This window comes from Salmo salar, chromosome ssa28 (genome assembly GCF_905237065.1).
Source record: "Salmo salar chromosome ssa28, Ssal_v3.1, whole genome shotgun sequence".
NCBI lineage: Eukaryota > Metazoa > Chordata > Actinopteri > Salmoniformes > Salmonidae > Salmo > Salmo salar.
Window position 1 is genome coordinate 7,204,946 of NC_059469.1, and position 72,089 is coordinate 7,277,034.

Consider the following 72,089-nt stretch of genomic DNA (forward strand, 5'->3'; position numbering starts at 1 on the left):
TTTATAGCTTATTTAATGAAACCCCAAGGATAGTGGGAGTGAACTTGGGGAGAATCGAGAATGAGGTGGGGGCGGGAACTGCAGCAACGCTATGAGCTGGTGGCTGGGGTACCGCGGGCGTTATAGTAGCCGATCAGGGGCGCCAGCCAATTGTCAAAATGCCGCCCCAAATTCAAGTGCCGCCACAGGCAGCGGCCAAATCTTGCCTAATGGGAGGGCCATCCGACCCTGCTCATGACTGAAGCCTGGAGGTTTTTATTGTAGGCGTAAATATATTTCAAAGTCATATCTAGACGATAATAGGCTACACTGATAACTCGTGCTTGGCTGCCAAATGTATAGGTCTCCCCATAATATTTAAATTGATGAAGTGTGATCCTAATCATTATTTTAGCGATCCATCCATGGTAGACATCCTTCCTAATAACAATGCCCCACATCCTGAGCTGCTTAACCGTATTTGCATTTGACTGTGTTTCTGGATGAGAAAATGAACTTGCCATTTCCAAAAAGTTTAGTGGGGATGGTGCTTTGCAATGTATTGTCTAGGACAGGGCTCTCCCTGATTTAGCGCACCTGATTCAATAATTAGCTGGTTGATAAACTGAGACAGGTTAGCTACAACTGGGGTTGGAGTGAAAACCTACTGGAAGGTAGCTCTCCAGGAACAAGGTTGGAGAGGCCTGACCTAGGACATCAACAGCCAGCCAGGTTGGGTAGGTATGGTGATGCGTGTGTTTATATGGGATTATGCAATTGTGAAACATTAATAAAAATGAATCTGCCAATTAAATGATTGTATTTTTTTAATGTTTGTGTGTGACGAAACCGAATGGTGATTACGGCAGTAGCCTAACCTAGGAAAAGGGCTAAAAGGATATCTATTGTTTGCTTTATTTTTTTTTAAACAAATACATAAAACGTATCCAGATTATATCAAGCGTTTTATAACAATGCTCAACTCGGTGATGCCAAGCGTTAAAATGCCCGCGAAAGACATGATTCCGATGCATATGGGGATATATTGATTCCTCTCTATGTCAGGCTGCAGTTTAGCTTCAGTTTATAATATTCGAGGAGATAAAAAAGGGAAGCACTTCTGTTGTTGGGTTATACAACGGAGTAAGCAGTTGAAGCTTACAATTTTCTGTGTCAGTAGAGCCTCTGTCTGGGTGGAAAGGTAACCTTTGATAGTGCCATGCTTAGATTCATAAGGATATCTAAGATGTAATTATTTTTGTCTCACCTAGGGCGGCAGAACGTCCAAGGCATTGGGGATTTTATCAATGTAATCAGATTTAAAATATTAGGCTATGTTATTGACATTGAACTGATTGTATATAGCCTACTAACCAGATGTAAAAACAATTGTTTAATTTGTAGCATAGGCCTATTAATAGTGCTGCTATTATTAAAAATGTGAATTAGAGGAGGCAGTTTGGAAAAAGTAATCATTTGTGAATCTTCCTCTCGAATAACGCACATGCTTGGATAATAATGACAAAACCATAATCTTTAGTAATGCCCGTCTGAATAAGGCTATAACATAGAAAAGAATAGGCTTATCAGCGTAGAGTGCACCGCATCATCCCATGGGATCCGTCAAGGCTGCAAACAACAGAAATATCACAGAAATATTATAGTTACTACACATCACCTTCTATATTCAAACAAAATAGGCCTTTTATAGGCAAATGTGCAGCATTATGCTCATCTCAGTCCTCTAGAACGCAAATGTAGTCTTCCAATAATGGGTAGGCCGTCATTGTAAAATAAGTATTTGTTCTTAACTGACTTGCCTAGTTAAATAAATCAAATATAATGTTTAATGAGGTGTGTATGTGTGTGCGCTTCCGTTTTGAGAGTCAAGCAAGAGTCGACTCTTACGACACAAACCACAGGAGTCTGAGACGACTCCTTTCGACTCCAACTACAGGAGTCTGAGTCAGAGTCGACTCGCCACTAAGTCGTGCACCACCAACCCTAACCACAAGAGAGCTGCTTAAATGTGAAATACCATTGTTTCCTGTGGTAACGCGCTTGAGTCGCATTAGTAGAAACGAAGACTGTTCTCAGGGCACGCCTGGTTGGAGCTAGATATGCTCGACTCGCGTCGGGGACAATTTTAGTTTACCCTAAACCTAACCTTAATCTAATTAGGCAAGTCAGTTAAAAACGAATTCTTATATCAATAACGGCCTACCCCGGCCAAACCCTAAACCGGATGACGCTGGGCCAATTGTGCGGCCCCCCTATGGGACTCTCAATCAGGTTCTGTAGTGACGCCTCGTGCACTGAGATTCAGTGCCTTAGACCGCTGCGCCACTCGGAAGCCCCCTCTTAAATTGGGGACGTCCCAAGGATTCCGGGTAGCATTACCTAGAATTAAGTCAGAAGACGCATTTATTTTATCTGAAGAAGTGGCGCCAATGTAAAGCATATGAGGTGATAGAGAGAACCCCCCCCCAAAGGCCGATTTGTAAATACAGTTGCCACACCCTGTAAGCATACCCTCCCGAGTTCTTCGAATGGCTTGCATGGAAGTTACCTCTCCCGCGCTCAACATAAAGTTGTCTCAATTTTCTTACGAGGAATAGTGTAGCGTAACTATTTTCGTATCGGGGCTCATTCGGCAACATAGACACAGTAGCAACAAGGTAAAATGTTATTTGTTTAAAATTATGCCACAGAGCGTGAAACATTTTAAACGTATTTGACTCTCATAACGGAATTTGCTTTCTCTGCTATACTGTATTGATACAAGAACAATATCAGACATGGTTGAAGTAGTTAGTCGTTGACGCTGTGTGTTTATGAAATAACTGTTGTACGTAGCTGTGGGCTACTTCCTCACCTGAATGCCCTATATTAACGGGTATTTTAACGGATAACTGTGGCTTTGACGCGGTGTGTTTATGAAATAACTGTTGTACGTGGCTGTGGGCTACTTCCTCACCTGAATGCCCTTTTAACGGGTATTTTAACGGATAATTGTGGCTTTGTCTTCCCACATAGAAGTCTCATGCCCTCCTGAACGAGAGCACGTGTATAAGTGTCAACTTTCTGTGGTCCTGTGTGTGTGCATACATTTCGAAATATGTTGAATGGGTGACGAATTTTAGTCCGCTCATTATGAATATTTTACTTTTACCATTATAAACGTTTTTTTATGTAAGAATATTATAATACTATACATTTTGTATAGTTACAATTATTTTCTTCTTTGAGTCATCACACTATTTAATAGATTACATACAGTCTAGGATAGACTTGATTGTTTGAGGGGAACATAAAGCCTAATATGTCAAAGTGATGCAAATTTATTTTGAATATTTATTCAAATGTTTTTTATTTTTCTCCCATTTTAGTACAAAAAGCCACTGCATCGAACAGCTGAAAATTCAATCCCACCGTGGGATGGATTAACCTCTAGAAAAACCTGACTGGATACTCCATTTGTCGGCAGCACCCAATGTGCTTACCACATGATGTGTGACTTCAGGAGGGCTCAGGATTTGTTAGTCGTGAACACCTCTGGACTCTCCCTCCATTGTTTCTCCCTCTTTTTGCAACGCATACGGCACAGGGTCTGACATGAAGAAAGTGGTCCATTGGTCAACGAAGGACGTGCTCCTGTGGCTGACTGATGTGGGAATGCAGGAATACTCAGAGGCCTTACGCCACCTGAACGGCAAGGGCCTCCTGCAGCTCTCTAAAGCGGACTTCCAGACTGCTCCTCTGGCCCTTGTCACCTTGGACGGAGGCAGACAGCTCCTGGACAAGATGGAGACTCTCAGGATAGACCACCACATTGAAACACATAAAAACGGGCATGCCAACGGACACACCATCTTGGCCGTCAACAGTGAGGTTAATGGGAACAAGCCCAAGAGGAACGGTGTGGTCAATGAGTTCCACAAGGAGCGGATCCAGATCCCCATGCCTGAGATCACCCGCTCTCCGTTTCCTGAGGAGTGGGGGAAGACGGGCGTGGCTTTTGTCTACGCCATGATCTGCTTCATCTTCACCACCATTATGATCTCCGTGGTCCACGAACGTGTGCCTGCCAAGGAGGCCACTCCACCCCTGCCAGACAAGTTCTTTGACTTTTTCGGGCGAGTAGACTGGGCTTTTTCTATATGCGAAATCAACGGCATGATACTGGTCGTCCTGTGGCTTCTACAGTGGGCACTGTTAAAATATAGGTAAATGACCAAGATATGCTACAGTAATTCATAACGACTTGAATTATAAAATCCATAACTTATTGAATGATCCACTCCATGTTAAAGGATGTTCTGTAATGTTTAAGGCTGTGGCGGTCATTACATTTTGTCAGACGGGTTATTGTCATGCAAATGACTGCCGGTCTCATAGTAATTACCTGTTAATTAACATCAACTCGTTTAGCATCTCCAGGCATCCACGCATAGGTCCTACAAGCCTCATACAAGTGCGCCTTTGGAACATCTACATTTATAAAAAGTTTAATAAATCAATTTGATATACACCATCACAATAAATCCATTATTTATTTTAGGCAGGTCTAAAGAAAGTTGATATGAAGACTTGTTTCTCTCCAGAAAAACAGAATATGAGTTGGCCTACTCTATGTTATCTGGCTATGCGCCAAGCCATAGGCTTTAAGCTAGTTCATTTAGCAGACAAGATATGCTTATAAGTCCCGTGCCATTATTTTACATGATATGATTTTATAGTAAGAAGAATATATTTGAACTTAGCTGAATAAAATGGAAAGGATATTTCTCCCGTTCCAGAGCGAGTGCACATATGAAGTTGCTATGTTGAGCGAATAAGTGATTATTTGAAACAGGTCCTATATGCTAGATTTTGAGTTATTTGGCAACTTGTGAATGAGACCAACCTTAAAATGTCTTAGAAATCATACGTATATGGGCTGCGTAATGTGACTTTAGGCTATTGATGATGCACACGCAGTTCTCTCATCAAGTGATTATATTTTCACCCATCAGACTATTCTCAATTTAATCTTGTCTTTACTAATATGAAAAATTAGTTTTGATTTAGGGTCAGGGGAAAAAAGACATATCATCCGTATGCACTCGAATAGCGAATGGAGGCAGCTTTCCCGCAGTTCCTTTTTCAATCATGCCGGGTAGGCTACTCTGGTTTTATAGGGGAGCATGGAGAATGTGCTTAATATTAGCAGCTGAGAAATAAATATAGTAGCAGCTGGGATCCTCCTCTTTTTAGTGGTAAAAACGAAACATTTAATTCAACTGTTGACAGCCCCTCTCTCTGTGCGCTTGAGAAAGGAGATGGAAATGCATGGTGGTGAGATTCTGTAGCTAAAGGTAATGTCAGCAGCCTATTACTAGGCTATTCAAAATCAAATACAAATTCACTATAATTGTAGGCTAACTCTGTAAGCCGCCCTACATAATCAATTAACCAACAGCATCGCCTAGGCCTATATGTTCTCTCCCAGACTTATGGATAGAACTTTTGGAGTGTACCATAAGGTAACCAGTCCATCCAGTATGCATAATAATACAGTCCACACTCAAAAAAGATTACTCGAATTTGTTTAATTTTGGAGTATAGGCTAGACCAATTATGTACCAAAGACATCTTAAGTATGCAGTAGGATATTAGGCTATGTATTGTATAATGGCACAATCCTAATTTGAATTATTCACGTTTTTTTCGGGCTTGGGCTCATATAGGCCTATGCATATTCACAAGTTCTACCTTCATAAGCATTCACCTTCGAATGCGTCGTCCATTTAGTTGTGTTAGACTTTAAAACAACATACACAACCACCATGTTTTCCACTCAGTTCCAACCTGTTGTTGAACTTCTTCAAATTGATCGATCATAGTGAGGTGAGTTTTAAAATCACGGTACTGTTTTTATTATAAGTGTTTGATGCGATTTTTGATTGCCTTCCCATTGATTTCAGAGTGGTTAGAGGGACAATAGAGCACTGAATTACATTTGGGTACTACCAACGCATGTCCAGAGAGCATAATAGGATATTGCCATGACTCAATGGTCATGTGGAATTTTACTGCGGTCATGACTCTTGACTGCCGGTGTGGCGGTAATACGGTCAACGCAACAGCCCTAGTAGTGTGCTGGTTAAGCACTCCAGCAGGTCTTGATTCTTTATGTACAACTTTCTCATCCTCAGGTCCATCGTTGGTCGGCGGTTCTTCTTCATCATTGGCACACTCTACCTCTACAGGTGTATCACCATGTACATCACCACACTCCCCGTGCCAGGGATGCATTTCAAGTGCTCTCCTAAGGTACTTACCACCTCTCCCTGGGTTCAGAAATATGCCCTATTTGTTGCGTTATTCCATTATGCAAAAACATAGCATACTAAGTTACAGGACTGTGTAGTAGCCTTATGTCTTAGAGAGAGGAACTGCACCCGTTGATTTGGCCTCAATTCTTTGGCTTGCTCCTCAGGAAATGCTTGCAGAGATGACAGAAGCCAAACGCGTGTTGGGTTGAGGATGTGGTTTAATGTGGGTGTGTCTTGGGTGTGTCCTTGCCACCACCAAGACACACCCATATGTCAGAACCTTGCCCGTATCCGTTTTCCCCCACTCAATCACAACAAACCAATCTCCTGCAGTTTGAGTTCAGTAACTACAGGTAGATGTATGGTGAGGTGCTGAATTTATGTAGATGTTCTAAACTAAGTGTTTTGATAACTTTCAAATGTAGTAATACCATAGAAGCAGTGTTTTGCTAATATATATATCAATGTGCACCTTTCATTGTCATTCCCAGCTGATACAGATACTGTGCCTATTGACATTTTGTCTGGTGGTAATGGGGCTACCTTGGCAAACATGTCAGAGTGGTCATACCTTCCTGTGTGGTGTCCTGTATACAACAGGAGTTCTCTGATCCTGGTACAGAATACTCAGGGTTTTTCCTAGGTGATATCTGACAAACAAACAGATATTATGTTGAAGTTTGAACAGGTCAGACTAAACTTACCTAATTCTGGGCATGACAGCGTAGATCAGCTCCTGGCCCATGACAGCGTAGATCAGCTCCTGGCCCATGACAGCGTAGATCAGCTCCTGGCCCATGACAGCGTAGATCAGCTCCTGGCCCATGACAGCGTAGATCAGCTCCTGGCCCATGACAGCGTAGATCAGCTCCTGGCCCATGACAGCGTAGATCAGCTCCTGGCCCATGACAGCGTAGGTCAGCTCCTGGCCCCTCATCAAAGACACTGGTCACACACACACACACACACACACACACAGAGCACTGAGTACGTTATCAATTGTGGTTATGGTTAGCATGGTGCAACCAACCTGATCGCTGAATTCACCTTTCGATTTCACTTCAGATATCATGATATGTGAAGTGGAAATAGAATTGTTAATGCAGCGATCAGGCTGGTTAGACCAGGCTAGGTTATGAAGGTGAATTGGGACAAAACTCAAAACTGTTTTGACCTTTGACTAGGTCAAATGTCACCAACCTGATTCAAGTGTCCTCCCTGTTCCATTTATAGGAATGCTCACAGAGAGGGCATGTCTGTGTAACCGATGTGAAATGGCTAGTTAGTTAGCGGTGGTGCGCGCTAATAGCGTTTCAATCGGTGACGTCACTCGCTCTGAGACTTGAAGTAGGGTTGCCCCTTGCGTTGCAAGGGCCGCGGCTTTTGTGGCGCGATGGGTAACGATGCTTCGTGGGGTGTCAGTTGTTGATGTGTGCAAGGGTCCCTGGTTCGAGCCCAGGTTGGGGCGAAGAGAGGGCTGGAACCTACACTGTTACATCTGCGTGATGCTGAGGGTCCTCTTGCTGGTCTTCTCTATGTTGCATGTTAGGCTGCAAACTGGATCTCTCCGAAACAATTACAGCAGGCAATCCTTACAAACAATGTACTTCCTCATCTTATGAGGTGGTGTGGTAAATTGCATTTTGTTATAAGAAAGGACAAAGCTTTTTGATAATCCAATTCGCATCCAAAATGATTACTACATGTATCTGCTTGGCTGGGAAATGTATTTATCAAACCGGGTATTTTTTTTACTTTTCACGGAACTCTCATTACCTTTGAAGCTGTGTGTGTCATCAAGGAAGTAACTCGGGTCAAGCTACAAAGTCATACAGGCCCCCTATTTCTAAAATGTTTCTTCTTAAAATGTGATAAACCCTAACCCTTAACCACACCGCTAACTTAATGCCTAACCTTAAATTAAGACCAAAAAGCACATTTTTGTTTAAATACATTTTTGACTTTTTAACTTTAACTAATTTAAGGTAACTAATGGAAACCCTAATGTTATGCTTGACAGATGCATTAGACTGACTGTAGCTCCAGATTGGATTAGATTAAGGCTGGCAACGCCATTACAGTTCTTGATTCTAGTTCACTGTATTAGTCAGACTCAGATATTAGTTGGCTACTACCATATCTGCATCCATTATTTTGTTTTGCCCTAGTTGGACTGGGGTGTTCAGGAGAATTTCTGTCTGTAATAAAGCCCTTTTGTAGGGAAAAACCTAATTCTGATTGGCTGGGTCTTGCTCCCCAGTGGGTCGGCCTGTCTCCCAAGTGGATGGGCCAATGCCCTCCCAGCCCAACCATGGCTGAGCCCCTGCCCAGTCATGTGAAATCCATAGATTCGGACCTAATGGATATATTTCAATTGACTGATTTCCGTATATGAATTGTAACTCAGAAAATTCTTTGAAATTGTTGCGTTTATATATTTTTTCAGTATAGTTATCTAGCTATACTGCCTCGCTATACCGCCTAACGTTAGCTAGCCTGACTTGCTTTCACAAAGATACCTAGCTACCTATATAACCAGCAATAACGTTATCTAACGTCATTAGCTAAGTTATACCAGACGTCATTATATTCCAATATCTGGTTATACTCACCTCCACTGGTCGTTACACACCGGATCCCCAATCTAAGGGCGGATTCGATTATGATGGGACCGTTCTATGGCCCGTGACGCAGTGGTATAAAGTACTTACAGTTGAAGTCGGAAGTTTACATACACTTAGGTGGAGTCATTAAAACTCGTTTTTCAACCGCTCCACAAATTTCTTGTTAACAAACTATAGTTTTGGCAAGTCGGTTAGGACATCTACTTTGTGCATGACACAAGTAATTTTTCCAACAATTGTTTACAGACAGATTATTTCACTTATAATTCACTGTATCACAATTCCAGTGGGTCAGACGTTTACATACACTAAGTTGACTGTGCCTTTAAAACCTGTTAGGGACAGACGTTCCGCTAGCCGAACGCCTCACCAATATCCAATGGTAGAGCGTGGCGCGAAATACAAATACCTCAAAAATGCTATAACTTCAATTTCTCAAACATATGACTATTATACACCATTTTAAAGACAAGACTCTCGTTAATCTAAGCACATTGTCCGATTTCAAAAAGGCTTTACAGCGAAAGCAAAACATTAGAATATGTCAGGAGAGTACCCTGCCAAAAATAATCACATAGCCATTTTCAAAGCAAGCATATATGTCACAATCAATCCCAGAACAACAGCAAAGGACCTTGTGAAGATGCTGGAGGAAACGGGTACAAAAGTATCTCTATCCACAGTAAAATGAGTCCTATATCGACATTAGAGGTCGACCGATTATGATTTTTCAATACCAATACCGATTATTGGAGGACCAAAATAAGCCGATATCGATTAATCGTCAGTTTTTTAAATTTCTATTATAATTTTTTTGTTTGTAATAATGACAATTACAACAATACTGAATGAACAGTTATTTTAACTTGATATAATACATCAATAAAATCAATTTAACCTCAATTAAATAATAAAACATGTTCAATTTGGTTTAAATAATGCAAAAACAAAGTGTTGGAGAAGAAAGTAAAAGTGCAATATGTGCCATGTAAAAAAGCTAACGTTTAAGTTCCTTGCTCAGAACATGAGAACATATGAAAGCTGGTGGTTCCTTTTAACATGAGTCTTCAATATTCCCAGGTAAGAAGTTTTAGGTTGTAGTTATTATAGGAATTATAGGACTATTTCCTCGCTATACCATTTGTATTTCATATACCTTTGACTATTGGATGTTCTTATAGGCACTATAGTATTGCCAGTGTAACAGTATAGCTTCCGTCCCTCTCCTCGCCCCTACCTGGGCTCGAACCAGGGACCCTCTGCACACATCGACAACAGCCACCCTCGAATCATCATTACCCATCGCTCCACGGCCTTTGCAGAGCAAGGGGAACAACTACTTCAAGGTCTCAGAGCGAGTGACGTCACCTATTGAAACGCTATTAGTGCGCACCCCGCTAACTAGCTAGCCATTTCACATCGGTTACACCAGCCTAATCTTGGGAGTTGATCGGCTTGAAGTCTTAAACAGCTCAATGCTTGAAGCACAGCGACGAGCTACTGGCAAATGCAGGAAAGTGCTGTTTGAATGAATGCTTACGAGCCTGCTGCTGCCTACCACCGCTCAGTCAGACTGGTTTATCAAATCATAGACTTAATTATAATATAATAACACACAGAAATACGAGCCTTAGGTCATTAATATGGTCAAATCTGGAAACTATCATTTCAAAAACAAAACGTTTATTCTTTCAGTGAAATACGGAACCGTTCCGTATTTTATATAATGGGTGGCATCCCTAAGTCTAAATATTGCTGTTAAGTTGCACAACCTTCAATGTTATGTCAAAATTATGTACAATTCTGGCAAATTAATTGTGGTCTTTGTTAGGAAGAAATGTTCTTCACACAGTTCACAACGAGCCAGGCGGCCCAAACTGCTGCATATACCCTGACTCTGCTTGCACAGAATGCACGAGAAGTGACACAATTTCCCTAGTTAAAAGAAATTCATGTTAGCAGGCAATATTAACTAAATATGCAGGTTAAAAAATATATACTTGTGTATTGATTTTAAAGAAAGGCATTGATGTTCATGGGTACACATTGGTGCAAATCATCACCCGTTTGGCGAAGTAGGCTGTGATTCGATAAGAAATTAACAGGCACCGCATCGATTATATGCAACGCAGGACAAGCTAAATAGTAATATCATCAACCATGTGTAGTTAACTAGTGATTATGTTAAGATTGATTGTTTTTTATAAGATAAGTTTAATGCTAGCTAGCAACATACCTTGGCTCATTGCTGCACTCGCGTAACAGGTAGTCAGCCTGCCACGCAGTCTCCTCGTGGAGTGAAATGTAATCGCCATGATCGGTGTCCAAAAATGCCGATTACCGATTGTTATGAAACCGTGAAATCGGCCCTAATTAATCGGCCATTCCGATTAATCGGTCAACCTCTAATCGACATAACCTGAAAGGCCTCTCAGCAAGGAAGAAGCCACTTCTCCAAAACCGCCATAAAAAAGCCAGACTACGGTTTGCAACTGCACATGGGGACAAAGATCATACTTTTTGGAGAAATGTCCTCTGGTCTGATGAAACAAAATAGAACTGTTTGGCCATAATGACCATCGTTATGCTTGGAGGAAAAAGGGGGACGCTTGCAAGCCAAAGAACACCATCCCAACCGTTAAGCACGGGGGTGGCAGCATCCTGTTGTGGGGGTGCTTTGCTGCAGGAGGGAGCACTTCACAAAATAGAGGGCATCATGAGGAAGTAAAATTATGTGTATATTGAAGCAACATCTCGACATCAGTCAGGAAGTTAAAGCTTGGTCACAAATGAGTCTTCCAAATGGACAATAACCCCAAGCATACTTCCAAAGTTGTGGCAAAATGGCTTAAGGACAACAAAGTCAAGGTATTGGAGTGGCCATCACAAAGCCCTGACCTCAATCCTATAGAAAATGTGTGGGCAGAACTGAAATAGCGTGTGCGAGCAAGGAGGCCTACAAACCTGACTCAGTTACACCAGCTCTGTCAGGAGGAATGGGCCAAAATTCACCCAACTTATTGTGGGAAGCTTGTGGAAGGCTACCTGATACGTTTGACCCAAGTTAAACAATATAAAGGCAATGCTATCAAATACTAACTGAGTGTATGTAAACCTCTGACCCACTGGGAATGTGATGAAATAAATAAAAGCTGAAATAAATAATTCTCTCTACTATTATTCTGACATTTCACATTCTTAAAATAAAGTGGTGATCCTAACTGACCTAAGACAGGCAATTTCTACTCTGATAAATGTCAAGAATTGTGAAAAACGGAGTTTAACCTCTTGACGGTTGCCTAGGATAGGGGGCGCTACAGCGATTTTTGAAAAAAAATCGTGCCCATTTTAAACGGCCTCCTACTCAAACTCAGAAGCTAGGATATGCATATAATTAATACTTGTGGATAGAAAACACCCTCAAGTTTCTAAAACTGTTTGAATGGTGTCTGTGAGTATAACAGAACTCATATGGCAGTCAAAACCCCGAGACCGATCGTAACAGGATGTGGAATTCTGAATTGCGGACTCAACTTCATCACTTTGCCTATAAATCACACCGTGAGCAATGGTTCATTGAGCACTTCCTATTGCTTCCACTAGATGTCCCCAGTCTTTACAAAGTGATTTGAGTCTCCTACTGTGAAAACTGACTGAGTGAGACGCTGTGGAAAGTGATCACATGAGGAGGGCCATCACCATTATGACGCCGGCGCCCCTGGCTACCCTCCCCTTTCGAAACGTTTTGAAAGACAATGCAATCGTCCCCCTTGAATCTTATTGGAGCTCTGGTTGAAAAAGGCCCTAAAGATTTATGTTATACAACGTTTGACATGTTTGAACGAACCTAAATTAAAAAAAAAAAAAAAGCATTTTATTGAAAGAGGAGTCCCGCAGCCGACGGAAGTTTTGGAGCATCCTTCAGAACGCGCTAACAAGAACAAGCTATTGGGACGTAAAGGATTAACTTTTTCGAACGAAAATACATTTGTTGTGGACCTGGGATTCCTGGAAGTGCTTTCTGATGAAGATAATCAAAGGTAAGGGATTATTGACAATAGTATACAAGAGTAGATTTGATATGCGATTGTTCCAAGATGGCGCTGACCTGTAACGGTAGCCTATTTTTCTGAGTATCGCATCCCCTTTTATCGCAAAGTGTGATTACTCAGTAAAGTTATTTTTAAATCTGGCATTACAGGTGCTTTCAAGAGATATTCATCTATAAATCTTAGAATGACAATATTACACTTTAAAAATGTTTTCGAATAGTAATTTAGTAAATTGTAGCGCTGTTTCACCGGATGCATTTGAGGGAAAATGGTTAGTCAACGTCACGCGCCGATGTAAAATGCTGTTTTTATATATAAATATGAACTTTATCGAACAAAAGAATGCATGTATTGTGTAACATGATGTCCTAGGAGTGTCATCTGATGAAGATTGTCAAAGGTTAGTGCTGCATTTAGCTGTTTTTTGGTTATTTGTGATGCATGTGGTTGGTCGGAAAATGGCTATGTGGCTACTTTTACGATATACTCCTCTAACATAATCTAATGTTTTGCTTTTGCTGTAAAGCCTTTTTGAAATCGGACAACGTGGTTCGATTCAGGAGAGGTGTATCTATAAAACGATATAACATAGTCCTATATTTGAAAAAATATATATAATAATTTTGTTATGCTAATGGCGATAGGATCTTTCGCTGGATGTCCGTCCCGCATACAGGACGGAGCACGACCAGGGGTTAAATGTATTTGGCTAAGGTGTATGTAAACTTCCGACTTCAACTGTAAGTAAAAATACTTTAAAGTGCTACTTAAAACCTCTTAGAGACCCCTTAACACGTGAATCCCGTTAGCGGGATCGATTTGACAACAGCCAGTGAAATAGCAGAGCGCCAAATTCAAAACAACAAAAATCTCATAATTCAAATTGCTCACACATACAAGTATTATATACCATTTTAAAGATAAGATTCTCCTTAATCCAACCACAGTGTCCGATTTCAAAAAGGCTTTACGGCGAAAGCATAGCATTAGATTATGTTAGGACAGCACCTAACAAGAAAAACCACATAGCCATTTTCCAAGCAAGGAGAGGCGTCACAAAAACCAGAAATACAGCTAAAATTAATCACTAACCTTTGATCTTCATCAGATGGCACTCATAGGACTTCATGTTACACAATACATGCATGTTTTGTTCGATAAAGTTTATATTTATATCCAAAAATCTCAGTTTACATTGGCGCGTAATGTTCAGTAGTGTTTTGCCTCCAAAACCTCCGGTGATTTTGCAGAGAGCCACATCAATTTACAGAAATACTTATCATACATTTTGACAAAATATACAGGTGTTATACACAGAAATATAGATACACTCCTCCTTAACCTCTTACATCTAGACGTTCCACTAGCGGAATACCTGCTCCAATATCCAATGATAGGCGTGGCGCGAATTACAAATTCCTCAAAAATACAAAAACTTCAATTTTTCAAACATATGACTATTTCACAGCATTTTAAAGACAAGAGTCTCCTTTATCTAACCACACTGTCCGATTTCAAAAAGGCTTTACAGCGAAAGCAAAACATTAGATTATGTCAGCAGAGTACCAAGCCAGAAATAATCAGACACCCATTTTTCAAGCTAGCATATAATGTCACAAAAACCCAGAAGACAGCTAAATGCAGCACTAACCTTTGATCTTCATCAGATGACACACCTAGGACATTATGTTATACAATACATGCATGTTTTGTTCAATCAAGTTCATATTTATATCAAAAAACAGCTTTTTACATTAGCATGTGACGTTCAGAACTAGCATACCCCCCGCAAACTTCCGGGGAATTTACTAACAATTTACTAAATTACTCACGATAAACGTTCACAAAAAGCATAACAATTATTTTAAGAATTATAGATACAGAACTCCTCTATGCACTCGACATGTCCGATTTTAAAATAGCTTTTTGGTGAAAGCACATTTTGCAATATTCTAAGTACATAGCCCAGCCATCACGGGCTAGCTATTTAGACACCCGGCAAGTTTAGCCTTCACCAAAATCAGATTTACTATTATAAAAGTTTGATTACCTTTTGTTGTCTTCGTCAGAATGCACTCCCAGGACTGCTACTTCAATAACAAATGTTGGTTTGGTCCAAAATAATCCATCGTTATATCCGAATAGCGGCGTTTTGTTCGTGCGTCCCAGACACTATCCGAAATGATAAATCAGGGTCGCGCACATGGCGCAATTCGTGACAAAAAATGTCTAAATATTCCATTACTGTACTTCGAAGCATGTCAACCGCTGTTTAAAATCAATTTTTATGCAATTTATCTCGTAAAAAAGCGATAATATTCCGACCGGGAATCTCCTTTTCGGCAAACAGAGGAAAAATCACAAAGACGGGGGCGGCCAGGGCACGCGCCTAAGCCCACATTCCTTTGATCGGCCACTTGAGAAAGGCGATAATGTGTTTCAGCCTGGGGCTGGGATGACGACATTCAGGTTTTTCCCGGGCTCTGAGCGCCCATGGAAGACGTAGGAAGTGTCACGTTAGAGCAGAGATCCTTTGTAAAAGATAGAGATGGCAAAGAAGTTCAAGAAATGGTCAGACAGGCCACTTCATGTAAAGGAATCTCTCAGGTTTTGACCTGCCATTTGAGTTCTGTTATACTCACAGACACCATTCAAACAGTTTTAGAAACTTTGGAGTGTTTTCTATCCAAAGCCAATAATTATATGCATATTCTAGTTACTGGGCAGGAGTAGTAACCAGATTAAATCGGGTACGTTTTTTATCCAGCCGTGAAAATACTGCCCCCTAGCCATAACAGGTTAATGCAACCGCTGTGTCAGATTTCGAAAAAGCTTCACGGCGAAAGCAAACTTTGCAATAATCTGAGTACGGCGCTCAGACAACAACAACAAGCCAAACAGAAACCCGCCATTTTGGAGTCAAGAAAACTCAGAAATAGTATGATAAATATTCACTTACCTTTGATCTTCATCAGAATGCACTCCCAGGAATCCCAGTTCAACAATAAATGTTCGATAAAGTTCATCTTTATGTCCAAATACCTCGCGTGTTAGGTTCACTATTCCAGGCGAGCGCTTGCTAACTCCAGACGAAAAGTCAAAGAAGTTATACTACAGTTTGTAGAATCATGTCAAACGATGTGTAGCATCAATCTTTAGGATGTTTTTTAACATAAATCTTCAATAAAATTCCAACCGGACGATTCCGTTCTCTTTAGGAATGAAGATGAAGTCAGCTCGCTCCCAAGCCTGCGCGCGTGACTGAACTCATGCCTTATCCTGGGACACCTGGTTGGAACAGCTCTTGTTGGCTCCCTACTCACAGTTAAAGCCTGAAACAACGTTCTAAAGACTGTTGACATCTAGTGGAAGCCTTAGGAAGTGCAACATGACCCCGTTAACACTACAAATTGGAAGGAAATTCACTTGAAAAACTACAAGCCTCAGATTTCCCACTTGCCTGCCATATGAGTTCTGTTATACTCACAGACATCATTCAAACAGTTTTAGAAACTTCAGAGTGTTTTCTATCCAAATCTACTAATAATATGCATATCCTACCTTCTGGGCCCGAGTAGCAGGCAGTTTAATTTGGGCATGTTTTTCATCCGGACGTGAAAATACTGCTCCCTATCCCTAAGATTAAGTAGTTTTTTTTTTCTTCAGTATCTGTACTTCACTTTACTATTTATATTTTTGACTAGTTTTACTTCACTCCATTCCTTAAGAAAATATTGTACTTTTTACAAAATTAATTTTCCTCGACACCCAAAAGTACCTGTTTCATTTTGAATGCTGAGCAGGGCAGGAAAATAGTCAAATTCACGCACTTATCAACAGAACATCCCTGGTCATTCCTACTGCCTCTGATATGGCGGACTCACTAACCTCAAATGCTTTGTTTGTAAATGATGTCTGAGGTTTGGAGTGTGTCCCTGGCTTTCCTGTAAATTAAAAAAAAACAAGAAATTGTGCTTAATATAAGGAATTAGAAATGATTTATACTTTTACTTTTGATACCTAAGTATATTTTAAACCAAATACTTTCAGACTTTTTCTCAAGTAGAATTTTACTGGTTGACTTTTACTTGAGTCATTTTCTATTAAGGTATCTTTACTTTTTCTCAAGTATGACAGTTGGGTACTTTTTCCACCACTGCCGTGACGTGAATGGGGGAAAAAGAGCTGAGGGAGGACTGCCCTCCTCAAATTGAACCGTAATCTGCGCCACTTGGTCATGTTGGCTACATGGTGAAATGTTCAGAAACAAGTTTAGAGCAAAGTTATTGGCCAATCGAAAAGGGTGGGTTTGTGGGCTTCATTGCCACAGTTATAAACTTTACATCTCAAAGAAGTCAAAGAAACTGGACATTATTGTGGCTCCAGCAGAATTTTTTGGGGGACTCAAAGATTTTGCATCTGAAGACTTGCAAGCGGTACTGGCGCCGGAAGATGGCCCACCCTCCCAGGCTCTTCTTGAGCCTGTGTAGGGATCAGATCTATTTTTAATTTTAACGGAACAGTTGTTTGGTTTATGTATTGTTTGTTTTTTTGGTAGTTTGTACATCCCACACAGTAGGTGGCGGGATGCACACTAAATTGTGCGAATGTCAATATACCATAGAATCATTCTAAGTGCCTACTGCTTGCAAAATATGTTTGTTTTTTTGCAGGACAAGGATTGTCCTGACTTTCAATAGTGCCTGAATGGCTTCACCTTGCTTTTCTGGTTGGCTGTCAAGTTTCACCTTCCAATTATTTTAGATCAATAGGAGAGCAAGTTTCACCATGGCACGACTGTAGCGACATGTTGACACATGATAATTATTAGAATATGGCAAATATTAGTCAATTATTGCATTCTATCCATGCTGGCTTTCGCAAACTACCTGAGGCATGAAACAAATAGGTTGGATGGCATAGGCTTCAGGCTGTCGACATTTTATTAGGCCTAATGCGCAATTTGCCTAAATGGGTAATGGAAACACTTCAACCACTTAATTTTTATTAGACACTGTAGGTTCGTTTTTATGTTTCTTTTGTTACATCTAGCAATTTTTATCGACACAAGCTAGTTAAATGGAAATGCACCGAAGCATGCAATTGTCGCATTTATTTTCTGTGCCCACTTTCTAAATGTCGACAACAAATTCACTGGAAAAGTTAATGGAAACATAGCTAGTGTCGGTTAAAAAAGAACTGGAGATGTTCTCACATTAAATGACAACAGACGATGTTTGCCTCTTTGGAGGGTTTATTTTTGTTTGTGGCAAAGTTGGTCACATTTTAATGGATAGTAGACAGCATTTGTCCATATGACTGTAGACCCATTTCTTCAGCAGTTTCGCCTCAGCCATGCTGTAGTAAAAGCTAATCTACTGTATGCCCTCCCATTAAGACGTCAATATATCTGCAGCCAACGTTTGGAACGGTTTCGAGACTCAACGGCTGGATTTTTTTTGGGGGACTGCACATGATGACTTCGCCTACTGTGGCTAATCTCAATGCTCCCGACCGTTAGCACGTCTGTTCAGTGATATCACGAAGCAGTGGTGAATCAGTGTGTGTTCCTCATGAGAGTTCCCCCCCTAAAGTTAGTGTGAGTCATACAGTATAGGCCTAGTGAACATGGTAGTGGTGAGTCTAACTCTAATTTCCTGTGACTCTAACTATAATTAGCGATACTGTTGAAACCGTTTGGCTAGGGGCCAGTGTCACTGACTGGAGGCCTTCTTTTAAATTAGTCTCATCGTATATGATCAGCTTCTAATCATCAAAACAGGTTTAACAGAATTAGTTCAGTTCACACTCCTAAATAGTAGGCTAACACTTCCCCTTTGGCCCCTTACACAGATACAAATGTTACTGTATTGTTGTTGAATAAGTCTGATTTCATGTGCTTATGCCTTTCTGGAGCACACGAACTTCACACACTTGTGTGATGTTTTTTTCCCTGTTATAGCTGTTTGGTGACTGGGCATCCCAAATGAGCCGAGTGATGAAGATGATTGCAGGAGGAGGCCTGACCATCACTGGCTCCCACCACATGTGTGGGGACTACCTTTACAGTGGCCACACAGTCATGCTGACACTCAGCTATCTCTTCATTAAAGAGTGTAAGTAGGCTACACAAAACTACTGCATGGCCTCTCTTAGTAAAAACCTGTCTATAATGTTTATTTTGGAGCAACAGAGACACCTGGTGGTATATTGTAAGAACGATTTAAATCTGATATCTGACTGTTGAAAAAACATGTTTGATTGGTCGCATGAAATAAAAGGTATTTTATGTTTCTCACAGATTCCTCCAAAAAGTTATGGTGGTACCACTGGATCTGCTGGCTGCTCTGTGCTGTGGGACTCTTCTGCATTCTCCTGGCTCATGACCACTACTCTATAGACGTGGCGGTGGCTTACTTCATCACCACACGCCTATTCTGGTGGTACCACACCATGGCCAACCAGCAAGTAAGTCTATATTTGGTCACACTTACTAGTGGAATAACCAATGTAATTAACCTATAATGGACTAATATCACTTGTATGTGCAACAATTATTGAATGGTGTTATTCATGAACATTTTATTTGTTTCACAGACGCTAAAGGAATCATCGCAGAGCAACTTTTTCTCAAGGGTGTGGTGGTACCGATTTTTCCAGTACCTTGAACAGAATGTCACAGGCATCGTCCCTCGGAACTTCCAGATGCCGCTGTCATGGCGACTGGCCCAGTGGAGTCAAGGGAAGTACAGCCGTATCGACACTGTGTGCTGTGACAGGAGGAATTGACCCCCCCCCCCCCTAGAAGGACATGGTGTTGGACTCTTAACTACACTCCTGAAAGTGCCATATCTAATCACAAGAAGATGCCCTATTAGTCAAGCTCCGTAGCTGTTCCATTTCCCTTTTGCGTTCTCCTGTAACGCACACTCCAGTCCAACTGGCTAGCTCTGTGACCAAGCATCGTTTCAGCCAAAACATTTCACATTGGAAAACAGTCGATCATCTAATCTGAAAGCTATAAGGGTTTCCAGTGAGTGGATCGCAAGCATTTTCATTGGCAGGTCCAGATCTAGTTCAGTTAACAATAGGACATGTAACTATATATGTCAACACCAATATCTCGCTCTGTAATTGTTACAGATACTCTGTTGCTGAAATTGAACAAAACAATCATGTTTGTCATGGCAATTGGGCTGTTCCAAATGTTTAGTCTTTCATGCTCAAATGTTTTACCAAGTTTTGGTTCAAAGACGTGCTGTAGCGTTGAGAACTGACCTGTCAGGATGCAGGAGGCGCTTTTTGTAGCGCAAACCATTTCCTAAGTATATAAACAACGTGGTCTCAGAGCATTTCGTATTATTCTGTATGTAAATCCAAGACACTCCGTTTAGTATGCTATTTTACGTTTCATATGGTGTGCATTCTTACGTTTCATATGGTGTGCATTCTTTCGTTTCATATGGTGTGCATTCTTTTGTGGATGTTCGTCATCCATTTCGTATTATGTTACGAATTACAATTCGTGTGATATGCTACAAATTACATTTCTTATGATATGTTACAAATTGCAATTCGTACAATATGTTACGAATTTCAATTCGTATAATATGTTACGAATTCCAATTAGTTGTGGATAACGTTAGCTAGGTGGCAAGGTTGCTAATGCTACAGTTAGCTAGCTGGCTAACGTTAGCTAGGCTAGGGGTTAAGGTTTGGGATAGGCTTAGGAGTTAGGTTAAAGGGCTAGGGGAAAGGTTAGCTAACATGCTAAGTAATTGCAAAGTAGCTAAAAAGTAGTAAGTACTTGCAAAGTTGCTAATTAGCTAGAATGCTAAAGTTGTCCGTGATGAGACTAAAACACGCAATGCTAGATGTTCACGTTAAAAGCCCATCCATCCATCCACCCCGACCAACCACCCTCCTTTCGTTTTTCCTTAAGTAACCACTAATTTCAGTGTCCCAGATTTACATTTACTATGTTACGTCTAGTCTATGAGACTAGTCTGATATAACAGATTTATTTTTCAAATTAATGCTTTAGATTTCTACAGTTGGGAGACAAAAGTGAAAAGGAGATAAGAATTAGTAACAATCTTCCTCAGTGCCTTTCTTGTTATGATTGTATAGTAAGTGTAGCAGTGTCCTCACTAATGTCACGACTTCCGCAGAAGTTGGTGCCTCTCCTTGTTCGGGTGGCGTTCGGCGGTCGACGTCACCGGCTTTCTAGCCGTCACCGATCTACGTTTCTTTTTCTATGTTGTTCTGTCTTGATTGTACACACCTGGTTCCCATTACGTTATAATTTATTCCCTATTTAACCCTCTGGTTCCCACATGGTTTTGTGCGTGTTTGTTCTTTGTTTAGTGTTCAAGACTTCTGTGAGCTGGTGTGTTTTTCCCTGCGTGGAAATCATTGTTGTTTCTTTTCGAGTAAAGTACGTCTTTTACTCAGTTATGTGTCCTGCACCTGACTCCGTCCTAACCGCTGCACACTGACATTTGACAACTAATGTATTCATGTTGAATTAAATGACCGTTTTAAAGTTATACATCAGTATTTAGACTGGAACAGATAGGACGATGCTTGAATGATCCTGATGCTGATCACCGATATAGCACACACACACTTGAACAATTATGACTCCATTACAAAGGATCATGCAATTCTTTGAATCCGGTCAGTGTCTTTCCAAGGCAATCGTGTTTGAAAAAAGAAATCCTGACTCATTTCTTATTTTCTATTGATTTATTTATTACATTGATTATTGCTCATGTTTTTCTCTGTTAGGGGAATATTAGACTCTCTATGTCATGTAACTTCTTGCCTATTATGCCAAATAGCTGCATTGTGTGTGCTGTCCTTTGACCAAATTGTAGGTCAGTGTGATGGAGAGAGAGGATAACACAGTGAGGTTTTATTGAGGGGTCATGACAATGACTCTGCTTACTGATGAAGACTGACCCAAATGCCCCTCTCCTCAAATGAAATGTATACCTCAGAACTGTCCTGTTAACCACCCAATTAGAAGAGCTGATTGTGGTGTAACCATGGGGAAAAATGTATCCGATAGGAAATAAATCATATTTAGCCGACTTAATCTGTGATTGTTGTATTTATGTACTGAAGAAGGGATCTTTCTCTGCTCAGTTTGGTCACGTGTATAATATTATTTCACTCTGTAATCAACCATATGCATCTATGACCTTTGGAATGAAAAATACTTCTAAGTGATATGTAATAGTTATGTAACAAAGCCATCCTTGGTCAAGGCTGAGATTTAATTTATTGTACTGTTGGGTTGTTTTCAATACAGGCTGTAAAAAAAGATCAGTCAAGTCATATTACCTTTGTTCCAGGACTGTACACTATAACCTTGTCGGTCTATTAGAGACAATTCCATTTGTGTTGTCTTTTTCTCCTGAAGATATTGATCTGTCGCTCAAGGAGCGTGTAAACAATATGTGAGTATGACATGCTTTTCCCATGTTTCTTTGCTACTTTGAAATGGGATTCTTATGTATGGGTAATGGCATTTTCTACTCCATGACAAACACCCGTTATGCTCTCGTGGTGTGCTATGACGTGTCATTCTGCAGTGAACTAGAAAAGATTTTGCTATTGACTGTTGTTATCTTGGAATGTCATTCAATGTTAGAAAGAATTGGAGCTTCAACAGTTGTGATTGCTTGGGGAATATTGTCAACTTAGACAGTTTCCACTTTTCTGTCCAGTTGCAAAATAAATCCATGCAAAAAACGGAATGAAATGATGCAGCATTAACAGATTTTATTACGTTTTTCAATAACCGTTTCTTCTATTTGCTATCATTTTCTAATACAAGCGTATCATTAGTGTGCTTCTGTCAAGCTTTAAGCTGAATGACTTTCGTTCATGAAGCACTTCTCACATTTCTAAGAAGTGCCTCTATTAACATTCTTACCACCATGTCTGTTATGCTTAGCGTTGGGCCATGGCTCGGGGGAAAACGGTGTGCTGTGACCTGAGCACCCTCGAAGTCACCCTCATGGTCCTGTTTGTGGTCATGACCGCAGTATCTGTGGGGCTCATCTCAGTCATGGCCGTCCACTGGGAAGACCGATTGCGTAAGAGTTCAAGTCCGCTTGTCTGCTTTTGCTCATGTGGGCAGTTTGTTATTTTAGTGCGAGATAGCAGGGGTTTATCATGTTCTTTATTTACGAATACGAGTAAACGTTCCTTGACCACATTACTGCCAAAAATGAAATCTTTATTCCTTTTATTTCTAAAAGTCTAATTCAGAAACGTGTTTATTTTTGATGGTATGAACAACTGATGTGTAATGTTTTTTGACTACAGAGGAACCAGAGCCTACAGTAAGTCCTACTGCAGGACTACATGAGAACCCATACCTCATAGGGGTGGGCAGAGCAGACTGCACAGGACCCCCTGGGGATGTCCCCCTGGTGAGTGGCAGCGGTCCTTCAGGACTCCGAAACTGAAGTTTTTTATTTATTTTTGTATTTTCTTGACTATTTCACAAAAAGTCATGCATGCTTCTTGCTTTACACTAGTGGCGTCTCTTGTATGCTCACAAATCATTTTCATGGAGATGTGGCTGAGATTGACCCACCCACATTGAGAAATACCTGATAAGAATCTGTCATAGCATTTATGATGAGACAATGAGATGAGATCTGTGATAAGGAGTCCTAATTTTCAGTTGTTTACAGTTTGCACTTACAATGCCATAAACCAGGGAAGTTAATGGTATATCTCCATTCCAGATGGGCTATGCGAACGTGGAGCAGACTGCTGCGGGTATCCACACACGCCTCTTCAGCAGGGCCTTTATTGTGGATAATGGGAGCAAGAGGGTGGTGTTTGTGACAGCTGACATCGGCATGGTCTCTCAGAGGCTACGGCTGGAGGTGAGCTACAGTATACCGAACCACACACACACACGTTAAGCTCTGTCAGCTTTCAGAATCAAGGAGGAGGCTGACGGAAATGGAGAATGAAAATGCACTATAAAACACACTCAAAAAATGCATACGTTTGAATTAGTAGTCAGTGTTGTCTCATCCAATGCAATGTGTTTTAGGTGCTGAAGGAACTTGAGGTGAAATATGGTAACCTGTACAGACAGGACAATGTGATTCTGAGCGGCACCCACACACACTCTGGTCTGGGTGGGTACTTCCAATACACCCTCTTCATGATCACTAGTAAAGGTTACATCAAACCCTCCATCAAAGCCATCGTCAATGGAATTGTCAAGGTGCCTGTCCCTATGCCACTCCTGACTGCAATATATCCATATATCTTACTGCCTCAAGTTGACTATATTGATCACGTTTTATGCATTACAGTACTTGAGTTGCATTACTTCGCTATATATGGTATCTAATACAATAAAATGGATGAACTAGTGAAAATGCTGTGGGAGTTTGCGGTTTGACAATAAAACCTTGTGTGTCCACTTAGAGCATTGATATAGCACACAGGAATATAAAACCCGGGAGAATCTACATGAGCAAAGGAGAGCTTGAGGAGAGCAACCTAAACAGAAGTCCTCACTCCTACCTCAACAACCCTGCAGAGGAGAGGAACAAGTATGTTTGTACCATTTTTTTATACTGTAGCTCACAAAGTATAAATACAGGATATAGCTTGTAGACCAGGCTTGTTCAAATGAATGAATGTTTCAGAAATTGGTTTGTATTGTAGACTCTCAATCATACAACCTTTTACAGGTATAAATCCAACACAGACAAGCAGGTCACACTTCTGAAGTTCACAGACCTGGATGGAGATGGTATGGGCATGCTCAGGTAAAAAGAAACACGTTTCCACCTCTTATGTGCATCATACAAACCCAACCTGTGGCCTGTTGGTGCCAAAATCTGGCTATAATGACTTATGAGAATGGCAGTGAGATGTCTTTGAGGCCCTCTGACCTGTTGGTTCACATTTATCAGACCCATTGACATATGGCACTGTCACTTTCAGCTGGTTCGCTGTCCATGCTGTCAGTATGAACTACACCAATCAGATGGTCAGCAGTGATAACATGGGCTATGCCTCTTACCTACTGGAGCAGGAGAAAAACATTGGCTTCTTGCCCGGAGAGGTGAGGTTTCATTATCCTTGTCCAATCAACATTTTCATATTTAGTATAATAGAGACGTGGTGGCTGTTGGCCGTTTCCCCATTGCAACTACAGAATGATTGAATGTGTGTGTTGGGAGAGTGACTCGAGTCTGTTGAGAGCCTGTGTGGAAAAAATAAATAGAGCCAATCTAAATGTTATTTTTCTGCACTTTTGGGCTAAATGTGTAATAAACTTAACTTCTGTAATTAAATCATGTTCATGCAGTTCTCCGTTATGCAAGTTGATTAAACCTTGCTCTCCACAATCACTCGAGAGCTGAGCTATGATTTCTTTCTTACTTTAACAAAATCAACACTTTCAGACTGCTTACATATGCAAAACTTGGCTTTGATAAGCTAAATTGGGGTATGAGTTCATTAGAGCTGGGAACATTTCAATTATTGATTAATAAAGTGATGTTGGAAACTTACATTCATGGGACATGAAAACAAAATAAATATGTATATGAAATATATTACGTATATCACATTGTGTAAAGTATGGAATATATAGAGTACCAGGCAAACGTTTGGACACACCTACTTATTCATTTTTACTATTTTCTACATTGTAAAAGAATAGTGAAGACATCAACACTATGAAATAACAAATATTATGGAATCATGTAGTAACCAAAAAAGTGTTAAACAAATCAAAATATATTTTAGATTTTAAATTCTTCAAAGTAGCCACCCTTTGCCTTGATGACAGCTTTGCACACTCTTGGCAGTCTTTCAACCAGCTTCATGAGGTAGTCACCTAGAATGCATTTCAATTAACAGGTGTGTCTTGTTAATTTGTGGAATTTCTTTCCTTAATGCGTTTGAACCAATCAGTTGTGTTTTGACAAAGTAGGGGTGGTATACAGAAGATAGCCCTATTTGGTAAAAGACTAAGTCGATATTATGGCAAAAACAGCTCAAATAAGCAAAGAGAAATGACAGTCCATCATTACTTCAAGACGAATGAAAGTCAGTCAATCCAGAAAATTTCAAGAACTTTGAAAGTTTCTTCAAGTGCAGTCGCAAAATCCATCAAGCGCTATGATGAAACTGGCTCTCATGAGGACTGCCACAGGAAAGGAAAAGCCAAAGTTACCTCTGCTGCAGAGGATAAGTTCATAAGAGTTACCAGCCTCAGAAAATGTAGCCCAAATAAATGCTTCACAGAGTTCAAGTAACAGACACATCTCAACATCAACTGTTCAGAGGAGACTGCGTGAATCAGGCCTTTATGGTCGAATTACTGCAAAGAAACCACTACTAAAGGACACCAATACGAAGAAGAGACTTGCTTGGGCCAAGAAACACGAGCAATGGACATTAGACCGGTGGAAATTTGTCCTTTGGTCTGGAGTCCAAATTGGAATATTTTGGTTCCAACCGCCGTGTCGTTGTGAGATGCAGAGTAGGTGAACGGAAGATCTCCGCATGTGTGGTTTCCACCGTGAAGCATGGAGGAGGAGGTGTGACGATGTGGGGATGCAACAGGAAATTGACCCAACACACTTCCAGGCTGTGTAAGGGTTATTTGACCAAGACAGAGAGTGATGGAGTGCTGCATCAGATGACCTGGCCTCCACAATTACCTGACCTCAACCCAATTGAGATGATTTGGGATGAGTTGGACCGCAGAGTGAAAGGAAAAGCAGCCAACAAGTGCTCAGCATATGTGGAAACTCCTTCAAGACTGTTGGAAAAGCATTCCAGGTGAAGCTGATTGAGAGAATGTCAAGAGTGTGCAAAGCTATCATCAAGGCAAAGGGTGGCTACTTTGAAAAATTACAAATATATTTTGATTTGTTTAACACTTTTTTGGTTACTACATGATTCCATATATGATTATTTCCTAGTTTTGATGTCTTCACTATTATTATACAATGTAAAAAATAGTAAAAAAAAACCAAAAAAAAACAAGCTTGAATGAGTAGGTGTGTCCAAACCTTTGACTGGTACTGTATGTGAAGGACTCCTTACTCCATTTGTATGTGTGACACTGTGTCTTGTTCCAGGGGCCGTTTGTGGCAGCCTTTGCCTCTTCTAACCTGGGAGACGCCAGCCCAAACATCAGAGGGCCATTCTGTGCCAACACTGGACTCCCCTGTGATTACCTCAACAGCTCCTGTCCCATCGGAGGGGTGTGTACGGCAGACACAGAACAGTAGAAGTACTCCATGGAATACTGTAGCAGACGTTTACTGAACAGCATCAGCATGTTTACGCTCTGTGCAAATTCAAAGTTTATGTTCGCATAGAATCCATAGCAAAAAAACACTACCGCTCCAACCTCTTGTGTGATGTTTTCCAGCTAAAAATGTGTGTTGCGCTGGGTCCGGCAGGATCTGACATGTTCAACAACACCAAGATCATAGGAGAAAACATTTTCAAAAGGGCAAAGGTAAGACATCTTACCGGTCACTATGAGTCATATGCCCATTTTTAAGTCCATGATCTGTGAAACAACTTTGCCTCGCTGAGAAACCAATTACGTGGATAGATGTTTGTCTTCTCCATCAAGAGATTAGTTGAGTTGATGATCCATATCTAGGTAACCTAAGGGTCAAGATCGTTGGCCAGTAACCGAAAGGTTGCTGGTTTGAATCCCCGAGCAGACTAGGCGAAACATCTGTCGATGTGCCCTTGAGCAAGGCACTTAATGCTAATTGTCCCTGTAAGTAGCTCTGGATTAGAGTGTCTGCTAAATGACTAAACTGTAAATGCCTGTTTTATTGTTGTCTGCCCCCTACAGGATCTGTATGGTAAGGCCAGACAGGAGGTTCGTGGGCCCCTCCATGCAGCCCATCAGTGGGTGAATATGACTGACGTGACCGTCCAGCTAAACTCTACACACACAGTGAGAAACCCTAACCTTAACTCTAAACCTAACCTCTGGATCTGTAAGAGCACACGGGGAGCCAAACCAAAAAGTGTGTCACAAGTAACAAAGAATGCCCTCGATTCAACTTCTCACCTCTGCCTCACTCTTTATCTTGAAACACCAAGAGTATGTTCTAGTTATTGACTTTTATGGTGCCTTGCTTTATCAACATCAGCGATAATGCTGGAAGTATTAAGGATAATATAATTCCCTGATGTTGACTGCAGTGTGATACAACTGAAAAATCTGCCGATGTGCCCTTGAGCAAGACACTTAATCCTAATTGCTCCAGGGTCGCCGTCGATTATGGCAGACACTGGCCGTGACTCCACTGTCTGAGGGTGACTCAGGAAGAGTTGGGATGTGCAAAAAAACACATGTTCAATTCACACATGCGTATTAATACACACATGTATGAAATAGGACAAATATAAGCACCCACCTCATTATTATTATAATTATTATAAACGCAGAAGTTTGACCCAGTTCATTTTGATACAGTATGTACTGAATTTTGTGATTCTGACGCTTGTCTCTCACAATCAGGGCAGAACCTGTAAACCAGCCCTGGGCCACAGCTTCGCCGCAGGGACTACAGACGGAGGAGGCGACCTCAATTTCACACAAGGTTAGAAACCTTTCTCTGCTTTTTATTGTCCATTATACACTGAGTGTACAAAACATTATTAACACATACTCTTTCCATGACATAGGTAAACATAGGTAAATCCAGGTAAATGCTATGATCCCTTATTGATGTCCACTTCAATCAGTGTAGATTGGTATTTGGTATTGGCATTTGGTATTGGTATTTAAGAGCAGTTTGAGTGTCAAGAACTGCAACACTACTGGGTTTTTCACGCTCAACAGTTTCCCGTGTGTATCAAGAATGGTCCACCACCCAAAGGACATCCAGCCAACTTGACATGACTGTGGGAAGCATTGGAGTCAACATGGGCGCAGCATCCCTGTGGAACGCTTTCGACACCTTGTAGAGTCCATGCCCCGGCGTTATTGAGGTGCAACTCAATATTTGGAAGGTGTTCCTAATGTTTTGAACACTCAATGTATATTACTGTGCTATATTAAGATAATTGTCACGTAGATAATCACTCCTCGATGTACTGAATTGTTCTGAAATGTACATGCTGTATGTATCCAGGAGCTGTTGAGGGTGACCCATTTTGGGACGGAATTAGAGATGCGCTGCTTGGAGCTCCCTCCAATGAGACACAGGACTGCCACCGACCCAAACCTATTCTCTTTAGCACTGGAGAGGTGGGCACTGTTCTCTTTCTGCCTTTTTCCATTGCGGTCCAAGTGCGGCCAGAGACTTTCCATGGGCTTGAACTGTGGCGTTACTTAGGGAAATTGTGTTTCCATAGCCAGAGCTGTGTGTCAGTGTTACTGCACATGATGTCACCATCGGTGAGATGTGACTGTAACAGTGTCGTTCTCTGCCTTAGATGACCTGGCCCCTCCCCTGGCACCCAAGCATTGTGGACGTTCAGATGATCACCATAGGACCTGTGGCCATTGTGGCTATCCCCGGAGAAATGACGTGAGTTTCCACTACAGTCTGTAGTTTTTTTTTTTTTTTTTTTTACCCTAATAGACCCTAATTATATTTTCCTCACAATGCTGTCATGGAAAATGTGATTAAGGAACAATGAGTTAGAGTTGGACTTGAGATGGAACAGGTTGTGACTCTGTGGTTGCTGGTCACGCATTCAGGCGCACATTGAAAGAACAATGCAACCAACCTTTAGAGAGAACACACAACGCAAAACAGACAGTCCGCAGTGTTTGTTTAGCTGACGTGTTAAAAGACATTGATTGTATTATTTTTACCCATGTGTTGCAGCACGATGTCAGGAAGGAGAATAAGAGAGGCAGTCAAACAGGTGAGAATCAAATATCACACACATACAAATGTAGGACACACACGCACATGCACACCACATGCACGCACACCCACTTATTAAGGCAAATATACTGTTAGCATTCTTTATGTTTTAAATTTGAATGTATGTCATACAAATCACATTTTATCAAATCACATGCTTCGTATACAATAGGTTTGGACTGACAGTGAATTGCTTACTTAAGGCCCTCCCCAACAATGCAGAGAGAAAGAAAATAGAGAAATAATAGAAAAGTAAAACATGTAATAATAGATACACACTGAGTGACAATAACGTGGCTATACAAGCGGTACCAGTACCGGGTCCATGTGCAGGGGTACGGGGTAATTGAGGTGGATGTGTACATATACAGTGCATTTGGAAAGTATTCAGACCCCTTGACTTTTTCCACATTCTTTTTACATTACAGCCTTATTCTAAAATGTATTAAATGTTTTTTTCCTTCATCAGTCTACACACTGACAAAGGGATAACAGGTTTTTGAAAATGCATTAAAAATAAAAAACAGAAATACCTTATTTACATAAGTATTCAGATCCTTAGCTATGAGACTCGAAATTGAGCTCAGATGCATCCTGTTTCCATTGATCATCCTTGAGATGTTTCTACAACTTGATTGGAGTCCACCTGTGGTGAATTCAAATGATTGGAAAGGCACACACCTGTCTATATATAAGGTCCCACAGTTGACAGTGCATGTAAGAGCAAAAACCAAGCCAGGAAGTCAAAGGAATTGTCTGTAGAGGTCCGAGACAGGATTGTGTCAAGGCACAGATCTGGGGAAGGGTACCAAAAAATGTCTGCAGCATTGAAGGTCCCCAAGGACATATTGGACTCCATCATTCTTAAATGGAAGAAGTTTGGAACCACCAAGCCTCTTCCTAGAGCTGGCCGCCCCGGAAAAACTGAGCAATCGGGGGAGAAGGGCCTTGGTCAGGGAGGTGACCAAGAACCCGATGCTCACTCTGACAGAGCTCCAGAGTTCCTCTGTGGAGATGGGATAACCTCCAGAAGGACTACCATCTCTGCAGCACTCCACCAATCAGGCTTTATGGTAGAGTGGCCAGACGGAATCCACTCCTCAGGAAAAGGCACATGACAGCCCACTTGGAGTTAGCCAAAAAAGATTCTCTGGTCTGAAGAATCCAAGATTGAACTCTTTGGCCTGAATGCCAAGTGTCATGTCTGGGGGAAACCTGGCACCATCCCTACGGTGAAGCATGGTGTTGGCAGCATTATGCTGTGGGGATGTTTTTTAGCGGCAGGGACTTGGAGACTAGTCAGGATCGAGGGAGGAAAGTACAGAGAGATCCTTGATGAAACCTGCTCCAGAGCGCTCAGGACCTCAGACTGGGGTGACGGTTCACCTTCTAACAGGATAACGACCCTAAGCACACAGCCAAGACAATGCAGGAGTGGCTTCGGGACAAGTCTCTGAATGTCCTTGAGTGGCCCAGCCAGACCCCGGACTTGAACCCGATTGAACATCTCTGGAGAGACCTGGAAATAGCTGTGCAGCGACACTCCCCATCCAACCTGACAGAGCTTGAGAAGATCTGCAGAAAAGCATGGGAGAAACTTTCCAAATACAAGTGTGCCAAGCTTGTAGCATCATCCCAAAAAGACTCAAGGCTGTAATTGCTTCCAAAGGTGCTTCAACAAAGTACTGAGTAAAGGGTCTGAATACTTATGTAAATGTTATATTTCATTTTTTTGCTTTGCCATTATGGGATATTTTGTGTAGATTGATGAGGGGTTGGGAAATGTAATCAATTTTAGAATAAGTAACAAAGTGGAAGAAGTCAAGGGGTCTAAATATGTTCAGAATGCACTGTAACTAGGAATAAAATAACGGATAGTAAACAGCATGGGTGGACAGTGCCGTTCAAGATTTGGGAGGCCAATATTTTTTTTCTTCTAATGCAGCATATTGGATGACTCTCATTCATATTCCATTCACCCTGCTCAATGTAACATCGATAGGTTTAGGCTACTACATGATACTCTAATTTTCCCTTTTCCCAATCATGAGGTTTCTACAACCTAGCATATGAATGAAAGTTTGCAACACACAGTTGAAGTCGGAAGTTTACATACACTTAGGTTGGAGTCATTAAAACTAGTTTTTCAACCACTCCACAAATTTCTGGTTAACAAACTATAGTTTTGGCAAGTCGGTTAGGACATCTACTTTGCGCATGTCACACATCATTTTTCCAACAATTGTTTACAGACAGATTATTTCACTTATAATTCACTGTATCACAATTCCAGTTTACATACACTAAGTTGACTGTGCCTTCAAACAGCTTGGAAAATTCCAGAAAATTATGTCATGGCTTTAGAAGCTTCTGATAGGCTAATTGACATAATTTGAGTCAATTGGAGGTGTACCTGTGGATGTATTTCAAGGCCTACCTTCAAACTCAGTGCCTCTTTGCTTGACATCATGGGACAATCAAAAGAAATCAGCCAAGACCTCCGAAAAAAAATTGGATACCTCTACAAGTCTGGTTCATCCTTGGGAGCAATTTCCAAACGCCTGAAGGTACCACATTCATCTGTACAAACAATAGCACGCAAGTATAAACACCATGGGACCATGCAGCCGTCATACCGCTCAGGAAGTAGACGCATTCTGTCTCCTAGAGATGAACGTACTTTGGTGCGAAAAGTGCAAATCAATCCCAGAACAACAGCAAAGAACCTTGTGAAGATGCTGGAGGAAACAATTACAAAAGTATCTATATCCACAGTAAAACGAGTCCTATATCGACATAACCTGAAAGGCCGCTCAGCAAGGAAGAAGCCACTGCCCCAAATCCGCCATAAAAAATACAGACTATGGTTTGCAACTGCACATGGGGACAAAGATCGTACTTTTTGGAGAAATGTCCTCTGTCTGATGAAACAAAAATAGAACAGTTTGGTCATAATGACCATTGTTATGTTTGGAGGAAAAAGGGGGACGCTTGCAAGCTGAAAAACACCATCCCAACCGTGAAGCATGGGGTTGGCAGCATCATGTTGTGGGGGTGCTTTTCTGCAGGAGGTACTGGTGCACTTCACAAAGGTGGCTTCATGAGAAAGCAAAATGATTTGGATATATTGAAGCAGCATCTCAAGACATCAGTCAGGAAGTTAAAGCTTGGTCACAAATGGGTCTTCCAAATGGACAATGACCCCAAGCATACTTCCAAAGTTGTGGCAAAATGGCTTAAGGACAACAAAGTCAAGGTATTGGAGTGGCCATCACAAAGCCTTGTCCTCAATCCTATAGAAAATGTGTGGGCAGAACTGAAAAAGTGTGTGCGAGCAAGGAGGCCTACAACCTGACTCAGTTACACCAGGTCTGTCAGGAGTAATGGGCCAAAATTCACCCAACTTATTGTGGGAAGCTTGTGGAAGGTTACCCGAAATGTTTGACCCAAGTTAAACAATTTAAAGGCAATGCTACCAAATATTAATTGAGTGTATGTAAACTTCTGACCCACTGGGAATGTGATGAAAGAAATAAAAGCTGAAATAAATCATTCTCTACTATTATTCTGACATTTCACATTCTTAAAATAAAGTGGTGATCCTAACTGATTAAATGTCAAGAATTGTGAAAAACCAAGTTTAAATGTACTTGGCTAAGGTGTATGTAAACTTACGACTTCAAATGTCAGAATAATAGTAGAGAGACTGATTCTTTTCAGCTTTTAGATACAGCTACTGTAGCTTATGCTTTCTGTACTAGATTCATTTTCTGATACTTTGATTGGGTGGACAACATGTCAGTTCATGCTGCAAGAGCTCTGATAGGTTGGAGGACGTCCTCTGGAAGTTGTCATAATTACTGTGTAAGTCTATGGAATGGGGTGAGAACAATGTGTCTCCTAAGTTTTGTATTGAAGCCAATGTACCCAGAGGAGGACGGAAGCTAGCTGTCCTCCGCCTACACCATGGTGCTACCCTACAGAGTGCTGTTGAGGCTACTGTATACCATTGCAAAACAGTGTGTTTTAATCAATTATTTGTGACGTGAATATATTTACTATAGTTTTATCTAAAAAGGTTAACTTTTTAAAATGTTTTTAATAATTTTAATTTGGATTAAAATCACTGAGGAGTATGGTCCTCCCCTTGCTTCTCTGAGTAGCCTCCACTGGTAAACAGTAGCAGCAGTGTATGTGACACTGATGAGTCCAAAAAGTTAGTGCAAAAGGATCAATGCAGATAGTCCGAGTATCTATTTGATCAACTATTTAACTTACTATTTAACAGTCTTATGGCTTGGGGGTAGAAGCTGTTCAGGGTCCTGTTGGTACTGCTTGCCATGCGGTAGCAGACAGAACAGTCTATGACTTGGATGGCTGGAGTCTTTGACAATTTTTAGGGCCATACTCTGACACCGCCTGGTATAGAGGTCCTAAAGATCGGAGGGCCCTTGCCAAATCTTTTCAGCCTCCTGAGGCGGAGAGGCGTTGTCGTACCCTCTTCACAATTGTGTTGGTGTGTTTGGACCATGTTAAATCCTTCGTGATGTGGACACCGAGGAACTTGAAGCTCTCGACCTACTCCACTTCAGCCCCATCGTTGTGAATGACATGATGCTTGTGTATGTGCTTGTTGATCAGGAATTGGAGGCCCAGGGAACATTCAGTAACGCAGAGGTGGTCGTCGCTGGCCTGTGCAACATCTACACTCATTACATCACCACCTATGAGGAGTACCAGGTACGAGAGAACAAGCGATTTTGAGTGGTATCAAATCACTGCTCCTGATCTGATCTGATCACAAAAGGGCCCATAGTCACTGATGGGTATTGCTTTCTACAGATCCAGCGTTATGAAGGAGCTTCCACCATCTACGGGCCTCATACACTTTCTGCATACATTCAGAAGTTTAGGGGCCTGGCCAAGGCCATTGCAGAGGTGAGGACCACATACTGTACAGTACATGTACCGGCTGCTGTTACAGTGAATGTCCTTTTCCAGCTGACTGCATTTCAACTTCTCCTATGCTCACAGGGTAAAGAGCAGGAGCTGCCCAAGGGTCCTGAGCCCCCTTTCTTCAAGGACAGCCAGCTGTTCAGCTTGCTTCCTGCTGCGGCTGTAGACAAAAAGCCAATCAACACCACGTTTGGAGAGGTTTTAGAGCAAGTGGACCCAGAGTACACGGTCGTAAGTCTGACTTGGTCAAAATGCTATGAGCTAATGTTTTTTTTAACTTGTTTACAACATCAATACTGAATCTCCTCAGCATATGAATGCAGTTCAAGGGATGTTAATGTATTCCTGTAGGGGGATGTTGCTTCTGTCACATTTGTTGCAGGGAATCCAAGACACTCAGGAGACATGGTGAGGCTGCAATCTTACACTTAACTAGTATCATTGATGGTATTATGCTTCTTTAGATACCTTGGTTGTATAGTATGTAGCACATCACTGATACCATGTCATTTCAGAGGGACAAGACTTTTGTCACTGTGGAAAAGTATCATAACAGCACAGCATACTGGGACGTCGTTCACACAGATGCATCTTGGGAGACAAGGTAGAGCACTGTTCATTCAAATTCCTTATTTCATAAACACTCTATCAGACCCAATCCATTTTGTTAGAGCTTGATATCATTTTAATGGCCTCTGTAATAACTAGCGGCACCTGGAAAACTATCTGTTCGGTTTGATTATTTTATCTGACAAGCACAGAATGCTTATTGGGCATTATTCACATCGGGCCTTATCTTTCAAGGACAACTCGTTGATAATGTTGTGCTGATCAGCACCTTGTATCTGATTATCACCACAGCTTAACACACAGGCTGCTTGCTATAAAAGGGATATTGTGAGATTCTGGCATTTTAAGCCATTATTCTACTTACCCAGTCAGATGAACTTGTGCAGTATGAAGGAAGTTAGCGGTAGTTTCCGAGCCAATGCTAACTAGCGTTAGCGCAACGACTGGAAGTCTACTGGTACGCTGGCATTGCTACTGTACCTGTAGACTTCCAGTCATTGTGCTAATACTAGTTAGCGTTGGCTTAGTTGTCTCGCGAAACTACCACTAACTTCCTTCATACTGCACTCGGAGACATAAAAATGGTATCTACCAGTTCATCTGACTCTGGGTAATCTCGTAGTATCCCTTTAAACACAGGCTCAAATCCAGGTTCACAATGACGCACAAGATGCGTCTAAAGAAATCATAAGAATGTAGACAGTGTATTTGAATTGACTGAGATTATTGATGGCTGAGTAGGTCGTTCATTGGCAGAGTTCGGCTGCGACGTTAATTGCAAGCATAACAGGTATTTTTGAGAGGAGCATTGGTAGGTTGGGCAGGATGATTGCTTGGGGGTGGTCTTTAGAGGTGGTATAGCCCAATTAGGGTTAGATTCAACCCCCGTTCAATGGGGTCAGCATTGGTCCACTGACCTCTCCATGGTGTGGTCATGATGAGTCTAAAGCCTGATATATCTGTGTGACAGTAACGAGGTCACAGTCTCTTTGATCAGCTCAATCAACATCATCCGGACGACATCAGGGGTGAAGGTGGGAGGGAGGGTTCTAATGGAGGGTGACACTGACCCCTCATGTCCCTTGTGTTCTTGTTTTCTCTTCTCTCTCTTCTCTTGTCTTCTCTTCTCTCCTCTCCTCTTGTCTCCTCTCCTCTCCTCTTGTCTCCTTTCCCTAATAGGTTTCACTGGGTGAAGAATGGAGCGGAGAGCAATGCTACCATTGAGTGGCACATCCCTCTGTCAGCCCAGGCTGGCTCCTACAGGATCCGACACTTTGGACACTACAAACAGCGGAAGGGATTCCTAGAGACTGTGATCTTGGCGTATGAGGGTGTGTCGGATGTCTTCAGAGTCTCCAAAATAACGTATAATTACTAACCACTGATCATTTGAATACGACAAGACCAGCAGTGGAAATAAGGCAGACGATAGTGTACACTTCTAGTGGCCCTGATATGATAAAGATTGTATGTTCTCCATTTCAATGTAATACAATGCACGTACAGTACTAAAGCATTAAACAAGACCCATGCTTCACAAAACAAAACCGGCCTTTGGGTTGACGTGCAAGAAGCCCATGTGCCAAATGGGGACTACATTCAACAAGGTGTGAAGGGTAAATACGTGTGGTTTTGAATGAGAGCAGCTTCAGTGCTAGTCTATATTTCATCTCCCATGGAAGTTAAGATCATTTGTTTATGATCAGTTGATTCACATGTTTTTACTATGTAATTATGTGCAGTCCTAATTCTTTTATAGAATTAAATGATTTGAAGTATTGTGACACATTTCTTAGTTATATGTAGAAAGAGTTGTAGTAAAGTGAAGGAAGCAGTTCTCAAAATGCAATTGATTTATTCATCATGGGCAATTGCAGTTCATGACACATTCTAATTACCCAAGCAATACCACATGTAGTTTCACAAAAATGTACCCATTTCTCCTTAAATTTCAGATTTGTATTTATTTCAACCCTTTATCATTTGCTTTCATGGGATTTCAGATAAATTATTGAGGCACAGAGAATTTGAAGTATCCAAAAACAATATAACTATACAAATAGTGTTGGATTTCTGGTATAAAAATACGTTCTAAGTGCTATACACACTTTAATACTGTCACTGCTTAGGCATTATCATATTTATCAGTGTCGTTTCGTGCCCTGATAAGTGTGTTAACACTTCCAATGTCCATGTTCACAAGCCTAGGTCGGGTGTAAGGTAATAAGGGAAATAAGCAAAACAGAATGACATCGATCTCTGTTCAAGATAATTGTCCATAGCTAACACTCCAATGTAAAATCAGACATTTTGACAATAAATATCCCATGGCTAAAACACATTTGCACAGACTTCCATAGACAACAAAACCTTAAAATATTAAAATAGCCAGTTCAGCTTCACAGCTTTGTGGATGGTTTTCATTTTCTGCACACTATAACATCGGAAAAGAGAGGGAAACACATTCTGTGTATGCATTTGTAACTACTGAGACACAAATAGCAGGAAAGAAACCCCTTTTTCACACATCTCACCATCAAAAGTGACTGAACTACGCCAGTGTTTTCAGTCTAACAATGTACAACTGTGCAACAACATCAAAATGCACCTGCAGCAGATTTAGGTAGAAAGTAAAGGTCACCATTGAAACTATGGCAGAAATGGTATCCCTGACATTTGCAAACTCTACTTCTATCAATGATTTATGAGGAAATATAAAGACTTTTAGGGACAATTGAACAAACTTGAAAGGGACACTACAACCTCTATTGGGTCAAAGGAAGTCACTAGTCCGTCGCTATGAACCAGCAGCTGTGTGATAAAAAAAGATGATTTGGGGAAAAAATAATTGGCCGTCAAAATAATGATAAAATACATCATAAACAATCTACTTCTGACAATTTGCTAACTCCACAACATCTAATTGTGGTCCTCTACCACTAAATAGATCAACACAATCAAATGAAATTGACATAATGGATACTTCATAAGTTTTACACAAACTGAGAATGTATAAACTAAGAAAGAATGCTGGTGACTGAGATGAGGTTCCAGGATGGCCCTAGAATTTAGAACACTCCATAACCGTCTCCACGGGTTGCCACGGCGAAGGTCGGATAGCCCTCGTAGGTGGCGTATGCTGTCAGGTCCTGGCCCAGGGTGACAGCCTGTTTGAGCTGGGAGGCAGCTACTGAGGCTGAGGTGTTCGCTATTGTGTAACCTGGAGATCAGGAGAAATGACGTACATTTAAGTTGTTTAATCTCATATCTTGCTGTTATCGTGTCTGTATGATACGTTTTTTTTTCTAGAACCTATCACAAGCTAGCACTTGCCAGAATATGTCAGTAATGAGGTTCCAGGATGGCACTAGAACTTAGAACACTCCATAACCGTTTCCACGGCGAAGGCCGGATAGCCTTTTGGTTTGGTTAGTATTTGTAGTTTATACCATTATGTGGTTCTAGGTTAGCGACCTACTCTACAGAGAGGGTTGGATGATGGTTAGTCTTATTGACCTTTGGGGGAGGCAGGTAGCCTGGTGGTTAGAGTGTTGGGCCTGTAACCGAAAGGTTGCTAGATGGAATCCCCGAGCTGCCAAGGTAAAAATTGGTCGTTCTGCCCCTGAACAAGGCAGTTATCCCACTGTTCCTACGCCGTCATTGTAAATAAGAATTTGTTCTTATTAACTGACTTGGCTTGTTAAATAAAGGTTAAATAAATAAATAAATTACAACATACCTGGGAATGCAGCTACTGCTGCAGAGGAGGCCTCAGCGCCCTCTGTCTGCAGCCCCAGGGTCTGCAGGGCATGCTCCGCAGCATGAACCTTGGCCTCATCCACAGCTGTACACAGCTTGGCTGGGGTGAACGGATGCCTGGAGGAAAGAAGGGAGAGAAGGTTAAAGAAGTTGATGTTGTATGTATGTAATGGAAGAGCCCAGACACTTGCTCTTTTTGCGATTTCACTTGGCTTTAGAAATCGACCCCACTAGCGATAGACTTCCTCATGCTTATTCAGCGGTTGTGTCGTTACCAACTTTATCCACAACGTTATATTCCATGTCGTGTGACTCGAGCTATAGCAGGGGTGGGCAATTCCAGTCCTTCGAGGGCCTGATTTGGTGTCACAGTTCTGCCCCAGCTCCAGCTAACACACCTGACTCCAATAATCACCTAATCATGATCTTCAGTTTAGAATGCAATCTGATTAATCAGCTGTGTTTGTTAGGGATGGAGAAAAAGTGTGACACCAATCAGGCCCTGGAGGACTGGAGTTGCCCACCCAGGAGCTAGAGCCTACCTTTCTGTGTGCGCATGCGCGAGCAACACGGAAGAAGTATCGCTCGAGTCGCACGCACCACATGTCTGACATGGAATATAACGTTGCGGATAAAGTTGGGATTGACACCATTTCATGTGTACGACATCTAAAGACCTGCATCGCTATACTGAGAGCGTTGCCGTTTCTAAAATGACAATGTTTGGGTGTTTTTGGAGTCTTTGTTCATGTTTTATCTGTGCCCTTGCAACTTCTTAACGAGCATGAAGAGTTTATTGCTGGTGGATTACGTTTCTCAAAACCAAGTGGAATTGCAAATAAAGTGTTTGGGCACTTCTGTAAGATGCCATTTACATCCAAAACAGAGATTTGGTTAAAAAAAAGCGAACTTCTTTAAAAGGTTATGTTATCCAAAGGGGTCCTTCGATATAGGAAGCCACTACAGAAAACATAACTGATGTGTACAGTAGACTCTAAAGTATGCCTGTGTTTCTTACACATTAGGGTATTGGGTGGCCAGAGCCGGAATGGTGACTTTGTAGAGGAACAGTTGCCTTTGATCAAGTCCGATGGCAGAGTGAAGCTGGTAAACTGGCTGCCCCCAGTTGTTCTTCTGACACACATCCTCCAAGATCTGGAAGATGGTATACGAATCAATACATATCCATAGATCAATCAATGATATGACATTGTTTTTCTGCAACATTCAGAATTCTGAATGCCTTATTTAGGGCTAATATGAAAGTGTGTGGGTGCGTGTGTGTGTGTGTGTTTGTTGTTCCTCATCATGCACTTCTCGTCCGGGAGGTTTGTACCTGTGGCGCATGTTTGATACCGGGAGGCTTCATAGACACAGGGTTCATGGGCGTGAGCTCCATGCCCGGCAGCAGGTCAAAGAGCTTGTCGTCGGGGTGCTTGTCTGTCTTTAGTTGGTAGGTGGCACAGCCTCGACCTACACCTGCGTAGGCAAGGTATCCGCGACCACCCATTCCGCGCACCCCCGCTGCCCCTACAGGTACATTCATGTAAATTTCTAGGAATGCAAGAAGGCATTAAATCCAATCAAAATCACCAGAAATCACCTGGGGGCCATCAAGACGATGTAAACACTGATTATGGTGTCATCCAGGCCGGCACAGTACAGCGATTCTCATTTTCACCGCTTAAAGCTGTGGCGTTATTTCGAAAGAAATTTAGGGTCGTCATTCATTTCAATGATTCCATTTTCAACATGTTCAATTCCCCCCAAATCCAACTTAATTGAATGATCGCACTTGTCATACTAGACTGTAATATGCAGCCATGGAGAGCACATTTTGAATGACTATCAGACATTCAAATCTCTTACTACTATAAATAAAGCAGTACAGCATAGTGCTAAATGCATGAAAATGGGTAACTTATCTCTATTAGGAGATCAAACATAGACATAAATGAAAGAAAATATACTGTATCATTGCAAAATGTATATTTGGTTCCAGCCTTGTTTAACATTTGAATGAAGTATTTTAGAACATGCTGTGATTAAAACCATTCATTGCAATTTAGACCAAAGTCATTTCAGTTTAATCTTTCAGTGAAGTGCTGGTGTTGGAATCTACCCATCGAGGCTGGTTGGATTTGGATCTCTCAAGTGATTATAGCAGATACCATTGATCAAGTCAGGTGCTCAAAGACAAAGATTGGTAGATAAATTACCATATATATTTGTGTCTCACTGATTGTCTGTGGAGAGGAAGCAGAGAGAGGGTACCCACCTCGAACCGAAGGCGTGCGCACCAGGCCACGGCCACCCACATGCCCCTTGGCACTGGGGAAACGGAACTGATTAGGAATAGCAGCATATGCCTGTGGGGTGTAGAACACTGGGGCACCCAGGTAGGCTGCTGAGGGATCATACACCTGGCCCAGTGTGTAGGTGTACTCCCCCTGGAGCAGGGCCCCACCTCGGCCACCTGTACCCCGGGTGTAGCGCACATAGTTGTCCTTATCCACCGGCTTGGCCAGGGTCACCTCCACGGGAGAGCCATCCACCAGCTAGGGAAGGAGTTGACATTTAGGAACAGTTCAGTGTAGAGGATGGTTGTGTGGCTGGATCGTGCATTGTTGTGTGATATTGCTTGGTTCTGGTGGCTGAGTGGCTGGAGCCTGATTCTGATGTGAGTTTGATTCCCACATGAGTTGAATGTATTGATATTGCGTGTATGGTTAACTGGGAGTCACTTTAGATAAAAGCACGTGTCGTCATAACATTACATGTCCTGGGATAGATCGGTGCGAGAGAGAGGCCCTTGAGAGAGAAAGTGTTTGAGATTATACCTTTCCGTTCACTGCGTCCATGGCGCTTATCGCGTCCTCCCTCTGGGTGAAATGGACAAAGGCGTAGTCTCTGATCTTCTTCACTCTCTCCACAGCACCTGTGGATCGTTAACATGCATCCGCTTATCAACCCCATTACAACACAAGGTCACGTACAGAACCTCGTTGTTGAACCCAAACGTGACACACTATCCGCTGTACTGTAACTGAACCTGCCTGGTTTGATACTGTTGAACTCCTTCTCGATGGTCTCTTCTGTAGTAGCCAGCATCAAGTTCCTCACATAGAGAATCTTCACCGTTGCCATGGTGTCCTCGTCCACTTCCACTTCAGGCTCCGCCCAGTCCACGGCGATGGCGTGTCCCCACAGCTGGATCCTCCCTGGGGAAGAAGATCAGGAAGTTCAACATTTCAGCCAATCAGCCCACCCAAAGACCCATATTGGTTTTCATAGTCAAAAGTCTCAAAGTCATCATGATCCAATATGATATACTATATCCTTCCATAGGATTATGTTACAATGATGCTGTTTTTTGACTGACTGTGATTCTCAGTACTATGACTGTTAATAGTATAAAATAAGGGTCCAGTACCTGGCAGTAGTTTCCTCCTGGCCATTGCTGCAGCGCGGTGACTGTCGTACTCCACAAAGGCGAAGCCCCTGTTCTTGGTCTTGTCCGCAGCACTGGGGTAAACAATCACCTCCAACACCCCATCTGTCACTTTCTTCATCTCCATCAGGATCTCCTCTCTCTTCTTGGATTTGGGGATACCCCCCACAAACAGACGACAGTTGTCCACACTGGCACACACTCCTAGGAGTCTTCCGTTCCTGGAGAGTAAAACAGATTGAATTGAATGGGAAGATTGATGTAGTTTGTCAACAATGTTCACAATGAAATCCGATATCGTTGCTGTATGCTGATGAAGAGAGTATCCGTAGTCCTACTATGAGTTTTCCATGACTCAGGCATATGTTTCTGGTAGCTGACCATTAGACTCCACGGGGCTTTTTCTCCATTTAATTTCCTTGTGTCATGTGATTGCTTACCTGATTTCATAATTATTGAGCTGTTTCATGGCGGTCTTAGCTTCATTTTTGGTGGTGAAGGTAACAAAAGCATATCCTCTATTATTGCCGTTGAAGTCCATCATCATCCGGACCTCATAGATCTTCCCAAACTGTGAATAGAAAGGGGATTTACTTTGAAAACAAGGACATACAACAAGGTTACACTTTGGCAACCGTTTTAAGTCGGCAAACATCTCTTACTTTCTCACAGAGGGGGACCAGCTCATCCTCGAAGAGGTCCCTGGGTAGCTTCCCCACAAAGATCTCACTGCCCCTCTCTGGGGGAGGGCCTTCCCAGCCTGGAGGGGGCCCGCCGTACCTCCTCTGACCATTCTCCTGTGGACACAACTGGAATGAGTAACCAGTAGCACAGGGTTTGTAAGGATTTCCTACCACTTCAAAGCCCTTTTGTAATGCAGGTTTAATTCCGAATGAGAGATTTGAGCATTCATATAGAAATCTCCCTGATATCTTCATTTGGTATGATCTTGTAGTTGTGCACAAATTACCCAGACAATCCACATAGCAATAAAGTATGAGCTGTAGAATCACCAATCAAATGAAATTGCCAGGGGCCAGACTGCAGCGATAACGGTCAAAGGGATCCAGTCGTTTGTCTCTTCCACCACAGGGTGGTGCCCCATTATCACTTGTCATGACCGAGGCCAAGCGAAAATAGGTTTGAAACTGATGGATAGGCGTTGGATTTTATCAGAGCCCCACTTCCTCGCATTACACACAAACTCCATAAAGAAGGATGACTTTTGTGCGGGGGCCAAATGATAGGATCCAACACTGTGCATTGGTCATGTACTGGGTGAAAGCCCTAAATGATTGGGGTCTGGTTCCTACCTGCAATAATTGATATCCTGTGCGCTGAATGAGCGCACGCAGCGACACCTCTTTCTGCGTGCCCGTCAGTCCATCCCCGGATTTTTGATTAGATTCCATTGAGAGCGATTGTCAGCAATAAATCAGCAAAATTAGGGGTGCTCACTGAAATTCAATCACAATTCAGAACACATCAGTGACATCGCTGAACAACCCATACAATTACCTGACTGAACTGGAGCTCAACAGGTCACCAAATCACACTGTTACCATGCCTAAGCCTTCTTTTGTGACTATTTTCACTTTTTAGGCATAAACTCTTGAACTGGTTCAGACCTTCAGTAATGTATCACACATATTGCAAGACAATTGTGCTCTGTATTGTGAGATGCATTTGCTCATAAGTACACTTTAGCCTTTACAGAATGATTGCCTTTACAGAATGATTGCCTTTACAGAATGATTACCTTTACATAATGATTGCCTTTACAGAATGATTACCTTTACATAATGATTACCTTTACAGAATGATTACCTTTACAGAATGATCAGGTATGATTTTGGCTAAATAGCACCTCCAACATGTACTCAGTTGTTATGCACTAATGCCATTGCTCCATGTTATGATGACATGTAGAGGGAAGCCTATTTCATTCAGTTCCCTGTCAAGGACAGCTATGTAATTATTAACGAAACTCAGCCAACCACAGGAACAGCAGACCACCACTGAGGCCCCTTTTGTCTCAATCTATTCCACCCCACTCTCTCACACTCATGTACTGTCACATAAGACATACATGAAGCATTTATGCAACAGCTTTGAATAAGGGTCCCATAATCAAGCCTTTTGATTTTCAATGGCCAATCACAAGACACAAGATGCCCAACACTAGCACACTATAGGCTACTTCAAGAGAATCCCCTTTTGTTGGTAAGAGGTTGATTAAATCATCAGGAAGATACAGTAAACAGGCAACTCTGAGTGATGCAATCATTTCCATCCTGATTGAGAGGCCTGTCTCTGTTTCTTTCTACACATATTGATCAAAGAGAGGCCTGATAGTGACGAGAAGGCTCCACTCAGAAGGGGTCAAAGGGTACGTGAGGGGTGACGGCCACTCAAACGATCTTCAAACGTTCTCAAGTGCCAATCATGACGGAAATGATGATATCATGCACACACTGTCTTTTTCACCTTGAAATGTTTCCAAATACAGTCAAACCAATCTCTCCTTTAAGAAAGTGAATTCTGCCAACACACACAAGCCCACAGATGGCTTTGTTTTCACAGTTCTCTCCTCATCACTCTCCTCAAAGGCTGCCTGGAAGGCTTTGTTGTAAATGTCAAGACACCAGGCAAAATATGAAATACTGGAGTAGACCTGCTCTCGGGTCGAGCACCATCCTTCACGACAGTCAAGCCAGAGGTGATATGGTTTCACTCTCTCATTTCAGATTGTTTGTTCACAGTGTCGTCAGTAACAATACTGGGACCCAGGTCATGTATTTTCATCTGTGAATTCAGTATTAGCTGCCATTATGATACTCTCCAGGCCTGTGTCTAGAGAGATGAGTTATTGCCTAATCATTCACTAGCAGAACATTAGCGTAGGCAGCCAGCCCTGGCAACATCACTCTTCTATTCCCTGACCAAGAAACACCCTCAATGAATCTCTACTGTCAAATATGAGGTATTGGGTTACGCGGGTGCCACTTCAAGCCTAGGTAAACACCTGGGGAGGAAAACGGTCTTTAGGTTCTCTTTCTGTTCTGGGTGGCTCGGAGAGAAGGCGCTGTTATGAGGGTAGGCCCTGAGTGGACATAATACTACAGAACTCCATTACACTCTCTCTCTCTCTCTCTCTCTTATTCTCACTCTGTCTGGGGCTCTCTTCACGATAGCCTGGTTACCGTTTGCGTAAACAAGATAACTAGACGGAGGCTTATCTGGCAGTGATCAGTACCTGCTTTTAGGAGCTTTGTTGACTGAGGCTAAATACACACTGAGCTGAAGGCCACTGGGTTGCCCGCTGTTGCTGCTGGAAACATTCGTCCGAAAAGATTCATAATACAAATGATATCAAATAGTTCAGACTTATATCCCTTTCGGAGTCATTAGTCACACGTTTTATGAATTATCTTTCCTTTTGAGAAAAGCCCCTTTAATGTATACTGGGTTATTGTGTATTTTTTCCACTGGACTTCAAAGTTAAAATGGAGCTATGACTAAGGTTCCATATGTTCATTGGCATCTGGCCTACATACCATACCTTACGGTATGTATGTGGTAGGTAGTGGTAGGCGTATTTAATAGGATTACATTTCAGTTGAAAGAGCTACTGTTAATCAGTTTGTCTTATATTAAACTGTAAGCACCCTACTGTGAATACTATGCCCTTACTGTCATAGGACCAACAATTGACAAATAAAAATGATAGACTGGCTACAAAAGTATAAACGACCGAATTAAAATGACTATTTCAAACATGGCTTTTCCCCGCCAGGCATGTCACGCCTGTGACACCTTCAACATCAACACGATTAACAGAAAATGACACCCCACTGGTTGAATCAAAGTTGTTTCCAAACATCGACATGAAACCATCTAACCGTGCTTCCCTCTCCCTCTGCTTTCTTACCTTGACCGTGTCCTCAGAACCATACGAGTCACCCAACACAACATTTGACCACAGGTGAACAGTTAGATCTGTCACATGAAAAACATCCTCAGTGCTAAGAGAGCAGATCTCCAAGGGGAGCTTTTGATTAATTTTTTTACACAAGACTCCAAAGCAGCAGACACACAACAAGGAAGAGTTAGGGAGCTAAGCTTACCTGAGCAATTCCAGAGATCAACACCCGGAAGACTCAGTCCTTCATTCTGGGGAATTTAGCAACGTGTCACTGGGGTGATTCTGTCATCATATCAAACTCCAAAGGTTCACTGTCCCCCAGCTGCTTTATGAGCCTGCAGGGTTAAACTTTAACCAGCCCTATCTCTCTCTCTCTCTGCCTCTCTGCCTGCAGAGAGAGGAGCCCTTTGACCAGGGACAACACGATCACGGTGCTCTCAGCCAGACACAGGCTCACTGCTCACTTAACTAAAGCACCACATTATATACTCTCAAGTCAATATGACTATTTTTAGTAATATTAAATCACGGTATTAACCATAACTTTTGACTCAAGAATACAGTAGCAGTCAAAAGTTTAGACACGCCTACTCATTCAAGGGTTTTACTTTATTTGTACTATTTTCTACATTGTATAATAATAGCGAAGACATACATCTAAATGATGAAATAACACATATTATGGAATCGTTTAATAACCAAAAAAAGATTTAAACAAATCAAAATATATTTTATATTTGAGATTCTTCAAAGTAGCCACCCTTTGCCTTGATGACAACTTTGCACACTCTTGGCATTCTCTCAACCAGCTTCACCTGGAATGCTTTTCCAACAGTCTTGAAGGAGTTCCCACATATGCTGAGCACTTGTTGGCTGCTTTTTCTTCACTCTGCGGTCCAACTCATCCCAAACCATCTCAATTGGGTTAAAGTTGGGTGATTGTGGAGAACAGGTCATCTGATGCAGCACTCCATCACTCTCCTTCTTGGTCAAATAGCAATTACATAGCCTGGAGGTGTGCTGGGTCATTGTCGTGTTGAAAAACAAATGATAGTCCCACTAAGCGCAAACCAGATGGGATGGTATATCGTTGCAGAATGCTGTGTTAGTCATGCTGGTTAAGTGTGCCTTGAATTCTCAATAAATCACTGACAGTGTCACCAGCAAAGCACCATCACACCTCCTCCTCCATGCTTCATGGTGGGAACCACATATGCAGAGATCATCCGTTCACCTACTCTAAGTCTCACAAAGACACGTTGGTTGGAATCAAAAATCTCAAATTTGGACTCATCAGACCAAAGGACAGATTTCCACCGGTCTAATGTCCATTGCTCGTGTTTCTTGGCCCAAGCAAGTCTCTTCTTATTGGTGTCCTTTAGTAGTGGTTTCTTTGCAGCAATTCAACCATGTAGGCCTGATTCACGCTGTCTCCTCTAAACAGTTGATGTTGTGATGTGTCTGTTACTTGAACTTATTTCTGAGGCTGGTAACTGTGGTGGTCCTCATGAAAGCCAGTTTCACGATAGCGCTTGATGGTTATTGCGACCGCACTTGAAGAAACTTTCAAAGTGATTTTTTTCCCGTATTGACTGACCATGTCTTAAAGTAATGATGGACTGTCATTTCTCTTTGCTTATTTGAGCTGTTCTTGCCATAATATCGACTTGGTCTTTTATCAAATAGGGCTATCTTCTGTATACCACCCCTAGCTTGTCACAACACAACTTATTGGCTCAAATGCATTAAGGAAAGAAATTCCACAAATTAGCTTTTAACAAGGCACCCCTGTTAATTGAAATGCATTCCAGGTGACTACCCAAGAGTGTGCAAAGCTGTCATCAAGGCAAAGGGTCGCTACTTTGAAGAATCTCAAATATAAAATATATTTTGATTTGTTTAAAACTTTTTTTGTTCCTACATGATTCCATAATGTCTTATTTCATAGTTTTGATTTCTTCACTATTATTCTACAATGTAGAAAATTGTAAAAATGAAGAAAAACCCTTGAATGAGTAGGTGTCCAAACTTTTGTCTGCTACTGTATGTGTTTTTCTGTTTAAGAGATAGGGCCACAATTACATGGGTATGAAGTAAATTAAATGACTGTGTAGTACTTTGATAGTGAGAGCTATATATTCTGTTAATCTATTCAGCAAAAATAATAACACCAAAGTTGTAGTGTGACACATTATCCACCATTTGTCAGTGATAGACTGCAGGTAAACATGCCGTGTTGTCGTGCCACGGTGTTTGCTGTTTCGTCTTGTTTGTTTGAGTGACATATCACCTAGATTACATAGGCAGGCAGAGTCTCCCTGCTTAGTACGCTTTTACCCTCTCAGGGTTTTTACCAGGTGTTTCTCTGTCTAGCTGTTCACATCCACACCACCAATCAGAGTTGGCCTCCTAGCTGGGATGAATAAGAGGTAGGTGAGACCGGGGATAGTTGTAACACTCTCAAAATCTCCAATCAGTAACTAGCTAAAATCACGTGACTTACTGCACATGCTCAGTTTAGTCCGCAACCCTCATGTGACAAAGCAATACCCTGTGATAAACTCTGCAAATTTGAGTGACAAAAATCACATTTTGAAGTAACAAAGTATTTTTTTTTTGTGATTGCATCACCTGCTTTGTAGTTAGATTCACCAAACTTATTTCAGGTATACAACAAGTTTGTGTAGATATACTTGGCGTAAGTTAGCAATGCTAAAGTTCGAACAGATCAAATGATTATTTCTGCCACACAAAATGTTTAACATGGCAATGTTGTTCTCATGTTCTCAATAAAGGCTTTCAATATCTTGCTGCATGTCATGATTCAAGCATTTTTTTTCAAAGTGTTACATTTCACCCCAAGCCCTGTTACAATTTAACTCTCCTTGCATTTGAGACAAAGTCACACCTTATCTGTTGGATTTAGTGATAATACCAATACCAATTTGTAGCAGACAGCTGGAAGTTGTTCCTATCACATTTTGAATGAAGTAGCTCAAACAATCTCTGAGAAATTGACAAAAATTGTGTTGCATCCATCCCCGGTCTCCCCTAATATCATGTCACATAACCCAGGTTTTGGTAAACAATATGTAATTATAAGAAAACTAGTATTCGTGCCAAACATTGGTATCCATATTTGGCCTCAACAATTGAGAATTTAATGAAACATTGGCAGTGTCTTTGATCTATGTTTTGTGCATAATTGCTTTTGCCCATTTCTTTCCACTGGCAGACATTTTTCAAATTTTTCATTTCCGCACAAGTAATTGGTTTGTGTCTCCCAAGGCTGTGGGCCACTCATTCCATTACTGATACATTAAATAAAGTGTGCATGTCACATTGTTTGTCCAGACCTCCAGCAGTCTGTCACGTCTTATTGACTCTCTAGCGCCCCCGTGCGGTTGAACAGATACGCCCATAAGTAGTGAGTGGTGGTCCCTTTACTGGTGGCTCACTTGAACCAAAAAGTGAGAAAACTGCCTTAAACATTTCCTCAGCATTACCTCATTAATCTGAATGACGTAATAATGAGGCAGCCTTGCGAGAAATTCGGCCCCTTCTGTAGAACCCTGATCCCATCTGTCCTTTGGAGTGTCTGTTGTTTTCCACTTGGTGTTACTGAGCATTTGTCTCTATAGGGTTGTGGCATTATTACTCTGGGTGACCTCCTCTGGCGCCATGCTCATTCAAACAGAAAACCACCACAAGGACATCCCTGACCAGGCATTGTTTATCAACTCAACCATGTAGTTAGACATATAACATCCATGAATGCTGTGTACATCTCAACATTTCATACACTTAGGAAAACATCGACATTGAGATACTATGAATTCTGCATACAGTAATTGTTAAAGTCCTCAGAAAAAAAGGCCATGTGTGTTTAATCCATATTTTTGTTTGATGTTACATATATACCAAAATGGAGCCATCCATTACAGAGCAGAGCTGATATCAAAAGGAAGTGGCATGGGAGGAAGTCAACAGGATGTTAGATGACAGCTTCCTGTTTATTAAGGTACTGTGTGACAGATGGCTATAATGGTTCCCTCCTGGCCTGTCACAATACATCAGAACACTTCGTGTCTGTATGTCCCAGTAAAGCAAATCTACTGGGCATCTCGGCTCTGACACACATGGAAAATGCTAAAGAAACAAATCAGTCATTCCAGAGTGTCCCTACCTTGGAAAATGTTTTCCTGCATATGAACATTATAGATAAGAAACCGGGTTGGCTTGCAGTGTGACTCTCTGGCGGTCATAGCCAATCACTTATCTGATGGAAACTTAATCACTGTTATCTGATTTAGGGTGTGAGGAACCCAGGTCACATTAATCAACCTGAGAGGAAACTCTGAGACTAACAAGTGTAAGGTGTATTTAATAAAGTTTGTCCAGCATGTGATCAGACCTTCGTTTTTTTTTTTAAACTTCCATTCATCACTTATCTCGTAACATAAAGCACTGCTGTGTTGTTGCACTTTGTGCGACAGTTAAATGTATTTTGACATTTTGCATTCATAAGGTTAACCATTTGTGGTGTCCAGTCTGAGGGGGTTGTTGTAGGGTGTCCCTTGACTGGTCTCAGCTGCTCTGGGTGATAGCTGGAATGACAACCTCGCACTAAAACACTGACATGGAGAAATCCACTGTGGCCGAATGGAGCAATTTGCTACATTCTCTCAGTCAGCTCTTTCCTCTTTGGCCAAAGACCACTTGTTTAATGAGGTTTTGAAAGCCACGCCCATGCTGTGTGGAACATACTGATGACTTTGGGTCAGAAAGCAGACCGACGGGATTAATTAACTCAGGATGAACCGCTTTACTGTAATTTGGTAAAATAATGAGGTTAGTTGGAGACAATTACATTCGTTTGAACCCAAAGGTAGAGCGGATTTGTATTTGTATTTATTAGGGATAACCATTAGCTGCTACCAAGGCAGCAGCTACTCTTCCTGGGGTCCAAACACATTAAGGCACTTACAGTACATCACACATAAAACAAAAGATAAAACAGTACATCGTATAACATAATTACACCACAACATATCTACAATACAACATGTATAATGCCACTATACAGCAATATTACAATGTACATGGGTGTAGCGTGCGTGTACTATGGTTTATGTGTGTATGCGTGTGTCTGTACAGAGCAGATGTAATCAAGACTTACACTTATTTTTCAGCTTTCATACAAAGTTTCAATCTCATGGACATGCATTATAATCTTGCTGCCTATTTATGTTAGAGAATGCCTACAAAACAACTAGAATTGTATTCAAAATGTAACAGAGTGCCATGCTTGGTACAGTGCTTCAAGCGTAGGTTCAAGGCATCAAATGTCACAACAACCAATCCGTCCTCTGTTGTGCTCAGCAATACAGGGACACTGAGGTAGCTTTCCTTTATTGATCTTCTTCCGGGTCTTTCTATTTCTGCTCCTTGAGGCATCTCTGAATATTAATGTGCTCTTCTGAAAAGGCAATGAGAGGAAGGCTGGTCTTTTATCTGATGTTTATTGACTGGAGGAGGCCCCTGTAGCGATGTGAAACAGTTCTCCTCTCCCTCACTCTCTCTGTCATCCCTGTCCTCTGAGAAAGAGGAGACAAGCATACTGTAAGCTACAAAACAACTCTTGATTTATTGGGGTGAATCTGCCAAAGGAAACTTCATGTCATATGCCTGCCTCCCAGAGTGAGTCAGTGAAATAGGAGGATGATGAAATGCGTTTGATGCCTTAGGCAGTTATCTCACTGGTGAGCAGCTGAAGCAGTGGTATAGGAGAGGAGAGGATGGTTGCTAATTGCACTAGAAGTCTGGTTCTCAATTACTGCAGTAAAACAGCATGGGTATTAATGGGTCATAGGTGATAGTGTGTGAGTACATTGCACACCAGAAGGGCTGTCATTTAAGTAAATAAATTATACATGACATAATGGCTGGCTGCTACTTATCCTATAATGGTTCTTCGATGGGGGTGAGACAAACTGTGTGCTTGGAAATCTGTCTAACTCTATTGATATTATCATACCTACTGGTAGAGAGCTCTACGCAGACATGAGATATTATCTAATCATAAGGTATTATCTACAAACACTAATATTTTGTACTGAAGACCTATCAATGCAGTTCAAACCAATAACCAAAAACAAGTGACTCAAAAGCAGACTGAAAAAAGCAGCATGATCAAAAATATAGAACGCAAGGTAGTAGCCTATAAGTAGTATGATAAAAGTGTTGAGCATCTCTCCTCAAAAAGCCTTAGTACAAACTATGGGGTTGTTCTTTCTTGATGCACTTCTCAGACAAAAGTCAATTGTAGGCTGAGTAGGGTCGTAATGACTTCAAAGTAGCTGCAGCGCTGTTGAATGGGCAGTAGTGGAATAGATCACACGGCAGGCCGCCCATCCCTTCCTCTCAATAGAGCGTGTGGCGAGTATATTATAGGAAGGCGAGACAGGGTGGCACCATTATTGAGCTCAGCCTGACTGAACACTGTGATGTGAGTCTGGGCTCAGGGTGGCACACCCTTCTTTATCACACACACACAGATGGACAAGGTATTACTGTATGTAACAATGCAAATACAGTATGTATTGCACATATTGTTTCAGTTTTGTGATTCATGTCTTCCCGTTGATAATTCAACAGGGACGCCTTACATAATATAGAATAGAGCTTAATCTTCATAAGGTTGGTGGGTGCTAAAATGAAAGTCATAATAATAATTTATGCATACAATTATGATTACCAATATGAAAGGGAAAACATGACTCTGCATAATAACACTGTATTACATGAATCAGCAAGGATATCAGTAACCTGTATTCAAGTATTCAATATGTAAATCTTTGTTTATCTTTAAAAAATCTGAAAACACTCCTGATTCAGCAGCTTCTCCAAGTGTTGTTCTCTATTTTTCAAGCGATAATCATTTCTCCCTCTGAATTTCTCCAAATTCATCTTACATTTTATGGCTGCCGGCCCACTATTCTTCTTTTATTCGCCCCCCCCCCTCTCTCCTTGAGAGCTACACACTGCAGCTTATCCTCCTTGACAGTTTCTTACTGCCACATCTAAAATAATATGATACAAGTGCTCTGACCTTTTCAGCTGTGCCCTACTCCTTACACGCAGACAGAAAGAGTGAGAGGGACAAAGAAAAGAGAGTGTGAGAGAGACAGGGACACAGAAAGAGGGAGAGAGAATAAGAGACAGAGAGAGGAGAGAGAGTGAGAAGGGGATAAGACACAAGAAAGAGAAAGATAGAGGGTGAGAGAGATAAGAGCCAGATAAGGAAGAGAAAAATAAACAGAGATAGAGAAATTGAAGCAGAAAGATAGTGGTAGATGGTGAAGGAGAACTAAGGGAGGGAGGATATAATTTGATCCAAAAACCCATCATCGGGATAGGTTGCTGATGGTTCAGGCACAGTTTGTCATCAAAAACGTGATTTTCCTGTGTTTAAGATATATTTCCACATTGCGAGGTTGGAATAATACTGTGAAAATTTGAAAATTATGATAATTTTGCCCTTCTAGTGCAAGAGCTGTTTGAAAAGTCTGCCTGAAATTTTTGCCTGTTTTGGTGCGATGGAGTATTGGCCTGCCTGGTGACATCATCAGACGGTAAATTAGTAAATTGACCAATAAGAAAGAGAGTTCCAAACCTCTCTGCCAATACCAACTCGTCTTCAGTTTTCCCCTCCTCACTCAGACCACTCGCAGACAGTCATAGCAAAATTCTTGCTTGAGAAATGGCTCTTTGCTCAGAAGCTATCGTTGCTCATTTTTTACCATTTTAATTGAAAACAATCCCAGTAAGGTACTTAATTGTTACCCAGAACTGATTTGATAAAAATGGCTGCATTGGACCTTTAAGCATTTGCCTTGAGAGATCTCCTTCAGTGACCATCTGGAAAAGTGCCCATCAGTCACTGCACAGCGCTGACAGAGAATAATTCCTCTCATAATCTAAAGAAGGTCTAGCTACTCTAACAGTTATGCTTTAAATGCCTAGAAAAATGTTTAGTAATGTGCGCCAAGTTTAGTTAAAAAGGCATTAGAGCCACATTTCAGTAATCTGGACAATGTCTGGCTGTGGCTTTGAATCTCCAGGCTTCTGTCTCTACTCTCTTCAAAGCCTTGTGAGAATAGCAGACATCCAGGCATGAATAACATCAAGTTTTTCAAGAGCTTTAGCAATATGGGGAGCTATGATGAAGAGGCATCTGTTTCATCCCCTGGTACAGTAATTATACCAGGTAAATCTGTTACAACTCAGAAGACAAAGTGAGAGAACATTCCTAAAATAAACACCTTCCAATAACCTCTGACCAATTTCCTCAAAATGTGTAAAGTGAATTGTGTATGTACCGATAATATGTGGGTTATTCCACATAGTGCCTTTTGCGTCCCTTTGACCACTATGTCTGCAAGTTTTCAGCATCATTGTAAAGCCCTAATTATGCTATTGCTTTAACATAGTCATTTCTGGAGATTTCTATTTATGTGATCCATTTTTGTCTGTCCCTCATTTTAAGGTCAACCCTGTACCTGAACTGAACTCTTGTTTGAATATGGTGAAACTATTCCCATGTTACAAGGGGATTTATGGCTGATTTAAGATGAAATCGTCAACCTTGTTAGGGTCAACCCTGTTACTTAATTGGTGCTTAATTAGCAGATAGACACATGTTTTTATGAAGTTGATGTCATAGGCATCGTAACGATTGGACCAAAACGCAGCGGGTATAGTGCTCATCTTCTTTATTTAGTTTAAAGTGAACACTTAAACAAAATGACTAACAAACGACAAAACGACAGTTCCATAAGGTACAAAGACTAACGGAAAACAACCACCCACAAACCCAAAGGAAAAAACAGGCTGCCTAAGTATGGCTTCCAATCAGAGACAATGAAAAACACCTGCCTCTGATTGGAAACCATACTCGGCCAAACATGGAAAAAGAAACATAGAAATAGAAAACTAGAACCAAAATCCCCTAGAACCAAAAACCCCAAAACACACAAAACAAATACCCCCTGCCACGCCCTGACCATACTACAATTACAAATGACCCCTTTACTGGTCAGGACGTGACAGTACCCCCCCCCCGAAGGTGCAGACCCCGACTGCACCTCCAAAACAAAAAAAAACACAAAACCAACCCCAAACCTAAAGGGAGGGAAGGGAGGGTGGCCACCGTCAACGACGGTTCCTGTGCTACACCCCCCCCTTCGCCAATCCTCCCACAACGGAGGTGGCTCTGGGCGTAGCTCCCATTCAGACAACTCTGGGCTGAGAGGCGTCGCTGGAGGCCCCGAGCTGAGAGGCGTCGCTGGAGGCTCCGGGCTGGGGAGCGTCGCTGGAGGCTCCGGGCTGGGGAGCGTCGCTGGAGGCTCCGGGCTGAGGAGCGTCGCTGGAGGCTCCGGGCTGAGGAGCGTCGCTGGAGGCTCCGGGCTGAGGAGCGTCGCTGAAGGCTCCGGGCTGAGGACACACACTTTCAGGCTAATGCGGGGAGCAGGAACAGGACGTACTGGGCTCTGGTGATGCACTGGAGGTCTGCTACGTAGGGCTGGCATAGAAGGCACCAGGCTAGTACCACATACCTTCGGGCTAGTGCGGGGAGCAGGAACAGGGCGTACTGGGCTATGGTGGCGCACTGGAGGTAGAGTGCGCGGAGCAGGCACAGGGCGTACTGGGTCTTGGAGGCGCACTGGAGGTCTGGAGCGCAAGGCCTGCACAACCCGCCCTGGCTGGATACTCCACTCCGCTCGATCACTGCGGGGTGCGAGCACAGTTCGCACCGGCCTTTGTATGCGCCCTGACGACACAGTGCGCGTCACCGCAAAATACGGTGTCTGCTCCCTCACTTGCTCCTCATAGTAAGCCCGGGAAGTTGTCTCCGGACTCCATCCTGACCCTGCCCAACAGCCCTTGTGCCCCCCCCTACATTTTATGGGGGGGCTGCCTCTCCGTCTTGCCTCTCGGTGCATTTCGAGCCTCCTCTCATTGCCGCTCTGCCCTTGCTGCCTCCACTTCTTCCCATGGACAGCGATTCAATCCCTTCTGGATCTCCTCCCATGTCCAGGATCCCTTGCCGTCCAATATTTGCTCCCATGTCCATTCCTCCTGCTGCTCCTTCTTCCGCTGCTTGGTCCTCTTTCGGTGGGTGGTTCTGTCATAGGCGTCGTAAGGATTGGACCAAAACGCAGCGGGTATAGTGCTCATCTTCTTTATTTAGATTAAAGTGAACACTTAAACAAAATGACTAACAAACGACAAAACGACAGTTCCGTAAGGTACAAAGACTATAACGGAAAACAACCACCCACAAACCCAAAGGAAAAAGCAGGCCGCCTAAGTATGGCTTCCAATCAGAGACAACGAGAAACACCTGCCTCTGATTGGAAACCATACTCTGCCAAACATGGAAAAAGAAACATAAAAATAGAAACCTAGAACCAAAATCCCCTAGAACCAAAAACCACAAAACAAACACCCCCTGCCATGCCCTGACCATACTACAATTACAAATGACCCCTTTACTGACAGTTGAACATGTGCTCTTTATGACAGAATGTAAACATTTTCTGAAATAAAAAAATTAATAATTACACTTCCCAAAAGGCACTTTATTGGTGGGATGATCCATGTGTGTCCATCACTTTACTTTATTGTCTCTGTATGTACTGTATTGGTGTCCATTGCTTTGTCCTGTATTGTGTGCGTACTTTATTTTTGTCCTCTCCATTGCTCCCTTAAAACAATTGACCTGTACCACAACTTTAACCTCTTTGCCCCATTGTCTGTCTAACAGTATGGGGCCTTGGCGTGAGTGCTCTGCTCTGCTCTGCAGTCCATCGGTCCATAATTTCTGCTGGCCAGGCAATTGAGGCAAACAATATTGATTTTGAAACATCCTGTGTTCCCTTAGAGACCCTCTCTGGTTTCAATGAGAGAATCTGTATGCATTACAGGAAGGAGGTGACTAATGTCTGCCCTGCCTGACTCCTCTGAAACACAATACTCCCAGTGGAGATAAGGATGGACCAGATGATCTATTCTGGAGTGATAACTGCCTTATGCTCCCATTTTGTCAATCATAGTAGGATCCCCTTTGTTAGATGTGCTGAATGACAAAGTCAGGTTGACCAGTGAATGACATTTTATTTAGCAGGATACCCAGAGGCAAAGTAATTATTATCCTTCAGGTGATTGTTCGAGCCTTATTGGGTGTGGCATCCTTCTGAGCACTTCAAAACACAAAACAATGACAGACTATTTCTCTCCCCTCAGATCTAAAACCAGTAGTAACCACCAACTTCAATGCCAGTTATCTTAAAATGAAAAGACATATAATATTCCCGCACCCCAATAACATTGTTGCAGAGGAGGGTTTGTTAGCTAGCTACAGGAATCTAGGTGCCTCAGACGTTTTCTTATAAAACAGCTCAGCTAGCAATGCTAGCTAGCGTTAGCTAGACTGTGTCTAGATTCAGAGGCTCATGGGCACATACATACATGTCACATAGGCTTCAGGGGCCAGCTGGTTAGATACATTTCCACCATAGGCAACAACAATTGGCTACTAGTTTGTTTTTACCTAAATATTTTCAACTCATAGCTAGTTTATCCAGTGACCACCGCATTATTTAGAAAGATAGCTACTGACTGAAATGTAGCTAGCTAGCATGCTGTCTCACACTGGCCAGGCAGTAGCCAACTAGCAAGCTAACAGTTAGCTAATTGTGGACTCTAAATGGTGCTGCTAGCTAGACTCTGGGCAAAAATAGCCATGGGCAACAATAACTGGCAACTAGTTCATTTTCAGACAAATATGTTCAACTAATAGTTAGTTTATCCACTGACCACCACATTTAGAAGGCTAGCTAAATTACTTAAATGTAGCTTCCTAGCTTACTGGCTAGGCAGTGGCCATGACTCGTGCTGCATGATTAACCAAAATGTGTTTTTTTTAGAAACAACTAATTGACCGACGTCGGTTCAATTATTTGAATTCCATTTCGTTCATTTTCTTCTGAGCTCAATGCGCAGTTTCTCTAGAGATAAATCAGATCAAACCCAAATTGTGCAATGTTTTAGGGATATTTAGTTTAGCACAGAAAAAGCGGTAATTAACTACAATGACCATAATCCATTGCTCACCTACAGTGGGGGAAAAAAGTATTTGATCCCTGCTGATTTTGTATGTTTGCCCACTGACAAAGAAAGGATCAGTCTATAATTTTAATGGTGGGTTTATTTGAAAAGTGAGAGACAGAATAACAACATAAATATCCAAAAAAACGCATGTCATAAATGTTATAAATTGATTTGCATTTTAATGAGGGAAATAAGTATTTGACCCCCTCTCAATCAGAAAGATTTCTGGCTCCCAGGTGTCTTTTCTACAGGTAACGAGCTGAGATTAGGAGCACACTCTTAAAGGCAGTGCTCCTAACCTCAGCTTGTTACCTGTAAAAAAGACACCTGTCCACAGAAGCAATCAATCAATCAGATTACAAACTCTCCACCATGGCCGAGACCAAAGAGCTCTCCAAGGATGTCAGGGACAAGATTGTAGACCTACACAAGGCTGGAATGGGCTACAAGACCATCGCCAAGCAGCTTGGTGAGAAGGTGACAACATTTGGTGCGATTATTCGCAAATGGAAGAAACACAAAAGAACTGTCAATCTCCCTCTGCCTAGGGCTCCATGCAAGATCTCACCTCGTGGAGTTGCAATGATCATGAGAACGGTGAGGAATCAGCCCAGAACTACACGGGAGGATCTTGTCAATGATCTCAAGGCAGCTGGGACCATAGTCTCCAAGAAAACAATTGGTAACACACTACGCCGTGAAGGACTGAAATCCTGCAGCGCCCGCAAGCTCCCCCTGCTCAAGAATACATATACATGCCCGACTGAAGTTTGCCAATGAACATCTTAATGACTCAGAGGACAACTGGTGAAAGTGTTGTGGTCAGATGAGACCAAAATGGAGCTCTTTGACATCAACTCAACTCGCCGTGTTTGGAGGAGGAGGAATGCTGCCTATGACCCCAAGAACACCATCTCCACCGTCAAACATGGAGATGGAAAAATAATGCTTTGGGAGTGTTTTTCTGCTAAGGGGACAAGACAACTTCACCGCATCAAAGGGACGATGGACGGGGCCATGTACCGTCAAATCTTGGGTGAGAACCTCCTTCCCTCAGCCAGGGCATTGAAAATGTGTCGTGGATGGGTATTCCAGCATGACAATGACCCAAAACACACGGCCAAGGCAACAAATGAGTGGCTCAAGAAGAAGCACATTAAGGTCCTGGAGTGGCCTAGCCAGTCTCCAGACCATAATCCCATAGAAAATCTGTGGAGGGAGCTGAAGGTTCAAGTTGCTAAACGTCAGCCTCGAAACCTTAATGACTTGGAGAAGATCTGCAAAGAGGAGTGGGACAAAATCCCTCCTGAGATGTGTGCAAACCTGGTGGCCAAATACAAGAAACGTCTGACCTCTGTGATTGCCAACAGGGGTTTTGCAGATGCACGTGATGCACGTGAGAACAACTCTGATATAAAGTAAAACATTTGAAGTTGCCAAAATGCCATGTGTGTCCACTTATATCAGTGCATTCGTAACAACCTAACTACTATGAAACTTCTATTAGATCAAATATGCCTCATGTAGCAAATTAGCCATTCCATTTTTTGTTCACCAAATTCAACACGCTCTCATTGACCTCCATACAAAAATTCCTTACTTCGTGGTCTTATTTTGTGGACAGATTTTGGGTGGAGTAAATAAACCCTCTCGCTTCGCCTTTTCCTGTCCGATTAAGCTGAAGCTGGGTTTCCCAAGTCGTTCCGTGCTTACTGCTCATGCCAGCGAGGAAGCTAAACAGACGGCTGTGCAGCACATCTGTCTGATGTCACATACCCAAAAAAGGCTCAACCAATCACCCAATGTAACTCATGAATATTAATGACTTTGCCTCCGGATATCCTATGAAAGGACATTTTGCGACCGGTAATGGCACTGTTAGCAGTGGATATTTACAGTTGAGCAATGTGTGTTCAAACCTGGGTTCCAATATACTGAACAAAAATATAAACGCAAACATGTAAAGTGTTGGTCTCATGTTTAATGAGCTGAAATAAAAGATTCCAGAAATGTTCCATACGCACAAAAAGCTTATTTCTCTCAGATTATTCGCACAAATTTGTTAGTAAGCATTTCTCCTTTGCCAAGATAATCCATCCACCTGACAGGTGTGGCATATCAACAAGCTGATTAAATGGCATGACCATTACACAGGTGCACCTTGTGCTGGGGACAATAAAAGGCCACTCTAAAATGTGCAGTTTTGTCACACAACACAATCCCACAGATGTCTCAAGTTTTGATGGAGCATGCAATTGGCATGCAAACTGCAGGAATGTCGATCAGACCAAAGTCATTTTAGAGAATTTGGCAGTACATCCAACTGGCTTCACAACCTCAGACCACATGTAACCACGCCAGCCCACGACCTCCTCATCCGGCTTCTTCACCTCGGAGATCGTCTGAGACCAGCCACCCGGACAGCTGATGAAACTGAGGTGTATTTCTGTCTGTAATAATGCCCTTTTGTGAGGAAAAACTCATTCTGATTGGCTGGGCCTGGCTCCCCAGTGGGTGCAGCTATGCCCTTCCAGGCCCACCCATGGCTGTGCCCCTGCCCAGTCATGTGAGATCCATATATTAGGGCCTAATGAATTTATTACAATTGACTGATTTCCTTCTATGAACTGTAACTCTGTAAAGTCCTTTAAATTGTTGCATGTTGCATTTATATTTTTGCTCTTTATACATGTGTATTTGGATATTTCTATTTTAAATACTTATTTTCTGTGTATGTGAGTATTTTAAAATAATTTGTCAGAATCCACTACTTCTATTTAAAGTACAGGAAAGTATTTTCAAACAATTTACTATAAATATTGCCTACTATTTGACACTATTTTCAAATAGTTTTTTCCAAAAACATTATTTCAAATACCCCTTGGACCAAGCAGACCTGGGTTCAAATGCATGGAATATTTAATTACTTGTATTTAAAAATACACTTTTGTGTATTTGAGTATTTTCAAATACATGCTAATACTTCAAGTGTATTTCCAAATCCATTTCAATGTTCAACCACTTGTATTTTCAAAGAAACAATATCCAAATACTTACTTCTAAATGTCTTTGAAAGTAAATTAAATACCCTAAATAGCCTTTGAACTCAGGTTGGGTGTGTGTGTGCGTGCATCCGTGCGCACACCTCTTTATATATAGTAGGCCTATACAAAGTTTTACGGATCACTATGTGTTACAAAATGCTACAGGCTCTGCATCTGTTGTTTTGCAAATAAAATATGAACTTTTGCAAATTAAATATGAACTTCTGGTCATGCTGAGATGCTACTGGACATTCCTGCATATTCAAAAGGTGCCTCTAAGTGAAATTGTCTGGTGGTGAAATTTTACAGAAAACAGTGACATTTATGTCCTTTGATAAATAACAACACAAGGTGATAATTGATAGAAGTGATAGATCAATAAACCATAAACACAGCTGGGTAGAAAAATAATCACTACCCTGTGTGTGTGTGACTCACCACCCATATCACATGACACCTCCCTTTTTTTGCAATTATTTTGGCTCCACAGTACGTGGATTGGAATATATTAAATATAAGTGCATTTTAAAGAGAGTAAAACGATTGAATCATTTCAGCAAATGGAGTTTGAGCAATAACGTCACTGATCCAATGACCAAAATTATTTTGATCAGTTCATCTCTCTCTATTTCTCTCACACACACACACACACACACACACACACACACACACACACTGGGGCTACTTACATTGGCTCAAGGGTTTCATTGATGAGCAAGCAGTCAATCAGACTGAGGGGTAACTAATAGCCTCAGACAATTTTGCATATAAGATCTCCAGGAAACATAACTTATTGCACTGCTCTATTGTTTTCAAGTGCTGGATCAAGTTACATGAAACTACGTCATCCACCGGCTCATATGGTAATTTATGCTATTTAGGGCAAATAGTTTAGGGTTGAGTGTGAGCATGATTTTAGAAATATTGTCCTGTGTTTAGTTGCTGTTGTTCAACGTTGGACGGCTGTTTCCTCTGCATACCGCGAACTCTCTGGAGAGAAACGGCAGCAGACCCTAATTGGTTTCTCAATGAAACATAACCATTAGTCCCACCACGGGAGGGACTGAGGAAAAGCAGCACCCAGCATTCCCAATCACCGTTACTCAACTGTCCACCATCTACTGTGAACAGAACCTTTTGGAGTGCCAAGGAGCCTCGACACGATTTCATCTCCATATTTCTACCGAATAATTTTTTTCGTTTTAGTAGCGGACCGCATTGGACCGTAATAGCATCTTTCACTCCCGCCTAGAGAAAGTTTGTGCCGATTCAAACATGAGTGATTTGGAAGAAGACTTCAAAAATATCCTATTGATAAAAGAGGAGAGAATTAAGGACATGGAGAGGCGTCTCGTCGAGAAGGAAGATGAGATCCACGAATTAAAACGAAAACTGCACAAATGTCAATCCGTTCTTCCCAGCGCGCAGATAATTGGACCTAGAACCAGGCGTGCTCAAGGCATCTCAGCAGAACCTCAAGCTTACCGAACCTTCCAGGAGTTGAACAGTGAAGCATTTCGGAAACATTCCAAGTCTGACAGGTACCCACATAGCTTATTATTGTTAACTCAAAATAATTCGTGTATTTCCTGTTCCTTCATTTCCTGTTTCCAATTACTGTTTATCCACTGGGCACCAGGGTTGGGTAGGTTATTTTACGTTACTCCTAAATGTAATCCGTTAGTTACCTGTCGAAAAATGTTATCAGCAACGCAACTTTTGGATTACCCAAACTCAGTAACGTAATCTGATTACATTCCGTTACTTTTAGATTACTTTCCCCTAAAGAGGCATTAGAAGACAAAAATGTATGTCACCAATAGAACGACATCTATTGCAGGATAAATCAATGTTAAAGTTTACGTAGCTGGCCATATATGGATGTAAAATGTTACGTTATGGGTTGGTCATGTAGGCTTCTTCCAAACCATCGCTTTCGACTACATATAATAATATGATTAAATTATATCTTTACATTAAAAACCAAAGTCTATCAGAATTCCAGTCATTCCAATACGTTATACCCCTTGATCTTCAAGAATAGGATTTAGAAATATGGAAGTATAGATTAGCCAAATTGTTTTACCTGAGCATGACCCCAAAACTAAGGACTTATTAGCCAGCCCTACTCTGTTGTTTATGATTTGTTGTCATGGAGGACTGATTTGGCTCATTGATTCGAGTAAAAAAAATAAAATGCTGTGCTCATGGAATGGCATGCTTTGAGCACTCATGAAAAGTGCTAAATGCATGTGAAAAATGAATGCCATATACTGCATTTGCAATAGGCCTATTGTTTACCTTTTTGTTGGCAACACTTTGATATCTTGATATCAAACATGATATGCAGCTGTTTAAAGGGCAAGTACACAGATGAAACAATAACAAAATGGTTGCCTCTGTTTTGGTAAAAAGCTGAGGGATGGGTCTGAAGAAATGTAACCACTCTCAGATTAATAGACAGAGCTATGGATGCAAGGACTGACTATCCATGATATCAAAATTATAGTTTTAGCCATGTTATGAGGCTATACAGTGTTTGTTTACATTTACAATGTTTACAAACATTGGAGAAAAACAAGCTTATATTTTGAGTGTGACAGTTGAACTAAGCTCATGAGGCATTTATAAGTTATATTCTTTAAGAATCAATGGATATACAGTACCAGTCAAAAGTTTGGACAAACCTACTCATTCCAGAGTTTGTCTTTATTTTTACTATTTTCTACATTGTAGAATAATAGTGAAGACATCAAAACTATGAAATAGCACATATGGAACCATGTAGTAACCAAAAAAGATTTAAACAAATCAAAATATATTTTATATTTGAGATTCTTCAACGTAGCCACCCTTTGCCTTGATGACATCTTTGCACACTCTGGGCAAAGCTTCATGAGGAATGCTTTTCCGACAGTCTTGAAGGAGTTCCCACATATGCTGAGCACTTGTGGGCTGCTTTTCCTTCACTCTGCGGTCCAACTCATCCCAAACCATCTCAATTGGGTTGAGGTCGGGTGATTGTGTTACTATTTGTGTTATTATTTATTTGTGTTATTACTATTTGTGTTAACCATATTTTTCAGAGACATTGTCACTTCCAGTATACAATAAATCCCAAGCTCTTTTCTGCTGTTGCTTTGAAGAACTCCCTTCCCAGTAAACACAAACACCTTTGGCCGACATATCAAAATGTGTTGGGAATATGTAGTGTGGAGAGCGTTAGCACGTTGGAAGATGTCGCCGAGACATCAGAATAGAATGCTGATGCCTGGCCGACGTATAAACGATGTAGAACTGTAGCATTTAGAATAGGTATTCCTAACACCTCTGTAAGACGTCTGGCCAATCAGCAAACAATGTCTAAACTGCATCTTCCCGACGCATCATGTATGCATCCGTTGGACAGAGGTATCTGGGTTTATTGCCTCTCTCTCACACATTTTTTCGGTCACACACCCACACATGTACGTGTGTGTGTGTGTGTGTGTGTGTGTGTGTGTGTGTGTGTGTGTGTGTGTGTGTGTGTGTGTGTGTGTGTGTGTGTGTGCAAACACGAGCACATGCGAAAATGTACTCAAAATGTCAGTGTTGTTTTTAAGGCATAAAATGCTGAATTTTGTTATGAATATTGTTCAATCAATAAAAAGCGTGGCTATTTCTAAGACTCTGTATGCTATTAGGGCCGGGACGATACCAGTGTCGCGAAGCAAATTTAACTTCTTTAGCACACAATATTTTACATATTGAGGTTTTTAAAGGACCAAAGAGTTTGGTCTGCTTGTGTTTTCATTTTTGCCATGGAAACAATATTGCGATACTGGTATTGTCCCGGCCCTACACACTTAGAATAAAATGTATCATCTAGAACCTTAAACGGTTCTTTGGTTGTCCCCATAGGAGAACCCTTAGAAGAAACCTTTTTGGTTCCAGGTAGACCCATTTTGGATTCCATGTAAAACCCGTTTCACAGAGGGTTCTACCTGGAACCAAAAAGGGTTCACCTATGGGGACACTCGAAGAACCATTTCGGAACACTTTTTTCTAAAAGTGTATATGCCATATTGCTTAATTTAGTTTTACAAAAGGAATAAGCTACTATCAAACATTGTGACAACCAACCCTGCATTGGGGCTAGTTGTTACAAGATGGCTTATGACTCCATGTCGGAATAAGATATGAGGATACAAATGTGCCCTATTTCAACCCAACACCTTGGTCTTTATATATCTTGTAAGATATACTGGTGCTGAGAAATAGTAAAAAGTGTGACAAAAAAAACCCAGTCTCCCCTACGGTTAGCCTAACAAATAATGCATTTGGTAAACTAATTCTATTGTGCGTAATTCCTGGATGTGGGATAAGCCAATAAACCAAACATCCAAAAAATAAAGAAGGATGTGGTCACCAATCAATTAGCAATTTCATCATGGAGGGATGTGGCAACTTTTAGATGGAAGGACAGCAGTCTAGTGATTTTAATTGATTGGCTCCATCTTCAAAGTCCTAGGGGGAATTACACAAAAGGATGTCCATAACACCAGCAGATTTTTTTTAATGCAAAGAGTCCAATGCATAGGCCTATTTATGCATATTTAGCCAAATACAGGCTACTCCATAAAACATCTAATCTGTGCTTTGCTTTTCAGATGTCACTTTTCATGTCCCTCAATTGCTTCAGAGCAATTTCCACTGGGTACTGCTAATAGCCCGTTACTGTAGCCTCATTCAGGGCTGTTCAGCTAAAAGCTGTGGTTGTCATTATATGCAGACAGTCACCATGGGGATGTAACCTGGAGAGAACTGAGGGGATACTGTTATGTCTGTTGTGATCAGTAACTTATTCATTAGACATGTTCACCTAACTCTGTTGTGCAACAATGAGTGGCCCCTATGATTGGTTTACTCATGGAATTTTTGTTACAGTTTGTAAACACTGCATATTTATATACTGGATTCTTATTTATATAATGGATTATATTCCGGATTCTTATTCATATACTGTATTCTTCACATAGCTCTTTTGAATATATTGACTACTGCATTGCATTGCATTTTTGTTGCACTGTTTATATTCACCGCCTGTATGTACACTACCATTCAAAAGTTAGGGGTCACTTAGAAATGTCCTTGTTTTTGAAAGAAAAGCACATTTTCTGTCCATTAAAATAACATGAAATTGATCAGAAATACAGTGTAGACATTGTTAATGTTGTTAATGGAATATCTACATTGGCGAACAGAGGCCCATTATCAGCAACCATCACTCCTGTGTTCCAATGGCACGTTGTGTTAGCTAATCCAAGTTTATCATTTTAAAGGGCTAATTGATCATTGGAAAACCCTTTTGCAATTATGTTAGCACAGCTGAAAACTGTTTAAAGAAGTAGCTGTGCTGATTAAAGAAGAAATAAAACTGGCCTTCTTTAGACTAGTTGAGTATCTGGAGCATCAGCATTTGTGGGTTCGATTACAGGCTCAAAATGGCCAGAAACAAATAACTTTCTTATGAAACTCGTTAGTCTATTCTTGTTCTGAGAAATGAAGGCTATTCCATGTGAGAAAGTGCCAAGAAACTGAAGATCTCGTACAACGCTGTGTACTACTCCCTTCACAGAACAGAGGAAACAGGCCCTAACCAGAATAGAAAGAGGAGTGGGAGGCCCCGGTGTACAACTGAGCAAGAGGACAAGTACATTAGTGTCTAGTTTCAGAAACAGACGCCTCACAGGTCCTCAACTGGCAGCTTCATTAAATAGTACCCGCAAAACACCAGTCTCAACGTCAACAGTGAAGAGGCGACTCCGGGAGGCAGAGTTCCTCTATCCAGTATTTGTGTTCTTTTGCCCATCTTAATCATTTATTTTTATTGGCCAGCCTGAGATATGGCTTTCTCTTTATCACTCTGCCTAGAAGGCCAGCATCCCAGAGTCGCCTCTTCACTGTTGACACAGGAGTGATGGTTGCTGATAATGGGCCTCTGTACACCAATATAGTTATTCCATAAAAAAATCTGCCGTTTCCAGCTACAATAGTCATTTACAACATTAACAATGTCTGCACTGTATTTCTGATCAATTTGATGTTATTTTAATTGACAAAAAATGTGCTTTTCTTTAAAAAACAAGAACATTTCTAAGTGACCCCAAACTTTTGAACGGTAGTGTATATACTGGAACATCTCATTCCAAAATCATTGTCATTTAATATGGAGCTGGTCCCCCCTTTGATGCTATAACAACCTTCACTATTCTGGGAAGGCTTTCCACTAGATGTTGGAACATTGCTGCGGGGACTTGCTTCCATTCAGCCACAAGAACATTAGTGAGGTCGGGTACTGATGTTGGGCGATTAGGCCTGGCTCGCAGTCGGCATTTCAATTCATCCCAAAGGTGTTCGATGGGGTTAAGGTCAGGGCTCTGTGCAGGCCAGTCAAGTTCTTCCACACCGGTCTCGACAAACAATTTCTGTATGGACCTTGCTTTGTGCATGGGGGTATTGTCATGCTGAAACAGGAAAGGGCTTTCCCCAAACTCTTGCCACAAAGTTGGAAGCGTAGAATCGTCTAGAATGTCATTGTATGCTATTGCGTTAAGAATTCCCTTCACTGGAACTAAGGGGCCTAGCCCGAACCATGAAAAACAGCCCCAAACTATTATTTCTCCTCCACCAAACTTTACAGTTGGCACTATGCATTCGGGCAGGTAGCGTTCTCTTGGAATGTGCCAAATCCAGATTTATCCGTTGGACTGCCAGATGGTAAAGCGGGGTCCATCACTCCAGAGAACCCATTTCCACTTCTCCAGAGTCCAATGGCAGCGAGCTTTACACCACTCTAGCCAAAACTTGGCATTGCGCATGGTGATCTAAGGCTTGTGTGAGGCTGCTCGGCCATGGAAACCCATTTCATGAAGCTCCCGACGAACAGTTCTTGTGCGGATGTTGCTTCCGGAGGCAGTTTGGAACTTGGTAGTTGCAACCGAGGACAGACGCGTTTTAGCACTCGGCGGTCCCGTTCTGTGAGCTGGTGTGGCCTACCACTTCGCGGCTGAGCTGTTGTTGCACTTAGACATTTCCAATTCACAATAACAGAACTTACAGTTGACTGGGGCAGCTCTAGTAGAGCAGAAATTTGATGAACTGACTTGTTGGAAAGGTTGCATCCTATGACGGTGCCACATTGAAAGTCACTGAGATGTTCAGTATGGGCCATTCTACTGCCAATGTTCGTATAAGGAGATTGCATGGCTGCGTGCTTGATTTTATACACTTGTCGCTGAAATAGCCAAATCCACTAATTTGAAGGGGTGTCCACATACTTTTTCTTAGTAAATATACGCATAGATTGCTTTTGGATTACTGATAGTGTTATTTGGCTAGTTAACTGGATACGTTCCTGACCTTTATGATTTCTTGTTTTTGAACTTGTTTGACATTTGTACGGCATTGTTAGGAGATAGTGACACAAGCATTTTCGTTGCAGCCGCTATTACATCTGCTAAACTGTGATTTGATTTGATAGAATGTGCTCCAGAAAAGAATTGGAACGGTTTAAGTTGCTTTTACAGTTAAAGTCGGAAGTTTACATACACCTTAGCCAAATACATTTAAACTCAGGTTTTCACAATTCCTGACTTTTAATCCTAGTAAAAATTCCCTGTTTTAGGTCAGTTAGGATCACCACTTTAGTTTAAGAATTTGAAATGTCAGAATAATAGTAGAGTGATTTATTTCAGCTTTTATTTATTTAATCACATTCCCAGTGGGTCAGAAGTTTACATACACTCAATTAGTATTTGGTAGCATTGCCTTTAAATTGTTTAACTTGGGTCAAACGTTTCAGGAAGCCTTCCACAAGCTTCCAACAATAAGTTGGGTGAATTCTGTCCCATTCCTCTTGACAGAGCTGGTTTAACTGAGTCAGGTTTGTAGGCCTCCTTGCTCGCACACACTTTTTCAGTTCTGCCCACAAATGTTCTATTGGATTGAGGTCAGGACTTTGTGATGGCCACTCCAATAACTTGACTTTGTTGTCCTTAAGCCATTTTGCCACAACTTTGGAAGTATGCTTTGGGTCATTGTCCATTTGGAAGACCCATTTGTGACCAAGCTTTAACTTCCTGACTGATGTCTTGAGATGTTGCTTCAATATATCCACATAATTTTTCTTCCTCGTGATGCCATCTTTTTGAAGTGCACCAGTCCCTCCTGCAGCAAAGCACAACATGATGCTGCCGCCCCCATGCTTCACGGTTGAGATGGTGTTCTTCGGCTTGCAAGCTTCCCCCTTTTTTCTCCAAACATGATGGTCATTATGGCCAGAACAGTTCTATTTTTGTTTCATCAGACCAGAGGACATTTCTCCAAAAAGTAAGATCTTTGTCCCCATGTGCAGTTGCAAACCATAGTCTGGCTTTTTTATGGCGGTTTTGGAGCAGTGGCTTCTTCCTTGCTGAGCGGCCTTTCAGGTTACGTCGATATAGGACCCGTTTTACTGTGGATATACATACTTTTGTACCCGTTTCCTCCAGCATCTTCACAAGTTCCTTTGCTGTTGTTCTGGGATTGATTTGCACTTTTCGCACCAAAGTACGTTCATCTCTAGGAGACAGAACGCGGCTCCTTCCTGAGCAGTATGATGGCTGCGTGGTCCCATGGTGTTTATACTTGCATACTATTGTTTGTACAGATGAACGTGGTACCTTCAGGCGTTTGGAAATTGCTCCCAAGGGTGAACCAGACTTGTGGAGGTCTACAATTATTTTTCTGAAGTCTTGGCTGATTTCTTTTGATTTTCCCATATTGTCAAGCAAAGAGGCACTGAGTTTGAAGGTAGGCCTTGAAATACATCAACAGGTACATCTCCAATTGACTCAAATGATGTCAATGATGTCAATTAGCCTATCAGAAGCTTCTAAAGCCATTACATCTTTTTCGGGAATTTTCCAAGCTGTTTGAAGGCACAGTCAACTTAGTGTATGTAAACTTCTGACCCACTGGAATTGTGATACAGTGAATAATAAGTGAAATAATCTTTCTGTAAACAATTGTTGGAAAAATGTCTTGTGTCATGCACAAAGTAGATGTCCTAACCAACTTGCCAATACTATAGTTTAACAAGACATTTGTGGAGTGGTTGAAAAATGAGTTTTAATGACTCCAACCTAAGTGTATGTAAACTTCTGACTTCAGCTGTACATAATGTCCTCTCAGCTCTTGTTGTTTTTGGGCACCATTGATTACAGATGTGTCCTGATGCATTGCTAATGAGCACCAAGGCATCGCCTGAAGTTGTAAACAAGCTTTGTGGAACTGAACCCACTTTTGATCGTTACATGGCACTCACACTAACATATAGGCATGCGTTGAGTTCACTGACTGAGAGGTCCACTGATATTGACTCTTGTGAAAATGTATTTTTATCACTGATTGATATAACGAGAGCACTGATGGGTACTTACACACACTCCAATACAACATTGAGTGCCCTGACACAGAGTATACTTACTATGAGTGTGCATCGGAGCCGATACGATTCTCACTCTACAGATACTGACGTTTTGTCTGTGCTCACTGTTGGCTCAGAACGTGCCATGTTTTGATCTTCAGAGATGCAGAATTCCACGTGAGTGGGAGATGTCAAGATATGTCACGGAGGAGCTTGATTCACAGTTCTGATAGGGTGGATTGGCACATTTCTCTGACTCGTTAATGGATTCACTGGTCTCACAGTCAGTCAGCACCTTCTGCTCTCTCTCGCGCTCTCCGCTTTTTGGTTCAATGGTTTGAAAGATGTGACGCTCAAACGTGTTCACAGGATCTGCGTCTGACTCGCATGCCGTTCCCTTTTATTAGACCTATGTATCCTCAACTCTCATTGCGAGTGTTAACACTACACAGTTTGAAACTCCTAAGGATGTCAATGTGAGCACTGTGCACTGTGAGCCATGTGTGACAATTATAAACACCGCCTCAAGGCAGTTTCTCCACAGACACGCGCAGACAAAACAAGTGACCACTGTCCCAGATATTCTCCTCTAGTTGCAGGTAATAACAATAGCCACATGATGGCAGCAAAATGCTTTTTCATGGTTAGGATCCATTTGTGAATGGTAGGGGCTGTGTGACCGGATTCTCTTGATGCCTATCCTCAATAGGTAAACAACTGTACCTCCTGTGCATGTGCTACTTCTCGGCGAAAGGAGTGTTGCACAAACGATGTCTGCGGTAACTATAACATCGACATGATTTAGCCTACAAACGTCTGTTGTAACTAATATACGACGTGATTAACACGCAGGCGGCCTACAAATTAATGCCTT

General features: G+C 41.7%; 4 protein-coding genes across 8 annotated transcripts in view; 3 read left to right on the forward strand and 1 right to left on the reverse strand.

Annotated features, from left to right (window-relative positions):
* Positions 1-2,493: 2,493 nt before the first annotated feature.
* Positions 2,494-22,067, forward strand: LOC106589394 (phosphatidylcholine:ceramide cholinephosphotransferase 1). Its single transcript, XM_014179304.2, has 6 exons — positions 2,494-2,657; positions 3,369-4,205; positions 6,177-6,294; positions 18,935-19,088; positions 19,274-19,440; positions 19,570-22,067. The coding sequence occupies exons 2-6, from the start codon at positions 3,595-3,597 to the stop codon at positions 19,759-19,761; spliced, it is 1,242 nt and encodes a 413-aa protein (XP_014034779.1). The 5' UTR covers positions 2,494-2,657; positions 3,369-3,594; the 3' UTR covers positions 19,762-22,067.
* Positions 22,068-22,223: 156 nt separating this feature from the next.
* asah2 (N-acylsphingosine amidohydrolase 2) lies at positions 22,224-37,198 on the forward strand. The gene is made up of 21 exons (XM_014179305.2): positions 22,224-22,436; positions 22,937-23,078; positions 23,311-23,417; positions 23,739-23,882; positions 24,056-24,232; positions 24,439-24,566; positions 24,708-24,785; positions 24,964-25,084; positions 27,117-27,242; positions 27,413-27,502; positions 27,854-27,958; positions 28,529-28,610; positions 29,145-29,260; positions 29,449-29,543; positions 29,847-29,886; positions 34,530-34,628; positions 34,731-34,826; positions 34,923-35,075; positions 35,196-35,252; positions 35,360-35,448; positions 36,594-37,198. Exons 2-21 carry the CDS (start codon positions 22,946-22,948, stop codon positions 36,790-36,792), a joined length of 2,235 nt encoding a protein of 744 aa, XP_014034780.1. The 5' UTR covers positions 22,224-22,436; positions 22,937-22,945; the 3' UTR covers positions 36,793-37,198.
* A 54-nt stretch (positions 37,199-37,252) lies between these two features.
* On the reverse strand, positions 37,253-46,990 carry a1cf (apobec1 complementation factor). Of its 4 annotated transcripts, none has more exons than XM_014179308.2 (12): positions 46,752-46,990; positions 43,938-44,081; positions 43,287-43,421; positions 43,065-43,195; positions 42,607-42,845; positions 42,230-42,394; positions 42,014-42,111; positions 41,452-41,731; positions 40,510-40,703; positions 40,192-40,328; positions 39,154-39,290; positions 37,253-38,634 (listed from the first exon to the last, which is right to left on the reverse strand). In XM_014179308.2, exons 2-12 carry the CDS (start codon positions 44,034-44,036, stop codon positions 38,483-38,485), a joined length of 1,767 nt encoding a protein of 588 aa, XP_014034783.1. In that variant the 5' UTR covers positions 44,037-44,081; positions 46,752-46,990; the 3' UTR covers positions 37,253-38,482. The 4 variants fall into 4 exon arrangements, with proteins under 4 accessions (XP_014034783.1, XP_014034781.1, XP_014034782.1 ...); XM_014179306.2 differs by having other exon boundaries at positions 40,510-40,727; XM_014179307.2 differs by lacking the exon at positions 46,752-46,990 and adding an exon at positions 46,556-46,745 and having other exon boundaries at positions 40,510-40,727.
* A 15,649-nt stretch (positions 46,991-62,639) lies between these two features.
* prkg1b (protein kinase cGMP-dependent 1b) overlaps positions 62,640-72,089 on the forward strand; it is a 161,155-nt gene continuing 151,705 nt past the window's right edge. The window contains exon 1 of one of the 2 annotated variants that reach the window (XM_014179313.2): positions 62,640-63,308. In XM_014179313.2, coding sequence (XP_014034788.1) covers positions 63,043-63,308 — 266 coding nt within the window. In that variant the 5' untranslated portion in view covers positions 62,640-63,042. The remainder of the gene's footprint in view (positions 63,309-72,089) is intronic. The other variant, XM_014179311.2, reaches the window with a different exon arrangement.

Bases quoted from the DNA above. Each gene is read 5' to 3' on its own strand.
- LOC106589394 (XM_014179304.2), top strand. From the start codon at position 3,595: ATGAAGAAAGTGGTCCATTGGTCAACGAAGGACGTGCTCCTGTGGCTG. The intron at 4,206-6,176 runs GTAAATGACCAA...TCTCATCCTCAG, and splicing joins TGGGCACTGTTAAAATATAG to GTCCATCGTTGGTCGGCGGT. The intron at 19,441-19,569 runs GTAAGTCTATAT...TTTGTTTCACAG, and splicing joins ACACCATGGCCAACCAGCAA to ACGCTAAAGGAATCATCGCA.
- asah2 (XM_014179305.2), top strand. From the start codon at position 22,946: ATGGCTCGGGGGAAAACGGTGTGCTGTGACCTGAGCACCCTCGAAGTC. The intron at 25,085-27,116 runs GTGAGGTTTCAT...GTCTTGTTCCAG, and splicing joins TTGGCTTCTTGCCCGGAGAG to GGGCCGTTTGTGGCAGCCTT. The intron at 29,261-29,448 runs GTGGGCACTGTT...TCTCTGCCTTAG, and splicing joins TTCTCTTTAGCACTGGAGAG to ATGACCTGGCCCCTCCCCTG.
- a1cf (XM_014179306.2), bottom strand. From the start codon at position 44,036: ATGGAATCTAATCAAAAATCCGGGGATGGACTGACGGGCACGCAGAAA. The intron at 43,422-43,937 runs GTAGGAACCAGA...TTGTGTCCACAG, and splicing joins CAGGATATCAATTATTGCAG to GAGAATGGTCAGAGGAGGTA. The intron at 40,728-41,451 runs GTGGGTACCCTC...TTGCATTCCTAG, and splicing joins GCGCACGCCTTCGGTTCGAG to AAATTTACATGAATGTACCT.